Source organism: Crinia signifera, chromosome 12 (assembly GCF_055691185.1).
Source record: "Crinia signifera chromosome 12, ASM5569118v1, whole genome shotgun sequence".
Lineage (NCBI taxonomy): Eukaryota > Metazoa > Chordata > Amphibia > Anura > Myobatrachidae > Crinia > Crinia signifera.
The window spans coordinates 84711554-84783642 of record NC_139228.1 but is presented as its reverse complement, the minus strand read 5'-3'; the positions used below and the strand labels follow the sequence as shown (position 1 = coordinate 84783642).

The 72089-nt window shown below is 46.7% G+C and overlaps 1 protein-coding gene across 1 annotated transcript; it reads left to right on the top strand.

Annotated features, from left to right (window-relative positions):
• The first annotated feature begins 33623 nt into the window (after positions 1 to 33623).
• DLL4 (delta like canonical Notch ligand 4) lies at positions 33624 to 50723 on the top strand. Its single transcript, XM_083167803.1, has 11 exons — positions 33624 to 34055; positions 34153 to 34410; positions 35745 to 35787; positions 36779 to 37045; positions 40303 to 40363; positions 40807 to 40937; positions 41350 to 41519; positions 42586 to 42805; positions 45541 to 46246; positions 47827 to 47935; positions 49042 to 50723. Exons 1-11 carry the CDS (start codon positions 33813 to 33815, stop codon positions 49045 to 49047), a joined length of 2214 nt encoding a protein of 737 aa, XP_083023929.1. The 5' UTR covers positions 33624 to 33812; the 3' UTR covers positions 49048 to 50723.
• Positions 50724 to 72089: the final 21366 nt, after the last annotated feature.

The window sequence follows — 72089 nt, the reverse complement described above, 5'->3', positions numbered from 1 at the left end:
ACAAGTTGGTCAGCATTTCAAGACTGTCTCCGCACTTCTTGATTCCGGTGCCGCTGGCAACTTCGTTACTGCAGAACTGGTCCGCAAGTGGGGGTTACCCACTGGAAGTCTTTCCAAGACTGTCTTCCTTACTGCTGTGGATGGCAGTAGGATTCCTGATGCGACAGTCTCCCGCAGAACTTTGCCACTTACAGTAAAAGTGGGAGTCCTGCACACTGAACTTTTGTCCTTCCTGGTTTTACCCCGAGCCACTCATGCTCTGGTTCTGGGTTTACCCTGGCTCCGTCTTCACAATCCTCGTCTTGATTGGAAGACATCGGAAATCCTTTCCTGGGATCCTTCCTGCTCCGGTACCTGTCTCCAAAAGGTACTCCCAGCTCGTCATTCTTCAGCCGATGCAGCAGACCTTCCGCCTCTTCCCTACCAAGAGTACTCAGATGTATTCAGCAAGTCTGGCGCTGATGTCCTACCTCCTCACAGACCGTGGGATTGCCCTATCGAACTTATCCCAGGCAAAGAACCACCCAGAGGTAGAACCTATTCTCTCTCTCTTCCAGAGACTCAAGCCATGACCAATTACATCAAGGAAAATCTGGCAAAGGGATTCATCCGTCCTTCGACTTCTCCTGCTGGCGCAGGATTCTTCTTCGTCAAGAAGAAGGATGGAGGCCTACGTCCCTGCATTGATTATCGCGGCCTCAATGACATTACAGTAAAGAACCGATATCCGTTGCCCCTCATCACCGAGCTGTTTGACCGTGTCAGCGGTGCAACCATCTTTACGAAACTCGATCTGAGGGGTGCATACAATCTCATCCGCATACGAGAGGGCGACGAGTGGAAGATGGCGTTTAATACCAGAGACGGCCACTATGAGTACCTCGTCATGCCCTTTGGGCTCAGCAATGCCCCAGCCGTGTTCCAGCACTACGTCAATGAGATTTTTCGGGACATTCTGTATCGTCATGTAGTTGTATATCTCGATGACATTTTAATCTACGCCAATAACATCACTGAACATCGTTATTGGGTCAAAGAGGTTCTGTCCCGGCTGCGAGCTAATCATCTCTACTGTAAACTGGAGAAGTGTGTCTTCGAGGTGAAGTCTATACCCTTCCTAGGGTACATTGTCTCCGGTTCTGGTCTTCAAATGGACCCAGGAAAACTGCAGGCCATCCAAGATTGGCCAATTCCCTCTTCGCTGAAAGGTATTCAACGTTTCCTGGGTTTTGCCAATTATTACAGAAAATTCATTCGTAACTTCTCTTCTATTGTGGCTCCCATCACTGCCTTGACTAAAAAGGGGTCTAATCCAGCGAAGTGGCCGGCAGAAGCCATCGAAGCCTTCCATCTGTTGAAACAGAGGTTCACTTCCGCTCCTGTTTTAAGACAACCTGATACCACCTTGCCCTTTATTCTCGAGGTTGATGCCTCCTCCGTGGGTGTCGGGGCAGTCCTCTCGCAGAAAGCGCCCGATGGTCGTCTTCATCCCTGTGGGTTCTACTCCCGTAAGTTCCTGCCTGCAGAGCGTAACTATGCTATCGGCGATCAAGAGCTCCTCGCCATCAAGTTGGCATTAGAAGAATGGAGATATCTTCTAGAGGGCGCTGTTCATGAGATCACAATTATCACAGACCACAAGAATCTTCTGTATCTCAAGTCTGCTCAATGTTTAAATCCCCGTCAAGCCAGATGGACACTTTTCTTTTCCAGGTTCCGTTTCAAGCTTTCATTCTGTCCAGGGACACAAAACCGAAAAGCTGATGCCCTTTCCCGCTCATGGGAGCAAGAAAGTGAGTCTAAGTCCACACATCAACACTTTATTATTGATCCAGTGGCATTCTCCGCAACGAGAGTTTCAAATCTCACGCCCCCTACAGGGAAAAGATATGTAAAGCCAGCTCTAAGAAAGAAGTTGCTCTGTTGGGCGCATTCTTCAAAATTCGCTGGCCATGCAGGCATTCAGAAAACTTATGAGTTTATCACCAGGTCCTACTGGTGGCCGTCCCTCAAACAGGACGTACAGGACTTTGTTTCTTCTTGTGCTAAATGTGCTCAGCACAAGACCAGTCGTCAGTCTCCTCCTGGGCAATTGATGCCACTGTCAGTGCCACATCGTCCTTGGACGCATATCTCTATGGACTTTGTAACTGATCTTCCAGAGTCTGACAAGTTCACCACCATCTGGGTGATTGTTGACCGGTTCACCAAGATGGCTCACTTCGTTCCCCTCACCGGTCTTCCGTCAGCTTCCAAGCTGTCCCAGCTCTTCATCAAAGAGATATTCAAGCTTCATGGACTGCCTCTTGAAATCATCTCCGATAGAGGAGTCCAATTCGTAGCCAAATTCTGGCGAAGCCTGTGCTCCTTGCTTCAAATCAAGTTAAAGTTTTCCACAGCCTACCACCCTCAAACCAATGGCCAAACGGAGAGGGTGAATCAGGACCTTGAAGCATTTCTCCGCACATCTGTCTCTTCTTCCCAAGATGACTGGGCTCAACTCCTTCCATGGGCAGAGTTCTGCCATAATAACCAATATCATTCTTCATCAAATGTCACTCCATTCCTTGCCAACTATGGGTTTCATCCTCGAGTTCCTGACTTCACTCTGCAACCTGTGTCCTCTGTTCCAGCGGTCGACACGACCATCCGGCAATTCGTCAAATCCTGGAAGCTCATTCGTTCTTCACTTCTGAAGGCTTCAAGCAGGTATAAAAAATTTGCCGACAGGAAACGCAGAGCTGTGCCAGCCCTCCGTCCAGGAGATCGTGTCTGGTTGTCAACTAAGAATCTTCGATTGAGAGTGCCATCGATGAGTTCGCTCCCAGATATATTGGTCCTTTCCCAGTTGAGCGAGTCGTCAATCCAGTAGCTTACAAGCTCAAGTTGCCGCCCTATTTGAAAGTGCCAGCTACATTCCACATTTCGCTGCTCAAGTCGCTGGTCTTGAATCACTTTCATTCCAAGCTCCCCAAGGCTCCTAAGGTTTGCACCCAGCGTGGAACAGAATATGAGGTCAGTAAGATCTTGGACTCTCGCATCCGATATGGTCGTCTGCAATATCTGATCGATTGGAAGGGCTACGGCCCCGAAGAGCGATCATGGACCAATGCCATCGATGTCCATGCTCCCAGACTCATCCGGGCGTTCCACTCCAAGTTTCCCCGCAAGCCTAAAAGGTGTCCTGGGGCCACCCTTAAAGGGGGGGGGTGCTGTCACGATCCGAGCTGTCAGACAGACTTTCCTACCGGCTAAGTGCCTCCGCAGGTTCAGCTTGCGGTCCAGACGTCATCTCTGCCGGCGTCCTGTCTCCCAGTGACAGTCCCCAGTGCACGGCAATCCACCTGTCTGCCGCCATTGCTCCCAGTATCCAGCATGGTGTGCACAAACACACTTTCCCGCCATAGCAGACATGGGGGCTGCCATGTTCTTCCCAGTCACATGTCTGTGCTGTCCAATCCTGTTGGTTCTGATCTCCCTGTCCTTGTCTCCGTGCAAGTGTATTTCTCTGCTGGTGTTGTCTTCCATGCTGCAGTGTGTTCCAGGTTGTTCCATCTCCTGTGAAGTCCAGGTTATTCCACCGCCTGTGATCCTGCCTCTCAGCCCAGCGACCAAGCCTAGCTCCGGGACTCTGGTCCTTCCGATGCTCCAGCATCATCCACCATCGATGTTTCATCGCTAGTCCGATATTCCGGATCTCCTGCTTCCGTCCGTCATTCCGGACCCACAGTCATCTCCCGTCCGTCATTCCGGACCCACAGTCTCCTTCCATATCCGATACCCGAATCCGATGTTCCCACATCATCATCGATAGTCCGATATTCCGGATCTCCAAGCCAAGCTTCCGTCCGTCATTCCGGACCCACAGTCAAGCTCCAGTCTTCCGTCCGTCATTCCGGACCCACAGTCTTCACATCCGATGTTCCACCATCGATCCCACATATCATCGCATCTGTAAAGTATTGCAATCCGCATAAACTGTCATTTCTCCTGCATACTTTACTGTCTGTTAATATTACAACCATCTGCAAATAAACTCCGGTTGTATTTTACCTCTGACTGCTTATTGGCTCTGGGTGCACTGTCGCGCACTCCATGCGCAAGGGTCCTCTCCAACCTTCCCGGTTCAGGTACCGGTCCAGGTCCCCACCAGAGGTCTCAGTCTCGTCGACTAAGCCCCCTGGTGTGACACCACTAAATTAGGACATGTTGAACCACAGATCATTGGTATAGTGGGGGTTATTCAGTAAGGATCTCAAATGCAAAATCTTTCTCTAATGGGCAAAACCATGCTGCACTGCAGGTGGGGCAGATGTAACATGTGCAGAGAGAGATAAATCTAAAGCCCCTACACACAAGAGGAGATTGTACAAGTTATCGCTCAGAAAGGGGCTTCTGAGCAATATCTTAACCAAAGGCCCTTATTTTGGTTGACTCGCTCAGGCGCACTCCGCACCCTTACGAGTCATCCAGAATGAGCCTGCCCAGCACCCCACGCCCCATCTCCAACCCTCGCTCGAAATGCAGGGAGCGTGCCCTCGGTAACAGATTTTGCGCCGAGTTCATTCCCTCCCAGCGTACGCACATGAGCTGAAATGCTGCTGGGCGTGCGCATAAGGAAAACATCGGTCCCGGTGCGAATTCGCTCCCGGCTGACTCAACCAGAATGAGGGCCAATATCCTCTGTGTACACTCAATATCGTTATTGATGCGCATTCCTCCCATTAACGATCCCGTCCCTTATCTGAACGTGTACAGACGAGGGAGGTCCAGTAGTGCTAAAAATACTTTTACAGGTTCAAACAATGTTGGTTCTGGATCAGTATTATACTTTGTTATCAGCCAGTTGAATGCATCATTATTCCTTTTGAGTAATTAGCAGGTAAGTGTGAATGTATAAATAAATGGATCAGATATCAGGATATGATTCTATTAGAAACTGGTTAGAAATCACAAAGACCTGTGTGACATATTGGGTTATTGTTGATATTAACAACACGACTGGTGGTATTTACTAATATTTTGCCATTGACCTCGCTGCACTATTTTCAATATAGTAAAGTCCCTGTCCTATGAGCATGTGCTCAGCATGATACAATTCCCGTTGTAGGTATCACATGGAGACAGCGTGAATAACTATTAACAGCACCACATCTCTAACAGTATATACTATAAGCCCCACTGCATTCATCTGTCCAGTGCTTAGTGGCTCATGTGCTTGGTACTATACACTATTCCTCCTATGTATCACAGGGAAGCGTGGTAATTGGTTATTAGCATTTACTGAGTGTACTCTGTTGGCGTATCCAGCGTCTCAGGTGCCGAACCCATAAAGTCTCTGCCTTGTCATGAGACGGACATAATCACACAATATACTATATATACTGTGGTGTGTTTCATTGCACCTGGTATGTCTGAGCAGGTCATATACACCTGGCCGGCAGCTGGAATTTGTAGAATGGGCCACTTTAACTCCGGTGGTAAAATCAAGTTTTTCCCGGAACTTTGCAATAATACACTGACAACGATTACTGGGGTTTCTTACAGATCTGCCATTTTGCCTCTTGTTTTGGGAACGGACCCCTTATGTGCACTCAGCAAACATATGGTTTTCAGTATTCATAAAATCCTATTGCGTAGCGTGTTCCCTATGTGCAGGTCTGAATAACCCCAGAGACCTTTATCTCTCCTTCCCTGCTGTGATAACATGGCATTAGTCACAGATTAATCCCATTCAATTATGGTACATTGTTAGGTACTCTTTACTTAGTTGGGCGCCCACGATCTCCATCGCGGGCGTCGCGGGTAAAGAAATCGTGGGGATCGCGGGCATCGCGGTCAGTACATTAACGGCCGCGACGCGATGCCCGCGATCCCCGCGATTCCCCATAGGGTTCAATGTTAAATTTAGTGCTGCCCGCGATTTCACATTCAATGCTTCAATGGCCGCGGTTTGGCCATAGGAATCAATGTTAAATGGGCCACAGAGCCCAAATAGGCACAATTAACACTTAAATGTCCCCCAAAATTTGTAACGCCACCCCACGATCCACGCCCAAATAGGCACAATTAACACTTAAATGTCCCCCCAAATTTGTAACGCCACCCCACGATCCACGCCAACCCGAAGCGTGGCGAGCGCAGCGAGCCCGCGAGGGGCGGCGGTACGCGTCCTCCGACCTTTTCATACCCCCACTATCCACGTCGGCGTGGAGTTGAGAATAGAATAGTGTGGCGAGCGGATGCGGATACCTTCACAGGTAAACGTGGCCCTACGCGGGCTTCACAGGTATCCGCGTGCGCTCGCCACGCTTCGGGCTCGGTGGCTCGCTGCGCTCGCCACACTACTCTATTCTCAACTCCACGCCAACGTGGATAGTGGGGGTATGAAAAGGTAGGAGGACGCGTACCGCCGCCCCTCGCGGGCTCGCTGCGCTCGCCACGCTTCGGGTTGGCGTGGATCGTGGGGTAGCGTTACAAATTTGGGGGGACATTTAAGTGTTAATTGTGCCTATTTGGGCACAATTTAACTATTTGGGCATTTAACATTGATTCCTATGGCCAAATCGCGGCCATTGAAGCATTGAATGTAAAATCACGGCCAGCACTAAATTTAACATTGAACCCTATGTGAAATCGTGGGGATCGCGGGCATCACGTCGCGGCCGTTAATGTACTGGCCGCGATGCCCGCGATCCCCACGATGGGCGCCCAACTAAGTAAAGAGTACCCATTGTTAACCCTTTGAGGGCTAACATCTGTGTGAGAGGTTCAGAATATCCCCTAAAAATCCCAGCGCCGCTCACGTTTGTTATATAAATTCAAATAAAAAAATGTTGTGTAAAAAAAAAAAAGATGATATTTCCTATATAAGGGTAAACACTACAGGTCATTGTGATGAATAAAAATGTTGGCTTGACAATTACAATTTACAGAGGTGGATCTCCACAGCGCTTTTCTCAGGGTAGACGGTTCTAATCCAGGTGTTCACCAACACATGGGACAGAAGAGAAAAGGGATTTTTCGGTTAGCACACAGACTGAAATTCTGATTCAGTAGGGTGAAACAACCACCGCCACTCACCTAGATTGACTAGGAGATGTTCACATCAAGGTATCTTTAAACGTCTATACACCAAACTTATGGAAAGACACTCACCGAGGGAACAGTCCCTATGTTCATCCAAAGGTTTCTTTATTCAGCAGAATTCACACGACAGGTCCACAGGTAAAAATCAAATTTATTTAAAAATCAGCAAGCACAGGACCCCACACTTCCACGGCTGTATATCTGTCCTCTCATCCGGAATAAGAGGTGGCAGCAACACAGACAAAACCCATAGATGGCACAAGGGTTGGATGAAAGTTGGAGGGTCCACATAAAAGTCCTTTTAAAACACCAACTCGTTTCGAACAGCAATGTTCTTCCTCAGGGTGAGGTACTACACCCTGAGGAAGAACATTGCTGTTCGAAACGCGTTGGTGTTTTAAAAGGACTTTTATGTGGACCCTCCAACTTTCATCCAACCCTTGTGCCATCTATGGGTTTTGTCTGTGTTGCTGCCACCTCTTATTCCGGATGAGAGGACAGATATACAGCCGTGGAAGTGTGGGGTCCTGTGCTTGCTGATTTTTAAATAAATTTGATTTTTACCTGTGCATACCTCCCAACTGTCACGATTTTAGAGGGACAGTCCCGATTTTCGGGTCCTGTCCCGCTGTCCCACCCGCGGCAGGCATTGTCCCGCTGCAGGGGGTGGCAGTTGGTGCAATCTAGTTGAATAGACGCTGTGTGCATGCGCACAGCGTCTATTCTCGTATGAAAATGAGGTTGCGGCTAATTAGCATAAGCCGCGCCCTCATTTGCATACGCCCCGCCCCCTTTTAGTGTCCCTATTTCTTCACGTCAAAAGTTGGGAGGTATGCCTGTGGACCTGTCGTGTGAATTCTGCTGAATAAAGAAACCTTTGGATGAACATAGGGACTGTTCCCTCGGTGAGTGTCTTTCCATAAGTTTGGTGTATAGACGTTTAAAGATACCTTGATGTGAACATCTCCTAGTCAATCTAGGTGAGTGGCGGTGGTTGTTTCACCCTACTGAATCAGAATTTCAGTCTGTGTGCTAACCGAAAAATCCCTTTTCTCTTCTGTCCCATGTGTTGGTGAACACCTGGATTAGAACCGTCTACCCTGAGAAAAGCGCTGTGGAGATCCACCTCTGTAAATTGTTACATGTATCTGTATTGGGGGTTGGTAGCCCTACTTGGTGTATCTTCTAGCTGCATTTCCAAGTGAGCGCAGGTGGCAACTAAAATCTCTTTCCAAACGTTGGCTTGACAATGTTTACACCTATTTTGACAAATTCACTTGGCACTCAAAGGGTTAAAAACTAAGATTTCTCCAGCAGTGCCCCTGATATAAATACCTGATATATATACTAGTATCGGGAAAGCGATTCACAGAAGAACTGAACAGCTTTCCGTTTCATTCCTTCCCTTCCCCATAAAATGTTCCATATGTGATTTAGGGACAGATGTATCAAGCTTCAAAAAGTGATAAAATGGAGAGTGATAAACAGCCAGCCGATTAGCTCCTAACTGTAATGTTACAGGCTGGGTTTGAAAAATGACAGGTAGGAGCTGATTAAATGGCTGACGGGGAATCAGGGGCAGTGGTGCTCTGCATAGATGTGGTAATGTGATTTTGAGGGGCTTCAATCATGTGCATAGCCCCATTGAATTCATAGCTGCCTCCCCTCCTGCATTCTGCAGGAGACTCCCTGAAATAGCAGCAATCTCCCTCTCTCCCTCATTAGTCTAGCAATCTCCCTCATGTCACTTAGCCCACATTACACTGTTACATCATAGTTACCTCCCCCCTGCATTCTGCAGGAGACTCCTTGACATATGAGCAATCTCCCTCTCTCCATCATTAGTCTAGCAATCTCCCTCATGTCACCTAGCCCACATTACACTGTTACATCATAGTTACCTCCCCCCTGCATTCTGCAGGAGACTCCTTGACATATGAGCAATCTCCCTCTCTCCATCATTAGTCTAGCAATCTCCCTCATGTCACCTAGCCCACATTACAATGTTACATCATAGTTACCTCACCTCCTGCATTCTGCAGGAGACTCCCTGACATAGCAGCAATCTCCCTCTCTCCCTCATTAGTCTAGCAATCTCCCTCATGTCACCTAGCCCACATTACACTGTTACATCATAGTTACCTCCCCTCCTGCATTCTGCAGGAGACTCCCTGATATAGCAGCAATCTCCCTCTCTCCCTCATTAGTCTAGCAATCTCCCTCATGTCACCTAGCCCACATTACACTGTTACATCATAGTTACCTCCCCTCCTGCATTCTGCAGGAGACTCCCTGACATAGCAGCAATCTCCCTCTCTCCCCCATTAGTCTAGAAATCTCCCCCATGTCACCTAGCCCACATTACACTGTTGAAAGGCTACATAGATATAGGTCAATAATTCAAAGGGATAAATCATAATTTGCATATTTTGCTAGAATGCTTCTAGCTAACTGGGTCGTCAGTGACTTTTAATTTTAGGTTCTGTTATACACCATAGAGCCAGTTCCTGTCAGAATGCACAATAATGAATTTATAAACCAGCAGCATTATGGACAGTTCACAGCTCGCATACTTCAATACAGACTTGGATGTACCGGATATCTCCCCAGGATCACGGAGGAGCCAACTTTACTTTTTGGATCACTGCATGGAACAGGTAAGTATCTATAAATTACTACTCAGATCCAGGGGCATCGCTTTGGTCCCGACAAGACCCACAATGACCCCCGTCCACATACGTTAACCCGAAAAGGGCACATAGCCTCCTGGAAAAGGGCATGGCCTCATGACCCAAATCCGTTTCCATTACTCCACGGATATGCTCTGTACTCCCGGAGATACTGGGTTACCCCATAGACTTGTCTGGCTGCATAGCTGGATCCTGGATCCTATATAATGTCATTATGCAGCATCCGGCGCCTATCACTGAGGAGGAGTCTGCACCACCTGCTCCATTCTGTTGATGCCACTGCTTAGAACTGCGATATATCGCATTGACGTGATGCAATATATAGTGATTATAATCACTCGCCACATGGACTACTACCTTCATACACCCTACTGTAGTTATCTAAAAACAGGATTCTAAATCCTGCAGTTTAGGTAGGAAAACTGAATCTGATCAGGGACGGATTAACCACGGGGTGACAGGGGCGGTCACTCAGGGGCCCTCACACAACAGGGGATCCCACACATCGGCACTGCTGCAGCAGTGGCGGGTAGGTGGCAGGCAGCGTGGTTGGGCAGCGTGGGGTCCCTGCGGCAGATGGGAAGTCAGCACTACTAGTTCCCATCTGCCTTAGGGACCCCGCCGCTGACTGTCCATCCACCGCTGCCCAGATCCCCACTGCCTGGACCCCACACTGCCCAGGTACCACCTGCCTCCATGGGGGGGGGCACAATTTTGTTGTCCAGTGCCTCCACTTAAACCGGCCCTAAATCTGGTAATGTTAGGTCATATTACAATGGACCATTTTCTCCCATATGTTGCTGGAAATTTGATTAAACCAATTTGTCGCTCAGATAAATTGATAAAATCTAACGTATGTATTTTTTGGGAGCAATGGATCCATTGCCATTTGCTCCAATATATTACCAGATTTCCAACCATCTTCAGGCAGACACATAAGTCCAGGCGCTTGTATATCCACACAGATTACATATGGATGGATTACTGTGCATATTTAAAGCAATAGGATATAATATGAATTCAAATATATATATATATATATTGGGGGGGGGGGGAGCACTAATTCTAACTAAATTGTAACAATTTCCTCGATTTACCTGTTACTCTGCATGAATGAGATTATACTTCATTTTCAGTGAGAGGTGGGGGTAGTGGATATTATAATGTTAAAGGGCCCTGTAATATGTATAATACTGTAAGGTGTTACATAGTAAGACCTGGGGCAGTGTACTGTGGTACAGTATGAAGTGAAGGCATTACAGTGTGGCATAATATCCCGACTGACAGGGGCTATTCTCCCTCGTGGGGGTCCACAGCGTGGCGAGAGCAGCCAGCCTGCAATGGTCTTCATTGTGCTCGCCCCCCCTGTCGGATTTACCGGTGGTCGGGATTCTGATGTCGGTATACTGCCCTTGAAATCTCGACTGTCTGCCCCTGTGTTGCATAATGTGTTCTGGCAGCCCTACAATGTGGCATAATGTGTACTGGCAGCCCTACAATGTGGCATAATATGAACTAGGGCACTACAATGGTTCAGAAAATGAACTAGGGTACAACTATAGGGCATAAAGATATGCTGCATTGAATAATAGCTCAGGTAAATGTTATCTAACACTATCTAACACTACCAATTTGCTCATACCTGCCGACTTTTGCAAACTCCTCTCCGTGAGAAGCCCGGAGAGGGGGGAAAGGGGGGCGGGAAGAGGCTTTGTTTTGGGGGCGGGGCGAGGCTGGCGTCACCAAGCCCCGCCCCGTGACAGACAGCCACATCTATTTTCAGGTCCTTGGATGGGGGGAGGGGCTATAATGACGCGAAATGACACAAACTGCGTCATTTTAGCCCCACCCCCTCCCCGCGGACCCGCAAAATTTGTAGTTTTATACCGCGGGGAAGGGGGGAGCAGGGGCTGTGGGGAATATGCGGGAGACTTGCCCCCCTTCCCGGGGGCCGGGAGGGGGACCCGATTTGCGGGACCCTCCCGGCCATTCCGGGAGGGTAGGTAAGTATGAATTTGCTCCTAAGGAATATGCTTCCACACTGCTCTCTGTTGCATGCGGAGCAGTATTGTGCTGTTGGAGTGGCATCTGGTGCAAAAGGGGAAAAAAATATTCTGTTCAGCAGTTACACAAATTGTAAAATCAATTTATTGAATGGCAGGTGTTATAAGTGCAAGCAGATGGAGCGTTCGGTGTACAAAGTGTGTCAGAAAAATATTATTGATTTACAGTCAAACATTTCAGAGCAATCATTATCTTCTTTTATCACAGTTTTATCTCTGAAATGTCTAAGTTGTAAATTAGACGAGGTGAATAGCGCACAGTGTGTGATCATCACATACACTAAAGAGGTGACGGTTGTTAACCCTTACCGCTAATTTACTCCCCATGCTGCCAAAGGCTTATTGTCTTGTAGTGTCTTGCAGTTTATTTTACTTTATTTTTTTCATTCTATATATTACAAAAAAAAATAATACCTCATTTGATACTTCAATATGATACTTAATATTTTCAATGGGATGTTGTAACATGTCAGTGTTAAATATATCCTTATGTAAATAAAGTTAATTTAAAAAAAAAATCCAATCTGGCTGTGTACAAGCAAGGATATGTTTCTTGGCAACTAACGCATAGAGTTTGTGTCCAATTGTACGGTATATGGACGGCATTTTTCCTTCATTGTGTTAACCACATGGCTGAACATGCTGGAAGGCTGTTCCATAACAGATGGAAACGCACTATTATAAAACAGTCCCGCGCAAAAGATTTCATTTAGCAAAACAAGGTGATAAGGCAGCTGAAAACGTTAATATAGCTGATAAATGGCACTTTAATAAGCAGCGCCACAGGTAACTACAGAGAATAGTGTTCCGGCTAGCTGTGGAACGGTTTTAAGTGAAGATTTGCGCAGACCACCGTGTTGTGGTTTTGGTTCTAAATTAGCAACGTATTATGGTTTTGGTTTTGGCAAAACCTCCCTCAAGTGTTTTTGGTTGGGATTCAGTTTTTGGTGTGGTTAAAAATCAATAGAAAAAATCATAATCATTGCTAAAAACAGCTATTTTTTTGCAATCCAAAACCTCAAAATCTAGGGTGAAATTTAATAGGATGAGAGATTCAGAAAGTGAGAGATTTGGTAAGAAATCTCCAGTTTTTTTAAAGCGGCAATCATTTACACTGCAGAACCAGTTTGTTTTTGCAGTGTAAATGATTGCCGCTTTTAAAAAACTGGAGATTTCTTACCAAATCGCTCACTTTCTGAATCTCTCATCCTATTACATTTCACCCCCAGATTTAAAATCCGAGCCACAGCAAGATCTTGATAAAGACATTGTTCAGACCCAGACGTTTTTTTCAGGGGAACTGGACCAGATTTTCCTCAGCATGAACAATTCATTGTGTTCTTTTTATGTTACACAGAATGAGCTTACAGGTGGTTTTTTTTATAGAGCCATAAAATGTTAATTATTAGAGGTTAGAAAGTTAAATAAGAGCATCACAGTTTGTGACTTTGTCATCTATTATTGAATAGCGACCAGGGATTTCCTAAGTATAAACCATGAAATGTTATGGAAACTGGTCAGCATCGGTGTACTGTAGGTGCTTACAATTGTAGAACTTATGGTACTTTGTTTGCAGCCACCTAGGGCAAGATCGGGCAATGATGGGGGGGGTGACAAGTTCAGCTGCCGTAGCATTGCTGTATTACACCATTGCAATAGACACCTGCACATCTTGCATGAAATTGAATTGATCCCAATGAATGACAGCGATACGACACCTAATGACCGTATACCGAGCACAACAGGAGGCTATAGAGGCATTTTGAGGGAACTTGACAGGAAAACAAACCAATAATTAGTGCAGTGAATTGGCAACAAAGCTAATCATTTTTATTAATTTTATATTGTATGTGTATAGTATGTGGCTGAGTATGTATATATTTGGCTGTGTAGGTATACATATATATATATATATATATATATATGTGGCTGTGTATGTATATGTGTTATGTGTGTGGATATGTGGCTGTGGGTATTTGTGGGCTGTGTGTATATAAGGTTGTGGGCCTTTTTCTGGTTTCATCACTTCCCCATTAATGCGCGTGTTCAGGTGCTGGGTGCGAGCGGGCATGGCAAACTGCTAGGTTGTGGTGGATGGAACTGTAGTCTTCCTGTAGTCTGCCTCCCTGTAGACCCACACTGGGTCCTTCCGGGTGTTCCCAAACACCCGTGGATAATTAGGAAATGTATGGGTATGGAAGACCCTGGTCCCACTGGGTGAACTTCACAAAAAATGTAATCATAAAAAAGCACAGATAAAAGAAGCAAAAAATGGATGTACAATAAATACAATGAATAATAACCAGATCCTCCCTTACCCAGTGGTGGGGTTGGAGCCTAGGATGGTATTCACAGAGTGTTCCTGGGGGAAGAAATACACCCTGCGAGGCACCGCAGGATTGAACTGGCTGGGTCCTGGTCAGGGACGTGCGGTGAGGTAAATGACTCAAGAGTTCCTGGCAAGTACCAGAGCCAGATATGCACACAATAAATGAGCCATGGGGAACATACCAGCATTATACACATGTGCAGCAGTATACACTGCTGGAGATTCGCTGAGTTTTGATAAGAGATGTGCAGAAAAGGTAGCCAGGTGAGGCACTGTAGGTGAGGCACTGCAGTTGAGGCACTGTAGGTGAGGCACTGCAGGTGAGGCACTGCAGGTGAGGCACTGCAGGTGAGGCACGGTAGGTGAGGCAATGTAGGTGAGGCACTGTAGGTGAGGCACTGCCTCACCTGCCATAGACTTTTTGCTCCAGAGTTTTGACTATAAAAATGATTAGAATAATAAAAACAAGAATTTTTAAATATTTTCTTTGTATTTTTTAAATATTTTATAAATTCAAAACTCCGGCATATACGCTAGTATGACAGGAAAGGCTGTGCCTCACCTGCCTCACCCCACCGCACGCCACTGGTCCTGGTGGATGCAATCTGGACCAACGCGTTTTGAGTCCCTGGGACTCTTTTTCAAGGCTTGTGATTGTGGAATTCTCATATTTATGGTAGAAAAGGGCGGCAAAATCAGGCAAAAACCGGGGCCTCCCCGGAAGTCCATGAACTCCACATGAAATCACTAGCCTTGAAAAAGAGTCCTAAGGAGTGTGTAGCTTGGATGACATCACTTCACGGCAGAGCATGTAGAGAAACATTGGCCGGACTGAGGAAGCTGATGGTCTGACAGCAGGGCCGCTGCAAGGCACTGGAGCGCCCCAGGTGAGGAAGGATGGTTTTGTCCATGATCAAACCAGGGGCCTGATTCTGGTTATCTAAGTAGCCCCGCCAAATACCCTCCCGCCACCGAGTCCCGTCGTTAACATGTGAGGGGAAGTATAACGAAGCCACGTCCCCTCGCATGTCTCCACAGCAGGAGCATCGAATCATTTCTCCTTGCTTTGTGCCTGCCCGCAGACAGGACAGTTGGCTGACGTCCACCCCGATCCTTGCGAACGGCTCGGCGACTATGCAATTTGCCCAACCCGTTCACAAAGGGTACAGATGGAGCATCTCTCATTCAGCGCCGCTGGCAATCGCCGGCTGAGATGCGCTTCATCTGACTGGGACGCACAAGCGTCTCATACGCATGCACAGTTTTTGGGCAGCAGGGGACAGAATCCCTGCCCGTCTCCACTTCAGGAGACGGGCAGGGATTCTGTCCCCTGACGGGGAAACAGTGTGGCACTGACGGGGAAACAGTGTGGTGGCGGTGGAGGGCGGCAGTGGGCTCAGTCGGAATGGGACGCACAAGCATCTCGTGCACGCGCGTCCCCTTCCGACGGCTGGCGTGGGCTGGTGGTTGGCGATCCACCGCACCCAGCTAGACGAGGCCAGCTACATCTGTAGCTGCACATGCGGGGGGCCCGGCTGGAGGAGGCTACAAACAGGCCTCCTTCTATCTTCAGACACCCCAAAGACTCCTTCTCCATTTGGTCGCTTTTCTATCAGATCTCTGTTAAAAAAAAAAACAGTTTCCACTTATATAATTTATACATAAAACTGCCTTCAACACATACTGGTTCATATTCCAGTTAGGATAGAACAAAAACATGAAGGGGCGCACCGGCCCAGAGCAGAGGAACGCCCAGCAGGAAAGCATTGTTCGTGGGGTGGCTGACGTCATATGACTTCAGCACCCCCCCACCCCCCTCTTCGACGGACTCCAACAGAAATAAACGTCGCATACATCCACTCACATAGTACTGATGAAATTTGGCGGTAGGGGGAGGGCGGCCATTATGACGAGCAGCGTTTATGGGCTCGCTAGACAGCGAATGTACTCTGCTTAGCAAGCCTTGCTAAATCAGACCCTATGTCCATTTCTAGTAATAAAAAGTAATATTCCTGCTCTGTAATTCAGGTCGGGTCTCTCTTATCCGTGTATTCCAAAAACCGAAATATTCTGAAAACCATGGTTTATCAAAATATTTCGTTTTTTTTTTTTAGTTTTTGGGGGGTTCCCCCTGCCCCTTTTTTCATACTTACTTTGCTACCCAAACTGGGTGCGCCCGATGATGTCACCGGCGCACTCGTGCAATGCACCCCTGGGACCGGAGATGCCGCTGAAGAGGATCCTGAAGGAGGCCGTGGATGTCGGGGGACCGTCGGGACACCACCAGGGGACCAGGTAAGTATGGGGGGGGGGGGGGGGAATATTCCAAAATCCAGAAAAATCCATTATCCAACATGCTCCTGGTCCTAAGCATTTCAAATACTCAACCTTTACTATAAACAGGCTTGCCTACCCTCCCGGAATGGCCGGGAGGCGCCCGCTTACTGGCCAGAGCCCCTGCAACCCCCTTCCCCGCTGATCATATTACCAGTGTTTACCGCAAATCGCGGGTCCGCAGAGAGGGGGCGGAGCTAAAATGATGAAAATTGTGTCATTTAGCATCATTTTAGCCCCACCCCCTCCTCGCTGACCCGCAAATTGCGGTGTTTGCGCAGATTGGGGGCGGGGCTTTGAGTCAGCCGCCTTGTTCCCACCCCCCTAACCATTAGATTCGGCTGGCCTCTCCTGGCTTCTCCCGGAGAGGCAAATGTAAAAGTCGGCAAGTATGACTATAAAACAACATCAGTTCTGCTACTTTACAGCAATTTATTTATGGGTTGTATACGTGATATACTGTAACTACGGTAGGTACTGAAAGACAACCTAGGCGGCACTGTAGATGCTAGTACTCTATGTGTGGGTTTGGATTATTTCTTGTGACTTGTACTTCAGGTTTATTACACCAGGAGAAACCACCCCACAACATGTTGATATAGCTGGAAGGGCCATCTGGCACAGTCAGAGAATGAAGGAAGGGCAGGGCATAGATGCAGTACTAGAGAGGCACAGACAATACGAAACAGATGGACATCAGCACTGAGGCTGGATAATATCTCCCATTAATAGATAGTAAACATTGCATGTTTGCTGGTGTGGGCAGCAGGCAGCATATATATATATATATATATATATATATACCACCACCACCGATACGCATGTGTGCAGCTGGACACTTATCAGGGGAAATCTTCATAGTTATTATGTTTAAACTTTTCTTTTCGTTAACACTCTGCACCTGAGACTAAGGTGTGGTACAAAGACACAAGGACATGAATCCTATCAGTTGCACTATCCAACATGTCGGGACCTTAAAACAATAAAACGCTACAATCTGTAAAGCACCTGCCGCGAAGGAAAGCTGTAAAGATCCGATGAGGTCCCTGCTTTCCAATGAAATAAAGAGAAACAGGAGTCCAGATAAAAATGAATGTCTATGGGTGTGTGTACAATATATCATATTATTAATATCGGTGTATATATACGGTGGTCTTCCGAAGGGGAGAGAAATCAATAAATGGTCACGGATCGGCTCTTCCCACTGCCGGTCAAATTTGCGGCTCTTTGGGGTGGGGGCATTTAGTACCACCCCGTGGTGGTTTTTACCTATGGGCTGAAGCCCCTCCAGGTAATATCCGCCACTGTTCTCTGTCTAAGTGAAGCCAGATGTAGTCTGTGAGACTGCTCTGGCTTCACTGTGGCTGGCAGTGACTTCCTATTGGACGTCCGACCTGCCAGTCACCCAAGGCAGTCCCACTGGGAGGTGTTCCCTCGCTCCGGGACGCCTCTATATGGGCTGCGGAGTGGCAGCCCATAAGAACCGGGTTCTGTGCATGCGCAGTACGAGATAAACACTGCGCATGCATGGACCCGGCACCCTGAATATGCCTCTGGGGGCTGCACATAGAGGCGGGGGGCCAGCACATGCAAAGTACCGAAGCAGCTACTACGGATGCGCTGGCCCCGCAGCGGGGATCAAGAGTAGCGGCAGGGACTGGGACCAGGAGCACGGCGAAGGCGACAGCGGAGGGGGGGGGCTTAATGACGCCAATCCTGTTCCTGCCCCAGGAAAAGCTGCAGAGACTCCGCCTCTCCGTGCTTCTCCCGGAGAGGAGACACTTAAAGTAGGCAAGTATAACATATGTGCAGTAGTAAGGTTACCATAAGCGGTGCCGAGAGGGGGAGCGGGTACTTTTTACCAGGCCCGGGTCTGATGGAGGGTCTCGGGTCCCCCATTGCAGAGCCAGGCAGGGGGAGGACAGGATGCCCCTGCAGCACACAGCCTCTCTTCCCAGCTTAACACATGCTGCTCAGTGCTGCGCTGGGGAGAGAGGCAGCTACAGCGGCAGCCTGTCCTCTCTCCCCTGCGCTGGTGTGCGATCACACCCACACTAGTGCCCTCCCGCCCTCAAAATCAAAGGTGTTTTCCCCCCTTCCCGGAGGCCGCGTCCCCTTCCCAGTAGCTATGTCTCTTTATTTTACAGGGCCCATCCGACCTGTCAGCACCCTGGCTTACCATACTGGACAGGCACTCATGGCTTACACAGGCAGCGTCTGAGCACTCCGCATGTACAGTCTAATCCTGGCATTGGAAACTCCAATCTTGGGGCCAAACCCCGGGATTGGCCACCCTAGAACCTGTGTAATCTATAAGTGTACCATGTTAAAGGGATGGTACGGCCAACTTAAGCTTTCAGTATATGTGTTCCCAGGAGATGTTTATATAGGCCCGAACCTGTGAATTCATTACCAGCCGCAGATCATTAAGACATTCCCTGATGTAGGTTACATAGATGGGAATGATAAAGAAAGCAGCACGTTGTTAAGGGGCCTGTTCCAGCTCAGAGCTCCGCACTTCAAATCCTGTAATGATGTTAAATGGAATTACACCCCCTGCACTATAGGACCAAATGTAATTCTAAATATGTAGGCCTTAAAATAGAAAGTTTGCATTCTTTTATGAGGAAAGGGTCCTGATACTGGTTGACTCTCCAAGTTGTGGTATTTTGCTGCTTTGCGAGCAAACTAACGCTGCCTGGCGGGATGCAAATGCCCGCCCCCTGCTAGTCACCGATTTTCCCTGCACACATGTATGTTTTGCATGGGTACGCCCTACCCACCTCTTTAAAATCCCACCCCCACCCCCACCCCACCCTGCTGCGAGCGCCACTGAGGTTAAGCAAGTCATCGTCCCGCAAAATGTCAATCATGTTGCAGCTAAAGGCCCACACACACTGGGCAACTTTGAGCTGAAAGCAGCTCATTTTTAAAGTTGACGAGCAACTGCTTGGACAGCTTTCCATACCGTCCTGCAATGGAAAGTTATCCACTCCCTGGCCAGGGGGGAAATTTCTCAGTGTGTATGCACTGAGCAATTTTCACATAATCTCTGTCCATACACACTGGGCAATATTGGCCAGTGTGTGCATGGACCTTAAAATGGGATTACAAGGGATCACGCAGAACCCGTACTGCACATGCCTAGAAGGGGTCCTGCGCATGCACAGTCCCAAAAATTAGGATTTGTACATAAACCATCCGGAATCAGTGCCCTAGAATGTAACTAACGTAATTAACAATTATCCTATAGATGTAAACTTGCACTGTAACGGAATCTGCTGCTCTATATAAGACACTGTAACGAAATCTGCTGCGCTATATAAGACACTGTAACGGAATCTGCTGCGCTATATAATACACTGTAACGGAATCTGCTGCGCTATATAAGACACTGTAACGGAATCTGCTGCGCTATATAAGACACTGTAACGGAATCTGCTGCGCTATATAAGACACTGTAACGGAATCTGCTGCGCTATATGAGACCCTGTAACGGAATCTGCTGCACTATATAAGACACTTTAACGGAATCTGCTGCGCTATTTAAGACACTGTAACTGAATATGCTGCGCTATATAAGACACTGTAACGGAATCTGCTGCACTATATAAGACACTTTAACGGAATCTGCTGCGCTATTTAAGACACTGTAACTGAATATGCTGCGCTATATAAGACACTGTAACGGAATCTGCTGCGATATATAAGACACTGTAACGGAATATGCTGCGCTATATAAGACACTGTAACGGAAACTGCTGCGCTATATAAGACGCTGTAACGGAATCTGCTGCACTATATAAGACACTTTAACGGAATCTGCTGCGCTAAATAAGACGCTGTAACGGAATCTGCTGCGCTAAATAAGACGCTGTAACGGAATCTGCTGCGCTATATAAGACACTGTAACGGAATCTGCTGCGCTATATAAGACACTTTAACGGAATCTGCTGCGCTATTTAAGACACTGTAACTGAATATGCTGCGCTATATAAGACACTGTAACGGAATCTGCTGCGATATATAAGACACTGTAACGGAATCTGCTGCGCTATATATGACACTGTAACGGAATATGCTGCGCTATATAAGACACTGTAACGGAAACTGCTGCACTATATAAGACGCTGTAACGGAATCTGCTGCACTATATAAGTAACTTTAACGGAATCTGCTGCGCTAAATAAGACGCTGTAACGGAATCTGCTGCGCTATATAAGACACTGTAACAGAATCTGCTGTGCTATATAAGACACTTTAACGGAATCTGCTGCGCTAAATAAGACGCTGTAACGGAATCTGCTGCGCTATATAAGACGCTGTAACGGAATCTGCTGCGCTATTTAAGACACTGTAACGGAATCTGCTGCGCTATATAAGACACTGTAACGGAATCTGCTGCGCTATTTAAGACACTGTAACGGAATCTGCTGCGCTATATAAGACACTGTAACGGAATCTGCTGCGCTGTATAAGACACTGTAACTGAATCTGCTGCGCTATATAAGACACTAATGGAATCTGCTGCGCTATATAAGACACTAATGGAATCTGCTGCGCTATATAAGACACTGTAACGGAATCTGCTGCGCTATATAAGACACTGTAACGGAATCTGCTGCGCTATATAAGACGCTGTAACTGAATCTGCTGCGCTATATAAGACACTAATGGAATCTGCTGCGCTATATAAGACACTAATGGAATCTGCTGCGCTATATAAGACACTGTAACGGAATCTGCTGCGCTATATAAGACGATGTAACGCAATCTGCTGCGCTATATAAGACTCTGTAACGGAATCTGCTGCGCTATATAAGACACTGTAATGGAATCTGCTGCGCTATATAAGACTCTGTAACGGAATCTGCTGCGCTATATAAGACACTGTAATGGAATCTGCTGCGCTATATAAGACACTGTAACGGAATCTGCTGCGCTATTTAAGACACTGTAACGGAATCTGCTGCGCTATTTAAGACACTGTAACGGAATCTGCTGCGCTATTTAAGACACTGTAACGGAATCTGCTGCGCTATATAAGACACTGTAACGGAATCTGCTGCGATATATAAGACACTGTAACGGAATCTGCTGCGCTATATAAGACGCTGTAACGGAATCTGCTGCGCTATATAATACACTGTAACGGAATCTGCTGCGCTATATAAGACGCTGTCACGGAATCTGCTGCGTAATATAAGACTCTGTAACGGAATCTGCTGCGCTAAATAAGACGATGTAACGGAATCTGCTGCGCTATATAAGACTCTGTAATGGAATCTGCTGCGCTATATAAGACACTGTAATGGAATCTGCTGCGCTATATAAGACGCTGTAACGGAATCCGCTGCGCTATATAAGACGCTGTAACGGAATCTGCTGCGCTATATAAGGCACTGTAACGGAATCCGCTGCGCTATATAAGACGCTGTAACGGAATCTGCTGTGCTATATAAGACACTGTAACGGAATCTGCTGCGCTATATAAGACACTGTAACGGAATCTGCTGCGCTATATAAGACGCTGTAACGGAATCTGCTGCGCTATATAAGACACTGTAACGGAATCTGCTGCGCTATATAAGACGCTGTAACGGAATCTGCTGCACTATATAAGACTCTGTAACGGAATCTGCTGCGCTGTATAAGAAACTGTAACGGAATCTGCTGCGCTATATAAGACACTGTAACGGAATCTGCTGCACTATATAAGACTCTGTAACGGAATCTGCTGCGCTGTATAAGAAACTGTAACGGAATCTGCTGCGCTATATAAGACGCTGTAACGGAATCTGCTGCGCTATATAAGACACTGTAACGGAATCTGCTGCGCTATATAAGACGCTGTAACGGAATCTGCTGCACTATATAAGACTCTGTAACGGAATCTGCTGCGCTGTATAAGAAACTGTAACGGAATCTGCTGCGCTATATAAGACACTGTAACGGAATCCGCTGCGCTATATAAGACACTGTAACGGAATCTGCTGCGTTATATAAGACACTGTAACGGAATCTGCTGCGCTATATAAGACACTGTAACGGAATCTGCTGCGCTATATAAGACACTGTAACGGAATCTGCTGCGCTGTATAAGAAACTGTAACGGAATCTGCTGCGCTATATAAGACACTGTAACGGAATCTGCTGCACTATATAAGATGCTGTAACGGAATCTGCTGCGCTATATAAGACACTGTAACGGAATCTGCTGCGTTATATAAGACACTGTAACGGAATCTGCTGCGCTATATAAGACACTGTAACGGAATCTGCTGCGCTATATAAGACACTGTAACGGAATCTGCTGCGCTGTATAAGAAACTGTGGTACTGCTTTCCTAGCACGGCGCCCGTCTCATTGATTGTATGCCTTAAGTTTAAGGTACTTAAGGCATACAATCAACGCGATGGACCCGATTTTTTAATCTCATGGATTTTATGCATCCATAAGATGCATGAGATCCATGAGATAAAAAATCGTGAGCCCCCAATAACCATTGTTAACGCCACCAGCACTATCAACGCCAACCCGAAGCCTGGCGAGCGCAGCGAGCCCGCGAGGGGCGGCGGTACGCGTCCTCCGACCTTTTCATACCCCCACTATCCACGTCGGCGTGGAGTTGATTTTATATAGTGTGGCGAGCGCAGCGAGCCACCAAGCCCGAAGCGTGGCGAGCCCAGCGAGGGGACGCGGACTACTTTATATGTATTCCGCGTCCCCTCGCCACGCTTCGGGCTCGGTGGCTCGCTGCGCTCGCCACACTATATAAAATCAACTCCACGCCGACGTGGATAGTGGGGGTATGAAAAGGTCGGAGGACGCGTAGCGCCGCCCCTCGCGGGCTCGCTGCACTCGCCACGCTTCGGGTTGGCGTCAATAGTGGGGTGGCGTTAACAATGGGGGGGCCATTTCACCCATGAGGGGGGTTAGCAATTAAAATTGGAGTTTTGGGGTCTTTTTACATTGATTCCAATGTAAAAATCTCGTCGATCGCGTCGATTGCATCATCTCATGCATCTTATGCCGCACAAACACATAAGATGCATGAGATGCTTGAGATATCAGCCCCACACATACAATCTAGATCGTGGGCGCCGTGCCAGGAAAGCAGTACCGAAACTGTAAATAAATAAATGATCAGCGAAATAATTTCCCCGCTTTCTCTTTCTTTATCCCTCTTCTACACTGTAAGTTGCCATCCACAGCCCAGTAAATGTGACATACCCATTCAGTAGTGCCAGGGAACGCTGGTACATCCTACTGTAATCAGGTCTATAACCCTTTCTGGGCAGGGACACCTAGTCCATATTTATTTTGGCTGTCCTATGTATAGACACCCACACATGGGCAAATCTGTCTGTTGTTTTCATCCATTATTGCCCACAGTGATAACGTGTGGGGGCCTGTCCTGTATTGCAGTCCTGATTTTCGCAGCATAGTTCAGGAAAAGCCATCATCACATCTGGCCACACTGCACCGTATCATTAAACAGCTCTCTATGATTCTTTGTGCTCTTCGCTGTACAAATATCTGGTGTGATTGTGCTCATTAGTCACATACACAGGAGCGGATAAGGGGTGAGTTGAGCAAACTGTTGCTGCTGGGTCCATTCATATTGTAATTAGGCCAGCGTGTGCCTCATCTGTGGGGATGGGAGAGGTAACAGAGGACGCCACGTGCCAATCTGATAGCAGCAATGAGTCTGTGTTGGCAAGTCGCACAAAAAGGCAAGGCCACAGCTGGGGTCAGAGGGTGACTCCTGCTAACCAGACGTATAATTTACACTGAGCTTGCTTGGGGACTCATCAACACGCAACTAAATGACAATAATCACCCTGCTTTCACATGCTTCCGCTTTCTGTACTCTGCATCATGTGAATGGAGATGTAATTCAGCTTAACAGCAGAAAAACCTTGTGCTCTAGAACAGAGATTGTCATGTCAGATGTATTAATAGTAGTGGAGGAAGAGAGCGCATTTAGAGTTATTCCTTAATTGATGAATTATTAATTCATTATAGCGATTCATTTCATTTCAAGTGTATTATGAAAAACTCTCCTCCTGGGCTAAATTGTAAATGCAAAAATCTAGACCGCACAGTCTGCTGACCACACAGGTGCCATGGAGGGATCCTACCGAGCTCGCTCTCCCTGAAAGTATCGCATACTTGCCTACTTTTGAAAACTAGCTTCAGGGAGATAATAGTTGGTTGTAGAATTTTGCAAAGCGCCCCATTGAGGGGGCGTGTCATGCTCCAAACAAAGGGCGTGTCTAGTTCCATATATGGAGAGATTGTGAAAAGCGATTGTGAACATGGCACCTAGCAGCGTGGGTGTGTACTGCTACATCTGAGGGGAATCTTTTAAAATGACTCATATCCAAATGTAGCAGAGCCCCAAAGCAGTTAGTAAGAGTTACTGTACTTGGTAAAGTGCTGGGAAATGGCGCTGATGATTCAATGTAACTGTATCTGTCTCTTGTTCCTTCCCCCCCCCCCCCCCCCCCTCCAAAATGTAACAGTGTAATGTGGGCTAGGTGAAATGAGGGAGATTGCTGGACTAATGAGGGAGAGAGGGAGAGAGGGAGATTGCTGCTATGTCAGAGAGTATCCTGCAGAATGCAGGAAGGGAGGTAACTATGTTGTAACAGTGTAATATGGGCTAGGTGACATGAGGGAGATTGCTAGACTAATGAGGGAGAGAGGGAGATTGCTGCTATGTCAGGGAGTCTCCTGCAGAATGCAGGAGGGGAGGTAACTATGGTGTAAGTGTAATGTGGGCTAGGTGACATGAGGGAGATTGCTAGACTAATGAGGGAGAGAGGGAGATTGCTGCTATGTCAGGGAGTCTCCTGCAGAATGCAGGAGGGTAGGCAACTACGAAGTATTGAGGACTAGGGGCATGATTCCAGGTACATTGCGGGGAGGGACACGGCAAGCTGGGCGGCTCCGCAGACTAGCGCCAGAGGTTGCAGTTTTGTAGAATTTCGCAAATGTAAAATCCCGGGGCATTTGTTCAATGCCCAGGGATTGGCTTCCCTATTTAAAAAAAATGCCCTGGCCACCCGCATATTTACTTACCTGGGAGGGTGCGGCCGGGATCCAGTGAGGACGTTGAGCAGTGAGGATGGAGCGGTGCGGCCGGAAGTTGGTGCAACTGTGAATCATGGGTCTTTTATACAGTGCACACAAATTTTGCAACGCTTACACTGCACCACACAGTAGTGCCCTTTTATACAGAAAATGTTAGGGTGACCAACTCATCCCTTTAATCCGGGACACATATTAATTACACAGGTTCTGTGGCAGATTAAAACCAGGTGAAAGCCAGCCACAGAACCTGTGTAATTAATATGTCTCCAGAATTAAAGGGATGAGGTGGCACCCCTGGTGCAGGGGGGATCTGTAGGCTGACCTGTGGGGGTGCTTGACATTAGGGTGTGTCTGTGCACATTAGGCCCCCCCTCCCCGTGCGCACGACTACGCTTATGACCCACAACGGAAGCATAACCTTAAGTCAGCCGTGCAGTTAAAAACACAGCATACATCTACCCATACATGGTTCTCACCCGGCCAGGACAGATATTGGGGGAAATTTACTAAGATGTGTATTGTACTTCACATGTGATGTTGCTATGGGCAACCGATCAGAATCGACTTCTTATTTAGCACCCTTTAGAAGACAGTAGACAGGATCTGATTGGTTGTCAATAGCAACATGACACGTGAAGTAGAATACACACATCTTAGTAAATTTCCCCCATAGACCCTCACAAACCCATTTGTATCACCTATAAAATGCTCTGCTCCTAAACTCCCCTCATGTTCCCACTGGTGAATGATTTGACTGAGGACAAGGGTGCTAGGAAAGCCTTCATTAAGTCCAGGTTGTATTAATAGGAAGATAAGTGGGAAGCTCTGGAGCGGAGCGTTGTGTACCAGGTGGAGAGGATCACACTGACGGTCTACAACTCCGGCAAGCACTCAGCTCACTGCTCACTAGGAACACAGGTAAGTTATAGGAACTCCGGCAAGCACTCAGCTCACTGCTCAGTAGGAACACAGGTAAGTTATAGGAACTCCTGCAAGCACTCAGCTCACTGCTCAGTAGGAACACAGGTAAGTTATAGGAACTCCTGCAAGCACTCAGCTCACTGCTCAGTAGGGACACAGGTAAGTTATAGGAACTCCGGCAAGCACTCAGCTCACTGCTCAGTAGGAACACAGGGAAGTTATAGGAACTCCTGCAAGCACTCAGCTCACTGCTCAGTAGGAACACAGGTAAGTTATAGGAACTCCGGCAAGCACTCAGCTCACTGCTCAGTAGGGACACAGGTAAGTTATAGGAACTCCGGCAAGCACTCAGCTCACTGCTCAGTAGGGACACAGGTAAGTTATAGGAACTCTGGCAAGAGGGGAAGCCACATAACTGGTGGTTTACAAGGTATGTGGTCCCTGGGTCGACAATGTTTATGTCGACAGTCACTAGGGCAGTCACTCTTGGCCGACATTGACAGAAGGTCGACAAAAGGTCGAAATGGACATGGTCGGCATGAATCATGTCGACATGAGTGTTTCACTTTTTGTTTTTTGTTTTTAAAGGTCCATGTCAACTCCGGCAAGCACTCAGCTCACTGCTCAGTAGGAACACAGGTAAGTTATAGGAACTCCGGCAAGCACTCAGCTCACTGCTCAGTAGGAACACAGGTAAGTTATAGGAACTCCGGCAAGCACTCAGCTCACTGCTCAGTAGGAACACAGGTAAGTTATAGGAACTCCTGCAAGCACTCAGCTCACTGCTCAGTAGGGACACAGGTAAGTTATAGGAACTCCTGCAAGCACTCAGCTCACTGCTCAGTAGGAACACAGGTAAGTTATAGGAACTCCGGCAAGCACTCAGCTCACTGCTCATTAGGAACACAGGTAAGTTATAGGAACTCCGGCAAGCACTCAGCTCACTGCTCAGTAGGGACACAGGTAAGTTATAGGAACTCCTGCAAGCACTCAGCTCACTGCTCAGTAGGGACACAGGTAAGTTATAGGAACTCCGGCAAGCACTCAGCTCACTGCTCAATAGGAACACAGGTAAGTTATAGGAACTCCTGCAAGCACTCAGCTCACTGCTCAGTAGGAACACAGGTAAGTTATAGGAACTCCGGCAAGCACTCAGCTCACTGCTCAGTAGGAACACAGGTAAGTTATAGGAACTCCGGCAAGCACTCAGCTCACTGCTCAGTAGGAACACAGGTAAGTTATAGGAACTCCGGCAAGCACTCAGCTCACTGCTCAGTAGGGACACCGGTAAGTTATAGGAACTCCGGCAAGCACTCAGCTCACTGCTCAATAGGAACACAGGTAAGTTATAGGAACTCCTGCAAGCACTCAGCTCACTGCTCAGTAGGAACACAGGTAAGTTATAGGAACTCCGGCAAGCACTCAGCTCACTGCTCAGTAGGAACACAGGTAAGTTATAGGAACTCCGGCAAGCACTCAGCTCACTGCTCAGTAGGAACACAGGTAAGTTATAGGAACTCCAGCAAGCACTCAGCTCACTGCTCAGTAGGAACACAGGTAAGTTATAGGAACTCCGGCAAGCACTCAGCTCACTGCTCAGTAGGAACACAGGTAAGTTATAGGAACTCCAGCAAGCACTCAGCTCACTGCTCAGTAGGAACACAGGTAAGTTATAGGAACTCCAGCAAGCACTCAGCTCACTGCTCAGTAGGAACACAGGTAAGTTATAGGAACTCCGGCAAGCACTCAGCTCACTGCTCAGTAGGAACACAGGTAAGTTATAGGAACTCCGGCAAGCACTCAGCTCACTGCTCAGTAGGAACACAGGTAAGTTATAGGAACTCCTGCAAGCACTCAGCTCACTGCTCAGTAGGAACACAGGTAAGTTATAGGAACTCCGGCAAGCACTCAGCTCACTGCTCAGTAGGAACACAGGTAAGTTATAGGAACTCCGGCAAGCACTCAGCTCACTGCTCAGTAGGAACACAGGTAAGTTATAGGAACTCCAGCAAGCACTCAGCTCACTGCTCAGTAGGAACACAGGTAAGTTATAGGAACTCCAGCAAGCACTCAGCTCACTGCTCAATAGGAACACAGGTAAGTTATAGGAACTCCTGCAAGCACTCAGCTCACTGCTCAGTAGGAACACAGGTAAGTTATAGGAACTCCGGCAAGCACTCAGCTCACTGCTCAATAGGAACACAGGTAAGTTATAGGAACTCCGGCAAGCACTCAGCTCACTGCTCAGTAGGAACACAGGTAAGTTATAGGAACTCCGGCAAGCACTCAGCTCACTGCTCAATAGGAACACAGGTAAGTTATAGGAACTCCGGCAAGCACTCAGCTCACTGCTCAGTAGGAACACAGGTAAGTTATAGGAACTCCTGCAAGCACTCAGCTCACTGCTCAGTAGGAACACAGGTAAGTTATAGGAACTCCGGCAAGCACTCAGCTCACTGCTCAGTAGGAACACAGGTAAGTTATAGGAACTCCGGCAAGCACTCAGCTCACTGCTCAGTAGGGACACAGGTAAGTTATAGGAACTCCGGCCATCACTCAGCTCACTGCTCAGTAGGGACACAGGTAACTTATAGGAACTCCGGCAAGCACTCAGCTCACTGCTCAGTAGGAACACAGGTAAGTTATAGGAACTCCGGCAAGCACTCAGCTCACTGCTCAGTAGGAACACAGGTAAGTTATAGGAACTCCGGCAAGCACTCAGCTCACTGCTCAGTAGGAACACAGGTAAGTTATAGGAACTCCGGCAAGCACTCAGCTCACTGCTCAGTAGGGACACAGGTAAGTTATAGGAACTCCGGCCATCACTCAGCTCACTGCTCAGTAGGGACACAGGTAACTTATAGGAACTCCGGCAAGCACTCAGCTCACTGCTCAGTAGGAACACAGGTAAGTTATAGGAACTCTGGCAAGAGGGGAAGCCACATAACTGGTGGTTTACAAGGTATGTGGTCCCTGGGTCGACAATGTATATGTCGACAGTCACTAGGGCAGTCACTCTTGGCCGACATTGACAGAAGGTCGACAAAAGGTCGAAATGGACATGGTCGGCATGAATCATGTCGACATGAGTGTTTCACTTTTTGTTTTTTGTTTTTAAAGGTCCATGTCAATGTCTGTCAACCTAGACATTGTCTATAATCTATACCAGGGATGGGGAACTTTCGGCTCTCAGGCTGTTGATGAACTACACATCCCAGCAAGCTCTGCAACAGTTTTAGGATTGCTAAATATCAAAACTGTAGCAAGGCATGCTGGGATGTATAGTTTAACAACAGCTGGAGGGAAGAAGGTTCCCCATCCCTGGTCTATACCAGCACCTGTCCGGGAGAGGCTGTCATCCGTGCAGTACAGAATGCACATGCTAGAGAATCCGAGCTTCAGGACATAGGCCCTTATTCAGATCTGATCGCAGTACAAATTTGTTCTAAAAATGGGCAAAACCATGTGCACTGCAGGTGGGGCAGATGTAACCGGTGCAGAGAGAGTTAGTTTTGGGTGGGGTGTGTTGAAACTGAAATCTTAATTGCAGTGTAAAAATAATGCAGTTAGTATTTACCCTGCACAGAAACAAAATAACTCCCCCAAATCTAACTCTCACTGCACATGTTACATCTGCCCCACCTGCACTGCACATGGTTTAGCCCATTTTGAGGACAAAGTTGTACTGCGATCAGGTCTGAATAAGGGCCTGTATATCATCTATCTGGTTTATGGGCTATGTAACAGATACAAGAATGTACTGATGTGATATATTTCATGTATGAAGGGAGAATGTATAAAACACGCACTTTGCATTCAGATGTTACTAGATTTCTCTTCGCCGTATTTTCTGTTTGCTCACATAGGGCCGGATGTTCTAGCATCTGCAGCCCTGTCTCGCCGGTCACCTCATTCTTAATGACCGCTTATTCTCTAACACATGCGGTCATTAACACAAGGGCACCCACATTCCCTATGGGTCACATATATACAATGCGATCTGGGTGGGATCTTACCGCCCAATATGTGTTCCTAACGGCCAGATTTGTCTGAGCAGAGGCACACCAGAGATTTGATCTGATTTCAGGGCATTTTCTAATACCCCTTTCAGACATACTCCAAAATCCCAGGTGTTTGCACATGAACGCACATTAACCCGGGATTTTGGTATGTCTGAAAGGGTCAACCCGGCTGTTAAAACCCAGGTTTCCGACCCTTCTTTTTGAGGACCCGGGATTTAGGACCCGGGTTGACACTTTCAGACTTAAAAAAACCCGGGTTTTTCAGCAAATTATACCACTTTCAGACTGAAAAGTCTGAAAATCCCGGCAAATACACGGCATTTCAAATGCCATGTAATTTTGCCGGGAGCAGCCAGACCCCCGTTCACACAGAAGAACAAATTACCGGGTTCAAAATTTCTACCCGGTAATTTGCTGAATAACACGGGTATTTTTTCTGCGTAAAAGGGTCAACATGGGTCATAAATCCCATGTCCTCGATCCTGGTCAATTCCAGGGTCGGAGACACAGGATTTCCGACAAGGCGGGTGCCCTTTCACACAGAAAAAGGACCCGTGTATTTAATGAAATTCCCGGATGGAACTGCTTCACCCGGGTATTTCATTCTCTGTGTGAAAGGGGTATCAGACATACACCAAAATCCCAGGTTTTTGCACATGAACACGCATCAACCTGGGATTTTGATATGTCTGAAGGGGTCAACCCAGGTGTTAAAACCCAGGTTTCCGACCTTTCTTTTTGAGGACTCAGGATTTAGGACCCGGGTTGACCCTTTCAGACTTAAAAAAAAACCCTGGGTTTTTCAGCAAATTACCAGGTAGAACTGCCTCACCCGGAAATTTGCTTCTATCAGGGCAATTTCACATGCTCCGGCTCCTGCCGGGCGGCGAAACCCCGCACAACCAGGGAGCCGTGTCGCACACAGCAGTTTACAATGGTAAGGATGGCCACAGCCCGGCAGCCGTCCCTTCCAGTGGTGGGATCTGGCTACAACCGGGCAGCCGGTTATTATCTGCTGTGTGCAGCACGGCTTCCTGGCTGTGCAGGATTTCGCCGCCCGGCAGGAGCCGCAGCGTGTGAAATAGCCCTAAGTGTGAAAGGGTGCAGGCTGCACCCGAGAAAATAAACCAGCAGTCAAAATCCCAGGTAATTCAAGGGGTATTAGCGATCTCACTAGATCGCTTAGAAATGTCCCTACATCGCTCCATGGATTCAGTATTAAATCCCGGCGGTCGGGATCCCGGCGTTCAGAATCCCGACGCTGGAATCCCGATCGCCGAAATCCCGACAAGGGGGGTATGTGGATCGCCCCCCCTTGCGGGCTCGCTGCGCTCGCCACGCAGCGGGCCCGGTGCCTCGCTGCGCTCGGCACACTAATTTATTCTCCCTCCTGGGGTGTCGTGGACACCCCCGGAGGGAGAAAGTGTCGGGATTTCGGCGGTCGGGATTCTGAACGCCGGGATCCCTACCGCCGGGATTTACACTGCATCCCCGCTCCATGTGTAGGGGCCATAGCACCCCGTGATTAATATCCAGCATGCTGGATATATCTAGTAATATCGCCGGTCAGGGTCAGTGTTCTCACCGGATAACACCGGCCCTGACAGATCGCTCAGCACATCGCTGACACATCACCGTGCACTGAGCGATATACATTGCTCAGATCACTCAGCAAATCTCCCCATGTGTATGCCCCTTTAGTCTAGACTTTTTACAGTAAGTAAATTTGGAAGGGTTTACATTAAATACCATTAATAATTCCATTTCAGACATTTCCATGGAGCACAACTGAGATCCAACTACGTTACAGGACGGTATCGATAGGGACTTGGTAAATGTGTAACGTCCCCAGAGCAGCAGATAATAACTAATGATGTTTAGGGAAATGTCGCTGCAGATAAACATGATATCGCTACATACAGGGGCAGTACAGTATAATATAGAAGCAGTTATGTTGCACAGGTAAATCAATAGGTTTACTGCTTTATGAGCTATGGTAGAGGTAGTAAGCAAGCCAAGCCTCATTACCATACAGCTGAAGCTTTATCTGCCCAAACTACCTCCTCCTCCCCCCTCCCCCCTTTTTTTTTAACAAGCACATGAAAGGCCTCTATGTGCCTGGATTTAATGAGAGACACGCGACTCAACAATAAGCCCATATTGCAATCAGCCAGGAGCCTGTACTAGCACACGCCACTAAGCCAGGAGCATCAGCCTCCTATCTGTGCACTGATAACCCCATGCAAAGTCCAGGCAGGATACAGCCTCATAAACATGATGGTATAAGATTGTGTGTGTATATATATATATATACAGTGGCGTAAGTTCGTCCCAGTTGCCCGGAGGCAAGATAAATATTGGTGCCCCCCGGTATTTCAATCAGTAAGGTGTCTGTCTCCAGTAAGACAGATAATGGGTTCTAATACAGGGTGACACTTGCAAAAATGATGTTAGGAGGGGGTGTCAGCCACAGAAATGATATTGACGGCCTTCAATTAACTTATTCAAACTCACAGGGGAGGAGAGATGCCCCCTTGGGAGCAGGAGCCCGGCGGCAGATGACTCCATTGCCTCCCAGAGTTCTGCCTCTGTATATATATATATATATATGTATATATATATATAGATATGTGTATATATATATATATATAGATATATTTTTTTAAATTTTAAATAATCACATATTGTAAATATCATAAGTGTGCATGTATAATATAGTATATGTATTTATATATTATACTATGTATGCAAATGAGAGGTCTGGCAGGTGTTTACAATTTAACCATATAAGTGTGTGTGTGTGTGTGTGTGTGTGTGTGTATGTGTGTAATAAATAAATATATATATATATATATATATATATATATAATATATATATATATATATATATATAAATTACACACACACAGAACATGAGGTCTGGCAGGTGTATACAATGCAATCATGTAGATGCCTGAGCAGCAGCAGCACTACACCCCTGCATGTGATTGCTATGATTCTGCAGAGTATAACATGGGTGTGAGATGCCCAGTAGCCAGCAGCAGTGCCATGCTGGAGGGGGGTACTATAGGGCAGCAGATGTGTGGCTTTGTCCCAGGCTGGCTGGTGGCCCCGGCAGCAGCAGCAGTGTGTATGGGAGATACCCGGGGAAGGGGGCGGGGCAGGCGGCCAGTGACAGCGCATCGCTATATAAGTCGCTGGCAGGCAAGCGCCGCTGCATTTGTCCCCTGACAGCTGAGCAGACGCAGTGATACAGCGCTCCTGTATGTGCAGGCGCTATCCCACCCATCGCTGGAACACGGGGGACTACAGGAGGGTGGACGCTGGATTACTGAGCCTCTGGATACCACCTTTGTACAGTAGCAGCTGCCAGTGGAATTATTTGGGTCCTCTGGTGGTTTGCGGCGATACAGGTGCTGCTGGCTTGTACATAGCGCAGGAGACAGGGGAGAGGATGGGAACCAGCCGCATCTGCGCTTTGACGTTTCTCATCCTGATATTGCAGCAGGTAAATGGCCATTGGGAGCTCTCTGGGTTCCTCACGGGCACCTGTGTTCCTGGCAGATCTCACTCAGGGGGTCTTGTGTATTTTTATTTTTTCTAAGGTGTCTAGCTCCGGGGTCTTCCAGCTGGAACTTCAGGAGTTTATTCATGGCAATGGGAGGCTGGCGAGTGGGGCATCGTGCCTGCCCGGCTGCAGGATCTTCTTCAAGATATGCTTAAAGCACTATCAGACCGTGGTGTCCCCAGGCTCCTGCACTTTTGGCAGTGTGGTTACCCCAGTGCTGGGCTCTGGCCCCATCATAGGGAACATGGAAGGCTTCAGCAATCCCATCAGGCTGCCCTTCAACTTCACGTGGCCGGTAAGACCACCCTGTCCCATCGTGTGCCCGTCTGCCACCCTGTCCCATCGTGTGCCCGTCTGCCACCCTGTCCCATCGCGTGAGCCCTTGTCCCTTCGCCACCCTGTCCCATTGCGTGCCCCCCTGTCTCGTCGCGTGCCCCTGCCCCCCTGTCACATTGCGTGCCCATGTCCCATCACATGCCCGACCTGCCACCCTGTCCCATTGCATACTCTTCGCCACCCTGTGCCATCACATGCCACCCTGTCCCATTGCATACTCTTCGCCCCCTGTCCTATCGCGTCCCCCCCCCCTGTCCCATTGCGTACCCTTCGCCACCCTGTCCCATTGCGTACCCTTCGCCACCCTGTCCCATCACATGCCACCCTGTCCCATTGCATACCCTTCGCCACCCTGTGCCATCACATGCCACCCTGTCCCATTGTGTGCCCCGCCACAAACTATGCTGCTTCGATCATCATATTATTATTATTATTATTTTCTATATTTACTTGATTTTCATTGGTTTGCCATGTGTGTGTCTAGTTATCTAGAACCACCTGGCTGCTTTGGGATAATAACCACAGAATGCAGCACAATTGTACCTGTCAGATGACTCTTTATTATCCCTTTTCTTTATCTATATGGTGCCACAGGGGATCTGCAGCGCCCAATTACAAAGTACATAAACGAATAAGCAAAACAGTGACTTGCATTAAAACACTATAGAGGACAAGTGCAGGGTACATAAACATGGTTACATCAGCAGAGGACACTGTCAGGAATTGGTGCCATCAAATATGGTTTAAGTAAAAGATGGAAAAGCACATGAGGGAGGAGGGCCCTGCTCGTTAGTGTGTGTATATATATATATATATATCTCTCTCTCTCTCTCTCTCTCTCTCTCTCTCTCTCTCTCTCTCTCTCTCTCTCTCTCTCTCTCTCTCTCTCTCTCTCTCTCTCTCTCTCTCTCTCTCTCTCTCTCTCTCTCTCTCTCTCTCTCTCTCTCTCATATTAAGCAACCAATAAATGTGTACAATTGTAACAGATGTTAGCAACTTCAAATGGGTTCAAAGTCTGCTGGCAGTAGACACACTAATCTGGCCGAATCCTTCACCCCACCCCCTCTACTGAAAATAATTGAAAGACGGTCGAATTAATTGAGATCTAGGCAGTAATGCTATACGCAATTAGATTAAATTAAACCGCAAAGGCAAGCATGACCACTGAAGAAAATTAAAGTTTTGCTGCCATTTCCGTGTTTTTTTTTCTTTAAAATACCAAAAATCTATCCTTTATTTAGCCGTTCCTTTTTATATTAAGTAATGTTTTTGTTTTTTGTTTCATTATTTCAGAAAACGTTTTCCCTGATCATCGAAGCTTTCCATAAACCTACAGGTAAATGAAACCCATGATCTAGAAACACAAGGTGGCGCCATTGTTCCACCAATGAGCTTTCAATTCACTGTTTAGGTTCTGATCATCGATATTTTTTATTCATGTTTCTAAAGTATCATAAATGTGAACTTTAATTTAAAAAAAAAAAAAACTTAAAAACCCTAAAATTCCAGTTTAAAGACCAAACCGAAGCTGCTGCTTTGATACTACACATATCGTATACATTATTATTTTTTCCTGGCCCTACGTACCTAATCTCCCAACACAATTGCGTTTCCTCCAGTTTATTTTTGGCGTGGGAAAGAAGTCCGTTCTTTGGTGAGAAAACCAGAAGGCTGCCAAATCTCCCTGACTGCCTTTTCCTGTATTTTACACCTTTTTCAAATTCCGCCCTTTGGAAAAGAAATAATGGCTTTTGGATGTTTTGCTGACATAGAGGAAGAGAATATTTCAACAAAACAATTCTCACATCGAAACATTTCTTGAGGCCACAAACCGATTACGAGCTCATTTGCCTTGGAGTCTCTGTAATTTTTTGTTATGATAACGTAGTCCCCGTACAACCAAAATATAAGAATTCGATCATCTATATCATTTATTAGAATATCTTTCTAATATGTGATTTCTAAATGTATGTTTTATTTCAGTTTTAGGTACATATTCGCTGTGAAATATGTAATTTTTGAATAAAAAATTTTGTTAAATTTTAATTTTTTGTAATTCTATCTGAAATTCTATGTAACCCTAGCCTTTTATGTAGCTCTCAGACTAGGTTTCCCATAATCTGGTCAATGCATTGGGACTTTTTGTAAAAAAAACTCTTATTGCAAAATGCTACACTACAGAAATTCCACGATCAAGTAAAGCGGGCAAACTTCCTTAAACTATTAATCACAATGTGTGTGTTTTACTGAAATCCTTTTGTTTCCTGGTATTTATGGGTTTTTTCTAATTTTCTAATTTTTTAATTTTTTTTTTTTTTTCTATATAGCTCTAGATCAGAAGGAAATGTTGGTCAGTCAATTTACAATCCAAAAACCCCTTAATGTTGGTGAAGAATGGTCCAGGGATGTGATGTCGGGGGAACCGCAGACGCAGCTAAGATACTCCTATCGAGTAGTCTGCAGTGAGCACTACTATGGCGAAAGCTGTTCTAGACTCTGCAAACCTCGGGATGATCGTTTTGGACACTACGTATGTGACTCTAACGGCAGCGTGGCCTGTCTAAAGGGATGGAAAGGAGAATATTGCTCAAAACGTAAGCTTTCTTTCCTGAATTACTTTCCTAAATTTTTTTTTTTTTTTTTTCCCCTTGCTGAATTGCCTCAACATTTCAGTTCTGCTAGAAGTGTCCTTTTAAATGATTGGATAATTGTCTTTCTCCAGCCTCCACTTCTTGACTGATGTCCAATGTTACATGGGCAATTTAGCATTTTGGGGGACTAAATGCCCATGATGTCTTTTCATTGGCCCAATACATCTATAATGTGAAAGTGTTGTGCGTTTGCTGGAGAAAGAGCTGGCTGTTATGATCTTGCATACTGCCCAGGGCCCTTCGCCTGAAATGAAATGAATGGCAATTCATCAAATGAATTGGATTTCCTTTTCCAGTGTAAAATCTTATTCTGTTGTATGCATGCTTTCCCAGCATGCCTTGCACTCTGGGACCCTCTGGCGCACATGCTGTTAACATGTCCGATCTGAAGTTGTTCCTTTTATGAGACAGAAACAAAGTGAATGAGACGGGCATTGTTCTTAAATCAACAGTAATACAATGTTGTGTTTACATATAAACTCGTGTGCTGAAAGGTCAAAATCCAAAACTGAATATTGTGCGTAATCTACAGATTTATATCGGGAGCACAGGAAGTAACAGAGGTCACAATGGTGGATGTGGCTGTTGATCATCAGCTTGGCCATGTGGATTTCTAGAACTTCTGATTTTGCTACTAAGAAACTTAAGTGGTCAATTTATTAAGATGTTCATGTATTGGGACTGATCTCACCTTGTTGAGATTAGTGGATGATATGTACAATGATATGTACAGTAGACTTGAACTCTTATGAGATTTAAGTTTTCCTCATTGGATGACCAGTCCAATTGTTTTTATTTGTATTTTGTTTTTTTGTGTGCAATTACTGACGTTTGAAATGGAATTAAACATTCAGTCATGTATTATGTCTCTGTCTGGCTGACTGTTCCATGGACCATTAGTCTTACAGGCATGTCCAAACTATGGCCCCTCCAGCTGTTGTGAAACCACAAGTCCCATCATGCCTTGCCACAGTTTTGCTATTAGGAAATGCTCAAACTATTGCAAGGCATGTTGGGATGTGTAGTTTCACAACAGCTGGAGGAGGGTCACAGTTTGGACACGCCTGGCCCTCCAGAAACTATATACTGTCATTTAAGCATGGGTTAGAACTTCCAAAAGTCCTTTCCCGTCTTGATCAGCTGTTTTTTTGCTATGAAGAGGTTTTTGCTAAATGGAATTTATTTATTGAAGCAATTTTGGAAACCACTGCTAGACAAAATCCAGCAGCGTAATTGGTGACAAAAGCTAAATTAACAACAGGTGACATTTTTAGAGGAGTAATGTGACATTTTAACTATGCCGCCTACTGGGGCTGCGCCCACAATGTCATCTCGTGGCAGATTCCATTTGTTCCTTACAAAAGTGGAATTTGTCATAATTTTTTTTTATATTTTAGGTTTTTTTTCATGGTAACTGTTTGGACCTATTTGACAATGGGGCAGATGTATTAAACCTGGTAAAGTGATCCAAGTAGAAGGTGATAACGCACCAGCCCATTGGCTATGTTTGAAAAATGACAGTTAGGAGTTAATTGGCTGGTGTTTATGACCTACTACTTTATCTCTTCACCAGGCTTGATACATCTACCACAATGTGCCATTTTTTTTGATACTTCACATCCTAAATCTAGATTTTGGGATTTATTGATATTTATGTATTGCTTTGATTATTTTGAGAACAATTTTTGCTCTGGGATCTCTTGTACTTTAATTGCAGCTTTCTCTAGTTTACCGATTAGACCTGTAGTTGCGTTTAGGGCATTTAACTGGTATTTTAGGGCTCCCTATATCGTACTATTGAGATGATCGTCCATTGGCTAGTCCCTAGAAGGCATGGGGTGCATTAAAACCATTTCCCCCATTGCCTTCTATCCTCCCATTTAATGTCCCTGGGTATTCTGCACGATCAGACAGAAGCGCAGCAGCGGAGTGGGCGTGTCCGCGCGGCGCCGTCGCAGTGCAGTCGCTGTGAAGTCGCACGCGTGTGCCCTGCTGCTGCTGCTTCTGCCCCCGGGGCTTGTGCCGTGCGCCACGCGTCCCTCGTTATTGTTATGGTTGGCTGTAGCCCGAGGGGACGAAGCTGAGAGAACAGCTGTACATAAGAGGGGAGGGTTGCGATGGCTTAGACCAGCAACAACAGTAGCAGCTGTTCCCTGATTGCGGCGGGGGCTGGGGGCTGGTGGGGGGGGGGGGGGGGGGGGGGGGGGGGGGATGATCGCTCCTTGTTCAGAGCCAACCAGGCATTAAACGAGGCCCTTGTAAGCGTGCAAAATCCATGTCACACACGCGTGGCACTGCTGCATTAACTGGCTGCTTGCTCCCACTTCCACAGGTTAGGGGAGGGGGGGGGGGGGTCCTGGTGCTACCCCTGTAGCTTGGCTCAGGTAGGGGACCCCCTCTAATTGGTGCCCGCATTAGAGACGTCTGTATTTTGCTATTTATTGCCATTATAATAGTAAATGCAAAATTTAAATCCCTTTAAAATGGGTGCATCTTATACTGGTGTATTGCTTATTGGCCCCTTACTCGCATTAAAACCAGGCTTCATAGCGATTGTTTGGTGTGTTGTGTTGACATTGGCCTCGCCAATGTACTTGTCAGGTCTTGATAATCCATAAAACTTAACGCTAAAGGTTTTTCGCACGGTTTCGACCCATCGGACCGATAAATTGCGTGAAAAGTGCAATATCGTATGTGACTGGCATCCAACCCAATGCGCTGGCTCAAGGATATGTCTGATCCTGTGGGGAGGGGGGTGATTAGAATAGCAGCCTCTAGAATACTGTAGGGATGACCATCAATGGTTTATGGCCGATGTTTATACTTTTGTCATCAATAATGGAAAACTATGTTTTTTGTTTTTTTTTCCAAAGTTCCGGGACTTAGCTCCGCCCCCTGACACCCCTAAAGCCCACGGGCCAATCTGTCAAAGAAAATGGATGACCATTGATAGGTGACACTATCAATGGTCACCCATCACATGGTTTATTACGATCGATGGCTGGTTGCAGTATCGCTAGCGATGGGAACCACCGATGGTCATCCCTAGACCACTCTGGAGGAAGGCTGCCGTCTTTGCCATATCATTGTGATCCCACCCTCACTGCTAACTGTATTACTTTCTAAAGTTGTACTGAGTATATACTGTAATGATGAATATTACAATATAGTAACCATCTTCTTTGATTCTGTTTCTGCAGCAATATGTCTGGACGGGTGCAGCGAGCAGAATGGTTTCTGCATCAGCCCAGGAGAATGCTCGTGAGTAGCCCTGTTTCTATCGCTCCTTCCACACACAAGTAGTGCAGAGATCACGCCACCTCCTACACACGTAGTCCCGGCAGGAGAACTACCAATGCCGCTGTTGGTCTGCAGTACCTTTCTTGGCATTTGTAAATGAACCAAGTATTAGCAATAGTTCAATCTATTGTTTGTTCCAATTATGTAGCGAATACTAAGATCCTATCGCAGGAAAGTGAGTAATCCTTTGTATGAAATAATGCTGAGAACTCTACATGTCCCCAGATCACATCCTGTTTATCACTAAAATCTGTATTTGCACATAATAGTAATGTATATGGCTATACACGAGGTCATTGTCGTCACAATACTCTGCTTTATATTGGCTACATATACCTTTCATACCTTTTTGTATGTACATATATATTTGCTGTAAGATGACACCCTTTTCTAAAATCTTTCAGATGTCGCCCTGGGTGGCAAGGTCGTTTCTGCAACGAGTGCATTCCCCACAATGGCTGCAGACATGGCACGTGCCAGACACCGTGGCAGTGTATATGCGACGAAGGATGGGGGGGCTTATTCTGCGACCAAGGTGAGTGTGATGTCAAATCCGTTATATAGATCTCCTATGTACTAAGGCTCGGAGAGCGATCAAGTGTGGAGATAAAGTAATCTGATCCTGTCATTACAGCCTATAACATGGCAGTTAGGAGCTGATTGGTACTTTATCTCTCTCTGCGGGTTAGTACATACAGGACTGGATGTATCGAGCTTCAAAAAGTGATAAACAGCCAGCCAATCAGCGCCTACCTGATGTTTTTCAAACCCAGTCTGTAACATGACAGGTAGGAGCTGATTGGCTGGTTGTTTATCACTCTCCATGTTATCCCTTTGTGAAGCTTGATACATCTGGCCCACAACCTCATCTGTTCTATTCCCTGCACTTCTAGCCCAGAAGAATACATGTACAACTGCTAAGGGCCATTCTGTTCTGTCTCCTGCAGATTTAAACTACTGCACCCACCACAAGCCCTGTAAAAATGGCGCCACCTGTATGAACACTGGACAGGGTAGCTTCACTTGTTCTTGCCGGGCTGGATATACTGGGGTGAACTGTGAGGAGAAGATCAATGAGTGTGACAGTAACCCCTGTCGGAACGGAGGCAGCTGCACGGTAAGAAACGTGATCCACTGAAAGGTTTAGGTCAGGCCCTCCGGCTGTTGTCGAACTACACATCCCAGCATGCCCTGCAACAGTTTTAGCATGGTTAAATTGCAAAACTCTAGCAGGGCATGCTGGGATATGTAGTTCAACAACAGCTGGCGGGCCGAAGGTTCCCCATCCCTGTTTTAGGGGAACGTTAACTTAATTGCAATAGCGCTGGCTTTTTTTTTTTTTTCTTTTTTTAAAGCGTTGTAGATGCGATGCAGGATCAGGACACTCCAGGAGGCTGTGCTGGTTAATTTGTTATGTAGCACCTGTATATCTGTATACCTGTGTGCTGTCTGTATATAACGGAGTGACCGCTGCAGGGTAGCACTTCCTGTACAGATTCAGAGACTCAGTCGCACACAGATCTAAAAGTGCATATCAAATGATTCAACTCCGTATCCTGGTGCATCCAAGTCAAATCAGATTACTCGGGATGGTTGGGTTGTAAGGACTTTAAATGTCCGGTAATCTGCATTGGAAGATACCAATTTCCGGAACGCTGCTCAATGCCCACCCTTCCTCACCCCAGAATGCCTCTCTGCACATGTTATTTCTGCCCCACCTGCAGTGCAGCATGGTTTTGCCCATTTTGAGAACAAATTTGTCCTGCTATTGGCTGAATTTTGGCCCATAGAGCGAACCATATCAAGAGTGTTCTAAGATTGGTTGCTATGGGAAACGTCTCCATTCTTTATAAGGCTGGAAGCACCCCCGTTGGTCTGTATTTGAGTGTGGATACTAAATGATCACTCATGTAGATTTGATATTACAAGGGTTAATTGTGTGGTTGTCAGGCCGTGTTGCTCTTGCGCTGTATTGTCAACTTGTTGGAACTAGAATCTCTCGCAGCTGTTTGTACTATAAACACTTACACGCACACTGTAGATGTGCTGCTTTTTGGCACAGATCTCCTCTGTTTATTATACACGCTCACCCACTTCCTCACTACTGTAGTTTTCCAAACGCCATGATTGTCATAATAATGCAGTACTAGTACTTCAGTATTTATCCTGATTGTTCTTCCTAGGATGTGGAGAGCGGGTACGTGTGCGAATGTCCCCAAGGATACTATGGAACCCATTGTGAACACAGTGTATTAAATTGTGCGGACTCCCCGTGCTTTAATGGTGGCACATGTAGAGAGCGCGAAAATGGTGCCAGCTACGCCTGTCAGTGCCCGCAAGGTTACACGGGATCTAACTGCGAAAAGAAAGTGGACCGGTGCACCAGCAACCCCTGTCTGAATGGTGCGTATTCTGGGACCAGTCTCCTTTTTTGAATAACATTTGCCGACACATCCCACACAGTTCTCCAGCTGTTGTTAAACTACTCCTCCCAGCATGCCTTGCCACAGTTTTAGCGCTTCTGAATAGCTGAAATGTGGCAAGGCATGCTGGGACTTGTAGTTCCCAACAGCAGGAGATCCACAGTTGGCCAGGCCTGTCCTTGGGCTTTGACCACTATGTTTAGAAAGACAGTAAACACACATCAAGAATGCCTCCTTATTTTATTTCTTTTAAACTTGGCGACCCAAGCCTCGGATAATTGGTGAAAACCCACTGTTTAGTACATACCCTCCATAGCTTCACCCTTTTACATTTTTTTGATGTAATGGTTTATAAGAAAATAATTGTATTTTATAAGCAAACGTGTGTGTGTGTGTGTGTGTGTGTGTGTGTGTGTGTGTGTGGTGTCAGCTTATACAGCTTGTTGTGTTGTGGGTTATTTTATAGAAGAATGCACTTTGACAGTGGGCGTAGAGGGAGTGGTGATGTTTTGGGGGAGATCTCCCGACAACGCAGGCGGGTCTGGACCGTTGTCATGTGATCGCAGGGCAGGCCCTTCCACGCTGGGTGGCCTTGTGTCTGCTGGGTGGGTTTTGCTGGGGCAGGACAAACCAACCAGGGCAGGTTTGTCCTGGCCCAGCAAAGCCCACCACAGATCATTAGGATTCCCCCCCCCCCCCCTCCTCACCTTCGCTCCGACGTTAGTACGCCGAAGCTCCCCTGCCGCCGCTGCCTGTCAATCAACACACAGGCGGCAGGCTCGGTTTCGCAACGGCTCGGGAGGACTCGGGCGCCTGAGTGCTTCCAAGTCCCCCGGAGCCGCCCCGAACATCCCCGTGCCTGCCGCCTACATCACTGCTGCAAAATGACAAGTGGCTAGAGGCTTTGCGGGAGCGGCAGGGGTTAGAAGAGCTCTGGCGTACGATCGCCGGAGCACAGGTGATTGGGGGGGCTCGGATGTGACAGGGGGGCTCAAGAGGTGGTGTGCCAGTGGTGCACACCTGGACACCACTGGCGCGCACATATTTCATATTTGTGGTATGCCCGGAAATTTTCCAGGACAGCCCGCTGCGGCATACCACCCAAGGGGTTAATAGCCTTTTCACGGGGAAGACCATAAAATGCTGGGTATTCCCATGGATGACCCCTGTCCTTGTGCATAATATAGAGAGACTTCCGGCACAAAGACAAATTCTCTATGTCGATCAAGAGCCCCTAATTCTAGATTATATTCGGAATTTACTTCTCTTTCAGGGGTGCAGCCTCAGACTGGTAATCTGGATATATTGGCAAAGAAAAGAAGAGTCTGTTTGTGGTGCACTCTGGGTAGAAATTATTAAAATATAACTTTTATTTAATGACCTATATAATTCCATATAAAAGTAAAGCTGCATTACATCAGTGTTTTTTTATAAAAAACTAGATTGCATCGCGTTCAAAACACATGGGATCTAGTACAAGACGCGCAATGCCTATCGCACCTTTAGTTTAACCTGGGCATTGGGCCAACATACAAGTCCGTTACACTGGATCTATCCCATAATACTGACCAGTTACTATTCATGTGAAGTCTGAGCTTGTGCTAAAGCAGTATCAGAGACTTATCGATATATGGATGCAGAATCAAGATACTTGTAACACCGAACATTCTAGCCCAAAATGATCTACCTAGTCTGATTATTTGTGACAAAAAAGGAAACCAAAGACACTCACCAAGTGGTTTGACCGCACGGTTTATTTTAAATCATAATTTTCTTTATAAAAAATCTACGAATAGTTTAAGTCGCTGATGTAATGAATCTTTACTTTTTATATGTAATTAGTTTATATTTTAATAATTGCTACCCAAAGTGCACCACAAACACTCTCTTCTTTGCCAAATATCCATGTGCATAATATCCTATGCGCAGGTGCGGTCTCCAAAACATTGGAACGTGCCAAATTCAACTCTGTACGAGTAAACCAGAATGACCCCCAGCGTTTAGAGCAATGAGGACACGGTAACCCCAGTATAACAAAGTTTGATATATAGGGTGACTCCCGGGTCTCACTACTGTAAAGTTTATTCAGTCCGCCTGCTACCTGGATACTATAAACCACTTTGGGCCGGATGTATCAAGCTTCAAACAGTGATAAACAGCCGGCCAATCAGCTCCTACCTGTCACTTTTCAAACCCAGCCTGTACCATGGCAGGTAGGAGCTGATTGGCTGGCTGTTTATCACTCTCCAGTGTATCTCTTTTGAAGCTTGATACATCTGGCCCTTTTATGAGGTGCACAAATATTGCGGCCTTTGCTGTTGTGTGTAATATAATATTCTAAAAAATTTTGGGTGACGTCACTTAAAGATATCTCTTATTATTTGTGCTAGATTGTTAGCCTGGGAGTTCAAACAATGTAGATAGCGCTGTTTTTCACGAACGACATCATATAACGTGTACCCAGCTTCAGATTCCGTCCACCTGTTCATCTCCGAATACCGATCGTTTTTGTTCCTAGGTTCCCTTAAGTTTCATATGTGAAGGAAATATATAGTAGTGCGTTTTATGCCTATGACACCTGCTTGGTTTCTCTTGCTTACGACGGCTTATTGTCCCTGCATTGCTGGCTTAAAGGCTTGGCACTGCCGTAATGTTATGTGCTAGCTACGAAGTCCAACACAGTGCACAAGATTAAATATTTATCATTCTCAACAGGTGGTCAGTGTTCCATCTTCGGTTACACCCCATTATGCCGCTGCCGTCAAGGATATACCGGGCCAACTTGCGCAATTAATATAAATGAGTGTGCAAAGAATCCATGTTCAAATGGAGGAACCTGCTATGACCTTCCCGGTGACTACGCCTGCATTTGTCCACCAGGATTAACCGGGAAGACTTGTGATGTAAAAGCCAGAGATGGATGTGCCCTCAATCCGTGTAAGAATGGAGGATCGTGTCTTCCGGTGCCTTATGAAAGCCCTGCTTGCGTTTGCTCCGTTGGCTTCACGGGAAGCCATTGTGAACTTCCGGTTGGCCAGACAAAGCCGTTGGAATTCCCTTGGGTTGCCGTGTTCATGGGTGCAGGCATGGTGGGGCTGCTGGTTTTATCGTGTATGATTTTTGTGGTGGTGAGACATTTCCGTCAGCAGCCGATACAGGACACAAAGACCATGAACAATTTATCAGATTTCCAGAAAGACAATCTGATACCGGCCTCACAATTAAAGAATATAAACAAAAAAAAGGACCTGGAGGTGGACTGTGGTCTAGAGAAGTCCAACTACAAGCTTAAAAACCACACCTTGGACTGTAACATAAGCAGTGGACTTATTGGTGTTAGTAATGGGATTGGAAAAGGGGACAAATACTATAATAGTGAAAAATGTTTAGAAGAAGAGAAATTCCCTCTCCATCTACACAGGTGAGCAAAGAATTCTATTTTACAGCACTAATACATGTTCTGTACTTCTTTTTTGCAACAAAGACACTGGGGGGGTATCCAACTAGCTGCAAAGTTATGCACTTGCGGTACTACCCTTTTTTTTTTTTTAATGTTTTTTTTTTTATTGGCAGAAAGCATGGGTCACAAGTGGGCTTAATGCCTGTTGTATACACCCCAAGAGTTATTTATGGTAAATAGAATCCCCCCCCCCCCCCCAGTAGAGAATGTAGAAATGTTGAGGTACTGTGATGTGGCCAGCCAAATACTGCTTCTTTCTAATTCACCATTCTCATGTGGATATTTTAGTGTTGCCCATGGGTGGGGTTCAGTGTATCACACATATGGGAAACTATTTTGGGTGACTATGCAGCCCGTCGCAGGGAGCCGGTGATTTGGCGCTTGTATAAGAGTTGCCACTTTTTAACAGCAGAAAGTGACCCTAGGATTTCATTACATTTAAAAGAGGCGTTTTCAATTGGGTTCCAGTTAGAGGTAAATGTTGTAGAAAATTGTAACGCGAAGGGATCTATGTACTGTATTAAGCTGGGAAAAGAGAGAGTACCAGCCACCCAGCTCCCAACTGCCATTGTCCAAACTGACTAACATGGCAGTTAGCAGCTGATGGCTGGTGCTTTATCTTCAAACACTTTCTCTCTCAGAGGCGTAGTACATAGACCAGTGGACCACCATTATTTTCTTGCTACAAATGGTAGTTCGTTATAGAACAAGGCCAGGAGTGTATCCCAAATTTGGTGCCCCTTCCCCCTTATTTCCCCTGCCCAGTACCACCAGCAACTGTATTGCCACCTAGTTGCACATCAGCCTCCCTCCCTCCCCACCCCAGGACTCACTGCCATGTGCTGGAAGCCCTGCTGCTAAGAAGCCTTCCCTGACCACGCAGTGAGAGGAGCGGCAGTGAGAGGAGCGGCAGTGAGAGGAGGAGCGGCAGTCTCCTCTTACGGCGCCAGATGTACTAAGCTTGAAAAGTTATAAACTAGAGCGAGAGTACCAGCTAGTTGTATTCTAACTGCCATGTTAGAGGGGGTGTTTGACAAATGACATTTAGGGGGTATCAATGTGGGATTCTGACTGTTGGAACGTCCCGACAGTTGGAATACTGGGACGTTTTTGGCCAGCTCGCCTGCAACTCGACAGGCTGAATTCAATGTTCTGTCTGAGTGTCAAAATCTGCCGTGGATTGTCTGGAAACGCTGTGAACTTGACAATCCAGCCATTTCCGACAAAACAAATCCGACTTGTCGAGATCCGCCTTCAATGCTGTCTGAAGTGACGGGTGCTATTTCCCCTGTCGGAAATAGCACCCGACATTGAATACCCCCTTTAGGAGCTGATTGGTGGTAAATCACTCTCTATTTTATCATTTTAAAGGCTTAGTACATCTCGTCCCATAACCTGATTTATTGTTTTACATTGCACAGTAGTAATGGCTAAATAACCCATCTGGAACTATATATGTAGCAAATGAAATGCATTATTTTACTAGAAGCTTTTATTCCTGTTTTTTAAAAGGAGTTTTTGTTTGTTCTTTCTCTGTACAGTGAGAAACCAGAATGTAGAATATCAACGATATGTTCCCCGCGGGATTCCATGTACCAGTCCATTTACGTGATAGCGGAGGAGCGGAATGAATGTGTGATAGCTACAGAGGTAAGAACATCGCTTGTAGAGTGCGTGCGGGATAGGATTTCCAAGCGAAGGTGATACTACGTGTGCCAGAGATGGAACTGCTAGATTATAGGGCACAACCTTTCATTGGGGCTCCGGTCTGCAGCGTTGGAATGGACCGCGACCCACTTACGTGACTCAATGTCCCTCCCTATAAATGAGGTCACATGGTTTTCTTGTGTATAACGCATGTTTGCATTCGTTCAAAGGTTTAGTGCAGGGGTTCTCAAACTCGGTCCTCAGGACCCCACACCGTTCACCTTTTTCCAGGTCACCCGACAGGTGCCGTCATTACTGACTGATACATTTTAAGATCCACAGATGGAGCTAATTATTTCACTTGTGATTCTATGAGGAGACCTGAAAAACATGCACTGTGTGGGGTCCTGACGACCGAATTTGAGAATCTGTGGTTTAGTGCAACAAATGTGTGGTTTTTTTTATAAATAAGATAAATGTTTTTACAATTTAACAATGATAGAAGGGGGCTGCAGTGTATATTTTTCCCAGTATCTATGTGGTTGGGCTGTTGCTAGCTGTATGCTTAGTTTAATGGCCAAGATCTTCATCAGTGCACCCCTGCAGCTACTTCCATTGGCACGTCCATACTTGAGAACAGTTACGCCTACTTAGTCACAGGTGGAAATGTGTGTAACCGACTTGAATCTGGGAGAGTCCCCGGAGCAGGTGCATGGCCAATCTGAATGCCTGGAATAGGAGCTTCTTAGCCCAGGATAGAACCCAGCAAAAGCCTACATTTTTAAATGTGTAGCTGACGGGGGCAGAGTCTCGCCAGAACCTGGGGTTGGGGGAAGAGGGGTCCCTAACATTAATAAGCCTAAGGGCAGTATCACCCCTAAATGTGCCCCTGTGCATGTTCTGGTAGATTGCAAACTTCATCAGACTATTAAGGGTAGACTTACTAACTAAGACAGAATCTGGTTGCTATGGGAAACATCACTTATTTGTAGAAGCTTTAGTAAACCCCTTAACGCATATGGGATGATGTACTTAAATACAACGTTCTAAGCTACTAACAAAATACCATATTCCCCATTAACGTTTTTGGGCTTTTTCTTCTGTTCCAGGTGTAACCCTTAAGTTGAGCATTCAGAAGTGCAACTTTGGCGTTCTCTTGAGGGCCGCGAAGAGGAGGCACGCCATGTTTACAATTAAGGACTGGAGGTGATCTTCATCACAAACTTGCTGCTTTCAGAAGATCGGATAATCTGAGCCGAAGGGGACAGACTGTGAATTTGCAGGAGACGCGATGGACTTCAGTCCCTGGCTCTAGAGTTTTAGGAATATGATCAACTGAATGTAACAAAACTGGAAGAAATCGAAGCAACCTGAAGATATGAAAGACAGACCCGTTGTGATTGCGCGCTCGTTTCTTAAAGTGTCCTTTTCAGACGTTACACTCCACCTCATTATGTAAAAGGTTCTGACAGCAATGGATGTTGGCAGGCCGTGCCACAGAGCGTACATTCCAAGAAGGAGAATGGGATCCGTTTCCTATGCAGAATGAAACTTTCTATCAAGGTCCTAGTGTTGTCCTACTGTGTTAAGAAGTGCCTAACGTATGTCCCAAAAGTCTACTTTGTGTTGGCTGACCACTGCTTTCCCATTAATACCTGAACAGTATTAAGCTAAGACAATTTTTTTTTTTTTTTTTTTTTAAGTTCTACATCTTGCTATAAGACTTTGGGACAGACTCATGGAAAGTGACATGTGGACATTGCTATTAAATGTTGTTAATAAATATAACGCACAGACTGGAGGTCTGTGTGAGTCTTCGGCCAGCAAACTCTAGTCAATGCCTTACGTTGCGTGACCAATCAATCAAGCTGGCCACTTTTTTTTTAATAATCTTTGCACTACTGAGAATTGTGATTTAGAACTTTATTTTCTACTTAAACAGAGAACACTATATCAATTGGTATCATTTCTGTTCATCACAGCCTTAATATTATGTAAATGTAACAAGTACCCAAAATAGCGTTCCTACTACATATAGTTATAAATTATTTGAATTCAATATTTTGGTTTTTTTTTCCTATTTATATACACGACCATCCTTGCCATAACGCCGAACTCTCAAGTGACTTAATTTTTCGTTTTTATTATGGATTTCCATTGCAAAATACCTATTGTTAAGTCAGTGGCTGCTCTGCATATACACTTTTTTTATTTTTTGTTGTGTTCTAACAGGGGTAGAAAGGCCTCGTTCCAGTATTTTATGTCTTGAGAGCTTCAGGATATTTAATTTTTTTTTTTTTTTTTTTTTTATGTTTTTGCAATATTATCCATACTTACAAGTGGTTGCAATATTTCAATGTTCGAAGACTGACTTTGACAGCTGTGATATAAACAGCTACAACGACCTGTTCCAAAGCATTGGTTAATCCTAATCCTAAAGAATGATGGAAAATATTATTAATTAGAACCGCATTATTCCCTTGTACGTTTTCATTAGAACATCTATAATTCTATCATCGCCTTAAAGGCTGCATCAGCAACACAATACTTAGATTCAATAATAAATGTTTGGCTGTAGTTTACGTCCCTTTTATTTTATTTTTTATTTTTTCTTGGCATTTCAGTAATTTAATGTTGAATCAAAAGCACTGAACTTTTTTACATTTTATAGCATTGTTTTGTATATAATGTATATTTATAATCAAAACAAATGTAAATATGTTTATTTTTTCTGTAATGTTTTTAATGTGCTAGCAACTTTTTTGAGTTTTCTTTTTGTTTTGGGTTGTTTTTTTATTTTTTATTTTATTTTTTCAAAACAAATGAAAAACATCTTCCACCTAGTTTTTGTTTCCGGTGTTTGATTTTATAAAATGATGCTTTTCTTGTACGGTGCTTTTCTTGTACTTCCAAGCACTGACATTCTTTTCTATTCTGGTAAATGTAAAACTGGGTTCTGCGTGCAATTAAGCCTTGAGTGCACTTGTTGCATTTACTTTTGCTAAATGTAGGTAATAAAAAATAGCACTTTGGGGGGAGAATAACAGCGCTGGGTTTCCTGTTGCTTTTCCTGTGGCCTTTGTCAAAAACAGGCAAATAGGAAACAAAAATGCATTCCCACTAATTCTTCTCTAGAAGTTTACAGGAAAGAAATTCTGTATCCACTTGTTACAAATGAATTTGTATCCTGCGTGACTCTGCAGTCGTCTTAATTCTGCCCTCATGAACCCTTCCAGTCACCTGCATTGCGATGGTGGGATCTTCGAAGTAGTCTCTAGGATGGTTCAATGTTTTAACAAAAGGCTAAATTAACCTTGATCAATTAATCTTGGATTATATACCCACAATGCCTATAGTACTATCCATTTTAATGTGTAGCCTTGACTCATTGGGCCATATTTAAATGTTTACACTGCCGGCACCCACTAGAGCAGTGGTAGCCAACCCTAACCCTCGAGAGCTACCAACAGTTCACATTTTCCAGACAACCTAGCTGCTGCACAGCTGCACTCATTAATCACTGACACATTTTAAAAGATACACAGATGGATCTAATTGGCTCACTTGTGATTCTGTGAGGAGACCTGCAAAACATGCACTGTTGGTAGCTCTCGAGGACCAGGGTTGGCTACCCCAGCACTAGAGGGTGCTCAGTGGAGCTACTCAAATGTAGCGCTGTTCAGCCGCAGCCACTGGGGGCAGAGACCTGAAATCTGTGAGGAGGCGTTCGTTTGAGCACTCAAATGGGACTTTTCGCGTGGGCCTTTTAGTTTGGTTGGGTTTAGCCACAATCTATGTGGCTATGCCGTAGTGCAGGACAGGCCAACCTGTGGCTCCCCAGATTTTGTGATACTACAAATCCCAGCAAGCCTTGCCACAGTTTTAACACTCCCTTATAGCAAAACTGTGGCAAGGCATGATGGGATTTGTAGTTTTGACAACATCTGGAGAGCCACAGGTTGGCCAGGCCTGCCGTAGTGGATGGCAGGGTATGAAATACCGCCTGTCGACACAAGTTGGCTCTAAAAATTTGTTGACCTTCCCATTGTTGGACTAATGCTTGCGTTGACCTTCCGACGCTGTCTAAATTAGCCATGTCTACTGTTAGCAGTCGACCTGGTGACTGTATCTCATTGCTATGAGTGGCACCTAGGCAAGGAACCTAAGAAGAGACTTGATAAGTGGATCTTTAGCTAGGGGCCGACTCAAAGGGGGACATTTACTAAGATGTGTATTCTACTTCACATGTGATGTTGTAGGGTGCTAAATAAGAAGTAGATTCTGATTGGTTGCCCATAGCAACATCACAAGTGAAGTACAATACACATCTTAGTAAATGTCCCCCAAAATGTCTGCTGACCCAGAGGAAGCCACCTCCACAAGCATGAGCAATCTGCACTCTACTCGTTCAGTGACTGTATAGCCGGACAGGCTGCACTGGGCAGGAAGGGAATACAGCAGCAGCAGCAGCACTTGTAGTGTGGAGCAATTATAGATGAGCTTTCTATGTGCTTCCAGCTTTCTCTTATACCAGCATTGATTGCTTTTGCCTGGGAGCCAGCCTGAAGCTTGTACACTACAACCTGGCGTTGCTGTGGGTTACCGGTCACTCAGACACTCGTATATAATTACTTGGGTAATCCTGCAGACCTATTGGGTAGATTACTGTTGGCATCAGTCTACTGCTGGCGTGTTACATCATTACTTATATTACTGGGCACTAATGCTAAACGCTGCCAAGGCTGGTCATTTTGAAGACGTTATAAAATTCTAGTCTTTTTGCAAAGCAAAAGTATTTGTCCAAGGGGCAGATGGATGGGTTGTCCCAGGGAAGTCCTAATGTTCTAAATATAGGCCCTTATTCTGGTTGACTCATGAGGCTTCGCATAGGCAGCCTTGCGAGTCCCCAGATGCGGCCTGCGGAATGCCATATCTAAAGTGACTCTCGGGTCAGCTTAGCTATCTGCGCACATTTGACAGGAACTGGGCGGGCACCCACGTCACGGGCCGATTTACCATGGGAACGCCCATGAAACGCTGGGTGTTCCCAAGGGCGCAACAGTCTGTTCTCCGTGGCCACACGCACCCAGCGTATGCACGGGCACAGAAAGGGGATGAGAATAACCCCCATAGTCCTTGGTCTCCCAATAGGACCAGGTGCCTTGAAGCCACGTTGGGTATATTTTTAAAAGCGAGAAACCAAACCATGTACCCAGAGCCAATGACAGAGCAAAGCTTCAGCTTACTGCCCCTCCCAGATCCCCACACTGCCACCAATACCCCCTTTCTAGCTCCTTAACCCTTTTCTGTGAGATGTTCAAAATATCTTCTAAAAATACCAGCGTCCCTCACATTTGTTATATCAATTCAAATAAAAAAATGTGTTATATAGAAAAAAAAGATTTATTTTTTTTTCTATATAAGGGAACATTACAGGTCATTATGATGAAAACAAATGTTTGTCAATTTTCATACCTAATTTGGCACAAAATGAAATATTAAAGAGAGATAAAAATCCCAGTGTCTGCGCTTTTGTCTGTCTGTGCAATATGGCTGAGTCACCGTTCCACACAATTTTTAATAAATGATTATTTAATGATTTGTAAAAAAATCTCCTTTATAAAACATATAAAAAAATACAATAAATAATTTTCGCACAATATAAAATATTATTGAATATTGAATGGATAAATGGACAATGCTCATATAATTTAGGTGGCCACCTATTTCTGTTGGTTTATATGCAAGCTATAACATTATTAATGAAAATAAATAAAAAAGATCAAAAATATACATAGAAATAAATAATACGAAATATATACAGTATGCCTAAAAATTATATAAAATAAAAATGAATGTCCCCGGGATTTATTCAAATTCCATATGTGAATATATGAATATAGATTGTCCACCAGGTTGCCAATAAACTACTCGGTCTCCAAGCGTATTTGGTTATTTAGCAGGGATAATATTTCCACATATGTGGTACTCACGGACTCCAGTAAATATTTTGTAGCAAGATGGAAAGAAGCAGGGAGACTGAGGGACGATTCCGTGAAGTGTTCACTGCCCCCAGTGCTGCTACCTGCTAATTTGCGGTGAATGCAAGATGAATTGCCGGGTAAGAGAACCACCTGAAAACCAGCAGTGTGATGTCAGTCCGGTACTGCTGCGTCTCTCACCCGCAGCAGCGGGTGGTCTCACCTCCGGCTAGTGCAGTGTGTCCGTGGGGCGTACTGTGCTGCGTCTCTCACCCGCTGCAGTGGGGGGTCTCACCTCCGGCTAGTGCGGTGTGTCCGTGGGGCGTACTGTGCTGCGTCTCTCACCCGCAGCAGTGGGTGGTCTCACCTCCGGCTAGTGCGGTGTGTCTGTGGGGCGTACTGTGCTGCGTCTCTCACCCGCAGCAGTGGGTGGTTTCACCTCCGGCTAGTGCGGTGTGTCCGTGGGGCGTACTGTGCTGCGTCTCTCACCCGCAGCAGTGGGTGGTCTCACCTCCGGCTAGTGCGGTGTGTCCGTGGGGCGTACTGTGCTGCGTCTCTCACCCGCAGCAGTGGGTGGTTTCACCTCCGGCTAGTGCGGTGTGTCCGTGGGGCGTACTGTGCTGCGTCTCTCACCCGCAGCAGTGGGTGGTCTCACCTCCGGCTAGTGCGGTGTGTCCGTGGGGCGTACTGTGCTGCGTCTCTCACCCGCAGCAGTGGGTGGTCTCACCTCCGGCTAGTGCGGTGTGTCCGTGGGGCGTACTGTGCTGCGTCTCTCACCCGCTGCACAGTTGATGGTAACAACAAAGCTGGAACTCGGTGTCCGTGTAGTGGCCGCCTGTGTAATCGATGTCTCTGGCGGAATTGGCAGTGAGTACAAGCGTATGGGACAACAATGGTGGACTTCACAGGAAAAAGTAACTCCTCTCCATGGTTGCCAGGATCCTCTAACTAGTTTCGCTCCAATGTGAGCTTTTTCAAAGAGTGAAATATTGCTTTAGCCCTGCTCTGGAGAACCAGGGGCATCAGGGGTTGGCCTAGCTTAGCGAGGAATAGCAAATTCCACCTGTTTCTTCTGTGATGGATAACATCCTTCTGCGATGGCAGCTATTTGTCCCTGTAGCTGTATGTTCCTTGGACAAAATCTAGCAGCATCTGCACAAATAAAAGCGCACAGCGCCACTAACAGATATTTTCATGCTTCCAAAATGTAAGCCACTTGAAAAAACCAAGTATACATTAATCACCAAGGAAGAATATATAAAAACGATAAACGTACGTTAACAAGCAAATTAGCTGAAAAGTTGCCTCTCATGCTGCTTTACACTGAAGACCAAAGGCTGACCTGGGATTTGGGACCGTTACATACTGGGTCAGACCAGGGGCAGTCACTGTTCCCTCTTGGCACCTTTCCCAGTTATCCCCATCACCTTTCACAATGCGCACAGGTACAGTAGGGTTCGGGAGTCTCAGCTGCAGTATAAAGATGGCAATGGACGATTTGTAATCATCGATGGTTTACAGCTGCTGTGGATTTGTTTTACCCATTGATGGGGGGGGGGGACAGGATGGTCCGATCCATCAATGCGACAGCATAACCAAATAAGTTTCTGTTTTGTTATTCACCAAGGTGCCCAGGACCCCTGTAAAGTCCTGCTCCCATCTTCTGATTGCTGCCAATGACGGGCGTTTGTACTATCGCCATCGATAGTACAGAGATAGCCATCCCTACTGCAGTAGCATGCAGCTCCGCCCCTGATGTCAGTGACCACGCCCCCTGCAAAGTATCGTCATTGCAGGAAGCAACCGGGTGTGTCACCAATGTTAGGGATGGCCATCGATTCAGTCGCCATCGATGGTTGCCATCGATTGCTATTCTGCAACCAGCCATCGATAGTAGTAAACTATCTGAAGGATAACCATCAATAGTTTTAGCTATCGATGGTCATACATTATCTTTGACTGAATGGCCTGTGGGCCAACCAGAACTTGGGGGAAGGACTTCTGGGTGTCAGGGGGGGAGGTGCTATGCTCCGTATCCCAGCACCTTGAAACCTTGTGTGGGAAACCATCTGGTTCTCCCACATCGATGGCAAAAGTATTCAACACCGGCCATAAACCTCTCATGATTTCAAATCATCGATGGTCGATGGTCATCCCTAGTCACCATTCTCCTCATGCTGTAAATGGGAGTCGGGTCAGATGACATGACTTACCCGTTTATACTGAACTACAAGCTAGCCGGGCCGGATTCCCGGGTCACTGGACCTGGATTAACCCTTTCCCAATGAGCAGCAACCTGGTTAGCAATCATGGCCATAAGAGTGTTTTATTGGCAGTGGGAAATAAATGTCATGGATCGATAAGTGACAGGCCTTCAATGCACATCAACGTCCTTGTTATTATTGTGGTTGTTTTATTTGATTGCTCTTTCAGCAAATCCGAGCTTCTCCCATCCTGTCCTTGAGGAGCATAGGAGGAAGAAAATAGAACACTTTTGAGTGCTAAAATAAAATGTGCCCCCCTCCTCCCTCCCCTCACACACCCACTCACCCACCAAATCTTCACCCCATAGAGCAAATTATAAAAAACAAGCCATTGACAAAAAGCTCAGCAGATGCTCCTGGCTTGCCGCTTTCTTCCCAATGTGAAATAAACGTAGCAGATGCCTCTCTCATAATTGAACACATGGATTACATACACAGGCCCGCTGCAGGAAAAGCTCCTCCAATCATTTCCTTGCTTCAGTTAGAATCTAAATAACAACCACATTGTGCAGAGATATTGTACAACAGCAATACACTGTACATCATTGTTCGAAGTCATCAAACGTTTGTACCTGAGAAACATTTTAGGCCATTGGAAGGTTTGTCTGTGCACGAAAAGCTGTTCCACAAATTGATGAGCTGATGCATGTTCTGAGTACAAGGGACCCCTGCCTGGCTCCCAGCCTCAGTGCACACTGTGTTCTGAAAGGGAGGGACCTTTCCAAAGGGGTCAATTATTCCCAGTGGCAGCTATGATACTATGTGCCAAGTGTTATGCTCTGGGCAACAAAGGACGCCATGCCTAAAAAAAAAAAGGAACAGGGGCTTCCTCTGCACACCCGGTTGCGCTCCATGCAAACTGGGTAGCAGCAGGAGGCTAGCATATTGGACACCGTACTGTGGATCCATCATCCGTGCATGCATAAATTCAATGCAATTAACGTCACAGGAGACGTGCTATCACAAACAAATTTGCTAAACAAATGAATAGAGGAGATAGAAATGCCCCAGCTACTGATCTATGTGCAATCATACTGGTGTCTGAAGCTGCAGCGTACATCTAATACACAATATGGACAAGAAAAGATCATTTCCTTTGTATGATCTGCAATATCTGTTACAGCGTATTATTAACTGTATATTGTAAGTAGCATTTAATCACAAACTACCATTCCAACGGAAGATAATAGGTTTGTAACAGAACCTTCTCCTGAGTGACTTACAGCTTGGGGATCCCTCATCCAAAATGCTGGGGACCTGAAGCATTTTGGGTAAGGGATTATTCCGTATTTCGGAATATATTTATATTTTAATGCGGTATCTTGAGGACGGAATCCATGCGTGAACACAAAATGCATTTATGTTGTATAAACACATCAAATGCATGAAATACACATAAATATATTATATTTGTGTATGAAACAAGGTTTGTATAATACCTCAGGCACTGAATTTGACTGCTAAGCAATCCCTTTCTTGCACATATTTAGTGCCACTTACATATCATGTCCCCAGTAGTTCCAGTTACAGATGTCCCCAGAAGTGCCAGTTACATATCATGTCCCCAGTAGTGCCAGTTACATATCATGTCCTCAGTAGTGCCAGTTACAGATCATGTCCCCAGTAGTGCCAGTTACATATCATGTCCCCAGTAGTGCCAGTTACATATCATGTCCCCAGTAGTGCCAGTTACATATCATGTCCCCAGTAGTGCCAGTTACAGATAATGTCCCCCGTAGTGCCAGTTACATATCATGTTCCCAGTAGTGCCAGTTACATATCATGTTCCCAGTAGTGCAGTTACAGATGTCCCCAGTAGTGCCAGTTACATATCATGTCCCCAGTAGTGGTCAGTTACATATCATATCCCCAGTGGTCAGTTACATATCACATCCCCAGTAGTTCCAGTTAAAGATGTCCCCAGAAGTGCCAGTGACAGATCATGTCCCCAGTAGTGCCAGTTACATATCATGTCCCCAGTAGTGACAGTTACAGATCATGTTCCCAGTAGTCCAGTTACAGATGTCCCCAGTAGTGACAGTTACATATCATGTCCCCAGTAGTGCCAATTACATAATATCATGTCCCCAGTAGTGCCAGTTACATATCATGTCCCCAGTAGTGGTCAGTTACATATCATGTCCCCAGTAGTGGTCAGTTACAGATCATGTCCCCAGTAGTGTCAGTTACAGATCATGTCTCCAGTAGTGCCAGTTACATATCATGTTCCCAGTAGTGCCAGTTACAGATATTTCCAATAGTGCCAGTTACAGATGTCCGCAGTAGTGCCAGTTACATATCATGTCCCCCACTAGTGCCAGTTACATATCATGTCCCTAGTAGTGCCAGTAACATATCATGTCCCCAGTAGTACCAGTTACAGATCATGTCCCCAGTAGTGCCAGTTACAGATCATGTCCCCAGTAATGCCAGTTACAGATATTTCCAATAGTGCCAGTTACATATCATGTTCCCAGTAGTGCCAGTTACAGGTGTCTGCAGTAGTGCTATTTACATAGCAAATCCCCAGTAGTGCTAGTTACAGATGTCCCCAGTAGTGCCAGTTACAGCTCATGTTTCCAGTAGTGCCAGTTACAGATATTTCCAGTAGTGCCAGTTACATATGTTCCCAGTAGTGCCAGTTACATATGTCCCCAGTAGTGCCAGTTACAGATGTCCCCAGTAGTGCCAGTTACATATCAATTCCCCAGTAGTGCCAGTTACAGATGTCCCCAGTAGTGCCAGTTACATATGTCCCCAGTAGTGCCAGTTACAGATCATGTCCCCAGTAATGCCAGTTACATATCATGTTCCCAGTAGTGCCAGTTACAGATGTCCCTAGTAGTGCCAGTTACAGGTCTCTGCAGTAGTGCTATTTATATAGCAAATCCCCAGTAGTGCTAGTTACAGCTCATGTTTCCAGTAGTGCCAGTTACAGATATTTCCAGTAGTGCCAGTTACATATGTCCCCAGTAGTGCCAGTTACAGATGTCCCCAGTAGTGCCAGTGACAGATCATGTCCCCAGTACTGCCAGTTACAGATCATGTCCCCAGTAGTGCCAGTTACATATCATTTTCCCAGTAGTGCAGTTACAGATGTCCCCAGTAGTGCCAGTTACATATCATGTCCCCAGTAGTGGTCAGTTACAGATCATGTCCCCAGTAGTGTCAGTTACAGATCATGTCTCCAGTAGTGCCAGTTACATATCATGTTCCCAGTAGTGCCAGTTGCAGATATTTCCAATAGTGCCAGTTACAGATGTCTGCAGTAGTGCCAGTTTCATATCATGTCCCCCACTAGTGCCAGTTACATATCATGTCCCCAGTAGTGCCAGTTACATATCATGTCCCCAGTAGTACCAGTTACAGATCATGTCCCCAGTAGTGCCAGTTACAGATCATGTCCCCAGTAATGCCAGTTACAGATATTTCCAATAGTGCCAGTTACATATCATGTTCCCAGTAGTGCCAGTTACAGGTGTCTGCAGTAGTGCTATTTACATAGCAAATCTGCAGCAGGCTTGCCTACCCTCCCGGAATGGCCGGGAGCCTCCCGGAAATCGGGTCCTTCTCCCGGCCCCCCGGGAAGGTGGGCAAGTCTCCCGCATTCTGGGATTTGCCCCGCTCCATCCTTGCCCGCTGGTTAAAATTACATGAAATCGCGGGTCCGCGGGGAGGGGGCGGGGCTTAAATGACACGATCGCGGCATTTCGCGTCATTTCGCGGCATTTAAGCCACGCCCCCTCCCTCACGGCCCGCAAATCACGGAGGTTTCCGTCATGGGGGGCGGAGCCAAGTGATGTCAGCCTTGCTCCCGCCCCCCTGATGTGTTGCCTCTCCGGGCTTCTCCCGGAAAGGTGAAGATAAAAGTAGGCAAGTATGATCTGCAGTAGTGCTAGTTACACATGTCCCCAGTAGTGCCAGTTACAGCTCATGTTTCCAGTAGTGCCAGATACATATGTCCCCAGTAGTGCCAGTTACATATGTCCCCAGTAGTGCCAGTTACATATCAATTCCCCAGTAGTGCCAGTTACAGATGTCCCCAGTAGTGCCAGTTACATATGTCCCCAGTAGTGCCAGTTACAGATCATGTCCCCAGTAATGCCAGTTACATATCATGTTCCCAGTAGTGCCAGTTACAGATGTCCCTAATAGTGCCAGTTAAGGCCCATACAGCAGATCCAGCGATGATGGATGGCTTGTCATCCATCATCGCTGTGTGTGTACGCTGCTGGGCTGAAAGATTAGCCACTTTCAGCCCGGCCGCCCCCCCTCCCCTCCCCTCCCCCGCCTGTCATACTCACTTGTCCACGCTGACGCTGCCCAGCTGAATCGCTATGTCCGGCTGGCTGCTGCTGCGGCGGCTGGCTGCTGAAAGCCCTGCTCCCCGCCTGTCTCACCTGCCGTTCCCCCGCTGGTCACCTGTGCGCGTCCTCCCGGGTCAGGCCACATGTGCAGCTGATGCACCCCCCGCCTCCCTCCGTTCTGCTCCACACGGAGCAGCACTGGCCACCAATGGTTTTTTTTGTAAGCCAGTAATATATAGATTGCTGGCACATGCCAGCAATCTATATATTACAGGTACCACTGGGCACCAATGACAACCATAAGCCAGTAATATATAGATTGCTGGCACATGCCAGCAATCTATATATTACAGGTACCACTGGGCACCAATGACAACCATAAGCCAGTAATATATAGATTGCTGGCACATGCCAGCAATCTATATATTACAGGTACCACTGGGCACCAATGACAACCATAAGCCAGTAATATATAGATTGCTGGCACAAGCCAGCAATCTGTATATTACTGGAACCACTGGGCACCAATGACAATCATAAGCCAGTAATATATAGATTGCTGGCACAAGCCAGCAATCTGTATATTACTGGAACCACTGGGCACCAATGACAATCATAAGCCAGTAATATATAGATTGCTGGCACATGCCAGCAATCTATATATTACTGGAACCACTGGGCACCAATGACAATCATAAGCCAGTAATATATAGATTGCTGGCACATGCCAGCAATCTATACATTACAGGCACCACTGGGCACCAATGACTAAGTTATTAGCCAGTAATATATACATAGCTTGCACAGGCCAGCAATGTATATATAACTGCCCACCATGGGTTAAATAGAGCCGGAACGGGGCATAACTGCGTTCCGTCAGTTCATTTTGGAGGAGGAACGTCCGCTCACCTTGCCCTGCTCTCTGTCCCTGCCTGCATCATTAAAGGAGACAGCCGGCAGAGTGGTGGTAAACCCGGCTGTCTCAGAGCAGGTCCAACCATCCGCTGTGCGGCTATTTTGAATGACACGCCTGCTTGCAACTAACAAGCCACCGTCGCCTGATTGGCTGCGAGTCGCAGACAGATGGACCTGCTCTGAGACAGTTGGATGACCCCACCGCTCTGCCCGGCGGTCTCCTTTAGTGATGCAGGCGGGGACAGACAGCGGGGCAAGGTGAGCGTAAGGATGCAGTGCACATAGCATGTTACCCCTGGCACCGTACATGAAAACCCTAGCAATGAGCATGTAGGTAAGCGGCAGTTATGTGTCATTATATGTAATGGGCATTACGGTGTGTGGCATATGTGTAATAGGCATTATGGTGTGTGGAATATGTTTAATGGGCATTACGGTGTGTGTGTCATGTGTAATGGACATTACGGTGTGTGTCATAATGTGTAATGGGCATTACGGTGTGTGTCATATGTGTAATGGACATTACAGTGTGTGGCATAATGTGTAATGGGCATTACGGAGTGCATAGTCCCTTGTCCCACAAAGCCATGCCTTACATTTTTCGCAGGCCAGCAATGTATATGTTACCGCCGCCACTGCCCCTCCTCCCCCCTTGTATATTTTGTTATGGCGTACCGTATACATTGATTTCTCCCTACATGCGCAGCTGCAAATGAAATTTTGCCGTGCACACGTTTGGGATTTTTCCCGGTCAGGGCGGCGCGGGTGTAGTTTACCTGATCGTGGGCTCCGAATATACGCAGCCCAGCAATCAGCTCTGAATCAGGCACCAAGAACTGGAATGCACTGAATAAAATGGCCCTTGCTCCCACCCTTGTAATTCAAACCCAGCCCATTATGTAAATCACCTTTTATGTGAAAGATTTTCAGCAAAGTCTTTCACCTCGTGAAAATCTCTTGCTCTTTGGGAAAATGGCTCAGTGTGTACGCACTACTTTGGGGAAAGATATATCTATCAGAGATTTTGGGAAAGTCTTTTGAAATGAAAATCTTCAAGTGTGTATGGGCCTTTACAGGTGTCTGCAGTAGTGCTATTTACATAGCAAATCCCCAGTAGTGCTAGTTACAGCTCATGTCCCCAGTAGTGCCAGTTACAGATATTTCCAGTAGTGCCCGTTACATATGTCCCCAGTAGTGCCAGTTACAGATGTCCCCAGTAGTGCCAGTTACATGGATTGCTTTGCTCGCCATGCTTTGGGCACTGTGCCTCGCTACGCTCAGCACATTATCTTATTCTCCCTCCACCCCCTAGTGGATGGTGGGGCATGAAAAACTGCCTTTTTAAAAAAAAAATCCTTTTAAAAACGATGTCGACCTATGGCAAATTGACCTAGTCCCTGTCGACCTATAGTCCAAATCAACCTAAGCCATGTCAACCATTTATAGGTGTCGACCTATGGCTTGTCGACCCAATGTATGTCGACCGAATACAGGTGGACCCAACGACTGTATCCCCTGCAAACTCCCATGTTTCACAGTGTTTCTACGTATTACCCCAAGTGGATCAGTAGAACTTGAACCATAGTTGACAATGTTTTGTGTCTCCTCTTGGGGGGGAAGCACAGAGAGAGATGCTGCTGACCACATTGGGGGGGCAGGGCCATCATCTAATGCTATTAGGCCCCTCCCCCTTCACAGGGAAATGCTATAATTTGCAGGTCTGCAGGGAGGGGCAGGGCTATCATGAAGAGATTTGTGTATTGGTCCATCCATATATTGCCTCTTCATAAGGTGCCACAATGGGATACGGTCATATTGTCTACGGCATTTAGGTCTACACCACTAGGTCGACCTGCATTTAGATCCACCTGCATTTAGGTCGACGTGCATTTAGGTCGACATGACTGAAGGTCAACATGACTTAGGTCGACAGGGTCATTGGGTCGACATGGGGAAGGTCGACAGGCAAAAGGTCGATATGGGGTCATTTGACTGTTTTATGAGTCGACATGTGCTGACAGGCGGTATCCACTAGGGCGTGGTGGGAGAATAAAAAAGTGTGCCGAGCGGTGCTATGTTGACTCTGTCGACGCTTGAAAAAATTTAAAAAAAAAACATGTCCACTTTTTCACTGTCGACCTAATGACCCTGTCGAACTAACACCTGTCAACCTAACACATGTCGACCTAATGACCCTGTCGACCTAATGACCCTGTCGACCTTCAGTCAGGTCGACCTAAATGCAAGTCGACCTAATGGTGTAGACCTAAATGCAGTTTGACGAATGATCCCACTCCGCCACAATTCCCCCTAGGACCTAGAAGGTCACACAAATATGTAATTAAAAATGTCTTATTTTTAATTTGCAGTTATAATTTCTGGCCACCTGCAGGCAGCATCTGTGTGGGCGGGTGATTGGAGTGGGAGGGAACTGCTGCCTTCTTGTGGTGGGGCGGAGCCACGGCAGTTGGGGGCGGGTGCATTGATTGATCAAATCACCCTTAACCCTGTCCTTAGCATGAAGGGACAGTGGAAGATGATGGGGGGCCCCTTCATATGAATACACTATTGCTGAGAAGGAAAGGGGAGGACATGGAGTTCTAATGAAGATGGGATGTTGCTAAGAGAAACCAATCAGATTATATCTATTATCATCTAAAAGGTGCTAATTAAATAAGTAGATTTTGTTCAGGTTGCTATGGACAACATCCCATCTTCAACAGACCTCCATAGGATCTGGAAATGTGGAAGGGAATATTTACATTAGCAGGTTCATTTAAATCCATCTTGGCAACTGCACCGTAAGCCCGGCGTGAAGTATAATTATACCGGCTGGTAAAGGATGCCTTCGTTATTGTATAATTAGGATGCGTGAATAGGTAAATGTGAATGGAATTGATAATGCCGCTGAATAACACAAACACCAGAGAAAAGGTTTGGTAGGGACACAGAATAAATTACAGGCAGACGCACATTTATTCTTTATTCTGCAATATTGGTAATCTGCGGTAGATGAAATAAGTGAAGCTGTTTACAGCAATGGCTCTTTAAACCGAGCATGAATTGGCCAGGGCAGGAGGTTGGCAGGAGATGCGGCACCTAATTGGTGGGCGGCAGCAGAAGCAGCCCTGTCCACTTACCCGCTGATTACCACCCTGACACATTTCATTTCCTGGCCCGGTTAGTTCATGTGCTCTGAGGCTGCTCTGTACAGCTGCTCACATCAGCTAATGGTCAGGTTTCAGGAGAGAACATGGACTAACGAGACGCTACAATATCTCATTATTAATAATAATTATCATCATGATCACAAAAATAATTGGATACAAGTGGACAAAAACTAGCATTGCTGTTTTGGAAGAAATGCCTGCAATAGGGAGGTGAACGGGATTATTATCCGATGTCTTCCTTGATTAAATGCTAAACTGTAATGAAGAGATTATTATACTCAAGCAAGCCGCAATATCATCTGATGCCGTACTTGGATTACTTTATCGACAGTTACTCCAGTGCAGAGAAAAGCAGTACTAGCGCCTCCTGCAAAATGATAAATTTGCGCCCTGCCGCCCACATGTAATAAGTGCGCACCTTCAAAAAAGGGTGTAGTATCACAAGGAACAGATGTTGCCACCAATTAAAATAGCAGCATGCAGTAACACAATCTTAATCACAGTACACTGCACATAGTGCCCCTGATTCATATTATACCACATAGTAGTGGCCCCTATTCACATTATGCCACACAGTAGTACGCCTTTATATTTGTCACACAACAAAGTTGTGCCCCTTTACACAAAGCTTCCCTAATGCTTAAGTCGACCTTAGCAATATCGACCGATGTCAGGTGTCGACCGTCTGCAGTCGGCCTAAGGCAAGTAGACCTTAATGCAGTCGACCCTACGGTCCATTTTATGGGGAACAGTAAATGTTTATGAATGGGAAATCTAGAAATATATTTTGCAGAGAAGTGCAGATTTTCGGATGGCGATGACATTGTTATTGGGAAAGTTAAAGGTTCCCTTTACACTGTGACGCGGCTGATGTTTATTATTGCACAAATCATTCAGCGCAGACAAGTTGTGTTATGCATCATTAGTGTGTATGAGCGAGGGGGTGGATTTGGAGTGGAACTATAAATAATATGCTTTCAAGATCACCCTTTAATATCAACAAACATAAAAACGTCAATGTACGTAAGAGCGAACCAAAACCCTAAACAAGGAGATCACTAAGGGCTGCAAACTTATACTGCGAATATACGCCTCTGGCCTCTGTCTTTTGTACTTTTGTTTTACCTGCAAAATGAGTGAGAAAATGGGCCACAAGGTTACACAAACAGTAGTAAGCTGATCGACAACAGCAGGGTAATAAATATTTTCTTGTTCATATCAGAATGTTTCCATACGGGATGCAGCTTTCTTTGTAAACTCTGCGTTATAATAGATATGTTGAAAGGAACTTTTAAGACCACTCTAAAGATATATTTTTCCAGTTTGCTAATTGTGACCTGAGTATCTAATGACAACAAGAGCAAACACAGTGTTACGTATACACACATATAGTGCCTGATTCTTGTTCCCTCGCAAAAGCAAATTCTCTCTCTAAGGGCGGGATGTACTAACGGGAAAATGCGGTAAAACACCCGTTTTACCGCATTTTCCTATGTATCAATACCCGTCCGCCTCGTTTTCGCAAGGGAGGGTATCGCCACCCTCTGGGTGGCGATACCCTATAGAAGCCTATGGGCTTCTTTCGCCGTCCGACGTCCGCGCGCCCACCCCCTCCCGTCCTCCTGTGATCATCTCCTCCCCCTGGTGTCACAGCCGGCAGGACATCCGGCTTCAGGGGGGAGGAGGAGACACAGGGGGACGCTGGCAGCCGCCGGGAGGTGACGGAGACCCCCGCAGACCACATCACAGGTATCGCGGGGGTCTCCGTTACCGCAGCCCGATGCTGGCCGCATATGTTAGTACATATGCGGTAGCATCGTGGCGGCTGCCGTGCGAAGGGCGGAGATGTATGTTGATACATCCCGCCCTAATGGACAAAACCATGTGCACTACAGGTGGGGCAGATGTAACATGTGCAGAGAGAGTTAGATTTGGGTTGGGTTTGTACTTCAAATTGCTATCTATATTGCAGTGTAAAAATAATGCAGCCAGTATTTACCCTGCACAGAAACAAAATAACTCACCCAAATCTAACTCTCTCTGCACATGTTACATCTGCCCCACCTGCAGTGCTGCATGGTTTTGTCCATTAGAATCAGGCCCAAAGTGTGTCTGTGTGTGTCAGACTTGCCTACCCTCCCGGAATTGCAGAGAGGCTCCCGAAATTTGGGTCCCCCTCCTGGCCCCCCGGGAAAGTGGGCAAGTCTCCTGTATTAGCCATGCAGCCAGTGGTGTAGCTAGGTGCCACGGTGCCTGGAGCAAGGGCATGTGTCGTCGCCCCCCAATTTGTAGTAGGCGGGGCTCTTGCGCGAAAAGGGGACACGGCCTAACATTATACCAGACACCGTAATGCCCATTACACATAAAGCCACACATGATGCCCGTTACATACTACATAACAAACCATAATGCCCATTACACATCTGACACATAAGTACTACTTACCTACATGCTCATTGCTAGGAACTTCATGCTCCATGCCAGGGTCTTCATGAGCTATGCCAAGGGGGACTGAAATAGCTCGTTGCCAAGGGGGACTGAAATAGCTCGTTGCCAAGGGGGACTGAAATAGCTCGTTGCCAAGGGGGACTGAAATAGCTCGTTGCCAAGGGGGACTGAAATAGCTCGTTGCCAAGGGGGACTGAAATAGCTCGTTGCCAAGGGGGACTGAAATAGCTTGTTGCCAAGGGGGACTGAAATAGCTCGTTGCCAAGGGGGACTGAAATAGCTCGTTGCCAAGGGGCACTGAAATTGCTCGTTGCCAAGGGAGACTAAATTGCTGTTTGCAAAGAGGAACTAATCTTGCTCGTTGCCAAGGGGGACTATTATTGCTCGTTGCCAAGGGGGACTAATATTGCTCGTTGCCAAGGGGGACTAATCTTGCTCGTTGCCAAGGGAGACAAATCTTGCTCATTGCCAAGGGGGACTATTATTGCTCGTTGCCAAGGGGGACTATTATTGCTCGTTGCCAAGGGGGACTCCCTCCCCTCCCTCCCCACCCGCACCCTGCTCTGCCAGGCTGAGCTGCCCGACCTGTCTGCAGCTATTTTCACTGAAGTCTGCCGCTGGACCTCTAGCCAATAGGCGCTTGCGGTCCAGCAGCCATCAATGCTGCTTCTGATTGGCTGCCGGACCACAAGCGCCTATTGGCTAGCGGTCCAGTGGCAGAGTTAATAGTGGCAGACAGGGCTCAGCGAAGCCGGGCAGAGCAGGAATCGGGCGGGGAGGGAGCAGGGGAGCGGGCTGCACAGCTCCAGCGCCCTTTGATGTCTCGGCGCCCAGAGCTTGTGCTCCGCCGGCTCAGCTCTCCCTACACCTCTGCACGCAGCCCCCCGCACCTCTCTTCCCCGTTGCACTAAAGCCCGGTTTTTGCGGGGCCGCAGTGAGGGCTGTGGCTAAAATTATGTGAATCGCAGGAAAAAAAGTTGGTAAGTATAAGGGTGTGTGCATGTGCGTGTGTGTGTGTGTGTGTGTGTGTGTGTGTGTGTGTGTGTGTGTGTGTGTGTGTGTGTGTGTGTGTGTGTGTGTGTGTGTGTGTGTGTGTGTGTGTGTGTGTGTGTGTGTAAAAACTGGGCGTACCCCTGCAAATGCAGATGTGTCCGTGCCTGCTTGGGGTGGGAGGCTGATGTCACATTACATCAGCGCCTGCCCCAAATTTAGCGGATGGCGGCCGGAATAACTGACTTTTATAACCAAAGGGGAGAAAAATCATTTGATGGTGACGGACCGTGGAACGATTTCTGTCTCCTGTTCAGGCGCATGCAATCGGATGTGTATGTGAAGAACGCACCTGCTCACCAGCCAAGGAACGGATGCGCTCAGCTGGGCAGCATTCATTTGTTTGCTGGGCTGAGAACCTATGCAGCCTAGCGAACAGGTCCGAATCAGGCCCCATGTTGCAATGCAAGAGGTACAAATGCATTTAGGGACTGATTGTGGTTGATCCTCGCAGCTTACAGAGTGCCAGAGAGCCGGCCCTGCCGAATACCCATCCCATACGCCGGTTCCTCTCAACCATGTGAGGGGATGTGTATCAATGACACCACCCCTCGCATGTGTCCGCAATGTCATTCGACTGACATTTATTTGCATGTCCCGGGACGAAGACAGGGCAGGGCGGCAGTCGTCATCTGTCAGCCGCCCGCCCCGGCACACGTTGTCCCACCCACGTACCCTTAGGAACACCCAGCGGTTTTGTGGGGATGCCCATGAAACCACTGGGCGCTCCCATAGGCGGCACCAGACCCCGCCGCCGTCTGCCCCCACTACTTGCGAAGGGCTCAGTCACTATGCAAGTTGGCAAAGGCGACCTGCACATAAAGGACTACACACATGCGCAGCCTCCCAAACCATCGGAACGGGGACGAATTCGCCCCATTCCAAAGAAATCAGAATAACCTCCATCTCTTGCATGCAGGGGAAATACTTGCCGCTTTTCCATGTTTCACACAAATGGTAAATTTTGGTATTTTAATTTTGCCGTTGTTTAAGTCCAATATGCTCTTTGCTTTATTACTTGCTGCTAACTCAGCAACAGGCCAACAAAAGGCCCTTCCCGGCATTAAGCCGGGTGCTGCTACCAACCACTAACTCACCCACGGGAAAGTTACTAAAGGTTCTAAAAGTGAAAATTGGGGATGTTGCCAATAGTAACCGTATTCTGGCTATCATTTTCTAGGATGCAACAGTGAATTGATAGCTAGAATTAGCTTGGTTGATATGGGCAACATCCCCACTTGTCCCTTTTAGAAGCTGTAGGCCAACCTGTGGCTCTCCAGATGTTGTGAAACTACAAATCCCAGCATGCCTTGCCACAGTTTTAACACTCCCTTATAGCAAAAATATGGCAAGGCATGATGGGATTTGTAGTTTGACAACATCTGGAGAGCCACAGGTTGGCTAGGCCTGCTGTAGTACATTATGAGTGCTTCAGTGCAGCGTAAACTGGTGGGGTTAGAGAAACCTGCTTACTGGTGGAAGCATTGAGTTGTGTCAGTAATCCTTCACGTGGACATTAAAGTGGTGACAGCAGAAAAGAGCTCGTGTCACCTGAACAAGGGGTTAAACAAAGAAGAATGTTAGTAACTCAAGTGATACAATCACCTATAGTGAATGCATTCAGTCACCCGTGCAACCTTGTATTGGATACCCAGCGAGTCTACTGGGGTGAATGTCTGCTTTATGTGACACGGCGATGAATAATAAATGACAGATGACTCTCAAGACTGTCATTTAAGAGTAGTGTCTGTGCCCTTGTCCTTGCTTTGCTGTGTGCATTTAACAGATGGCTGAGCAGAGTTCTAATGGTGTCATCTGCGTATGACTGGGGGAGTGTATATGCACTACTTTCCTTACTGTTACCTCATTAGTACAGTATATAGAGAGAGATGGTGCAGGTCCGGCAGTCAGTAACCAGAGTATTAATATAGTAGTTTGCTCCACTTTTTAAAAAAAATTGAGACAGGAGGCGGCACTCTTCTCTCTTGGGGCCTTATTCTGATCGTTACGGCCGGATCCGATTATGCGGCCAGGACCGTGTGTGCGAAACCCCGCCTTCCATACTGATCGCCAACTCCGTCCGTACGCGGTAAGAAGCTGGCCGAACGGACCGCACGTGTATTTTACACGGAATACGCCTCCTCCATCTAAGGGAACCTCCCCCATCATTCGATGGTCGCAGACCATCGAATGCAGGACCGAGTGCTCCACCAGCTCCCGCAACCTCAGACCACACGGACATTTTTCCGTGCAAAAGCAGGGATCTGGGCGGGCAGCTGACATCCGGCGATGTCATATGTCCTCCCCCTACACATGCGTCAAGGCCCCATTACCATACGTACGCCCAGCGTTTGCATGGGAACGCCCATGAAACGCGGGGCGTATGCATATGGTAATGAGCACAAATAGCCCTTCACGCCCCTCTCCACCCCCTTTTCGGAGTGTTCACATATCATGTGGGATTTGGCCGTACGCCCCGCTCGCACATGCGCAGAGGCGCCTCTGCACATGCGCAGACACAAAACATCGGCGGCCCGAAAGCACGCGGATATATCCGCACCAACCAGAATAAGGGCCTTGGAGAGTGCCACCTCCTGTCTCTATTTTTTCAAAAGTGGAGACAGGAAAAGATATAAAACAATTCCTTTACTAACGGAGGACGTGGTGACGTCATACTACCTGGGTGAACGAGGGCTGGTTCCGGCGGCTTTGCACTGCGCAGTGCGAGAGACTGTTTGACACAGACGGAGATGACAAGAGCTGTTATGCCGATGTACTGCTGAATGTTTTAACCTACCTGTTATCTTCACCCATGCCGGCAAGCTGAAACCTCTATGTATGTGAGCATTTTATTAGTAAAGGTATTGTTTTATATCTTGCTCATTGGTGCGCTTCTCCTATTTTTTTCTTTATATATATAGATGTATAAGCTGCAGCACTCCTGGGGACTAAAATAACACTGCTAGGGGGATTGTAAGCAGGGGCTGGATGCATACCTCCCAACTTTCTTCTTGCCGGACTCGGGACGCTGCTGATGCGCGGCGAAGGCGCGCCGGAAATGTTGGGGGCGTGACCTAATTAAGGGGGCGTGGCCTATACTCGCGGGCCCGTGAGGCCACGCCCCCATTTTGCCGCTATGGGGGCATGACCCAGAGGCTCTGTGAGCCTCTAGCCATGCCCCCAGCCCCCTGGCTGCGGACAGCGTTTATTCCCCGCTGCTTATCAGCCGACAGGGGGGACTCCCAACAGCCCCCCCCCCCCCCTCACCGTGGGACACTGCCGCCCGCGGGTGGGACAGAGGGACAGGCCCTAATAATCGGGACTGTCCCGCTAAAATAGGGACTGTTGGGAGGTATGTGGCTGGCAGCTATGTGTTCAAAAGCCATAGCAAGTTCCCCGGCAGCATGATGAGGACAGGGAAGGAGGGGGCAGGTGGGGTCGGTTCTCTGCGGGGAGTGGCAGCGGGACTCAGATTGTAAGTGTCCCCAGCTGCAGGTAGGGTAGGCACAGCCTCCGCACAGTAGTTTATCTGCCTGCAGGAAGTGGGGTGCAAATGGATCCCCGGCCACTGTAGGCCAGTTTGTAGGATTCCTGTCTGTCATTCTGGGACTGTGTGCGGGCGGAGTAAGAGACTCTGATTGAGCCTTTACTCCGCCCAGCGTTATAGACACACACCCAGAATGATTGACACATGTAGCTAAATATATATAAGAGATATGTATATACACTCACACATCAAGGTAAAACTCCCCGGTGTCCGGTCTGTCCTCTCCAGCTAAACCAATTGCAAGGCGGGATCAGGTGGGGTGGTATCAGAGCCAGACATGATCGCATGGCAGTTAAATTCGGCCCAGTGCAATCAGGAGTGAATCAGGCCCTATGTAGTAAACCAGTGGTTCAAACTATGGGTCCTGACCCCAATGTGGTATATCAGACTCCTCCCATCACTCTGTGCCTCCACAGTGCTGCCATGTATGTGCTGTCTGCTGACTACACATGTGATGTGATGGGTTATGGTATAT

What these genes read in the sequence shown, in the direction of transcription:
- DLL4 (XM_083167803.1), top strand. Translation starts at nt 33,813, where the DNA reads ATGTGCAGGCGCTATCCCACCCATCGCTGGAACACGGGGGACTACAGG. An exon ending in CCTTCAACTTCACGTGGCCG is followed by an intron (nt 34,411 to 35,744) that starts GTAAGACCACCC and finishes TCATTATTTCAG; the next exon opens with AAAACGTTTTCCCTGATCAT. An exon ending in CAGCAACCCCTGTCTGAATG is followed by an intron (nt 42,806 to 45,540) that starts GTGCGTATTCTG and finishes CATTCTCAACAG; the next exon opens with GTGGTCAGTGTTCCATCTTC.